Here is a 67,899-nt window from a genome sequence, read left to right as displayed (position 1 = left end):
ATATGGGGGAGCCTACATGCTTATACACTGAAAAGGTTACTGCAAAGGAAAACTACAACTAGAAAACAATTCTTCTTTCCTTCCAAAAGGCAGCTTATCTAAATGTGAGCATCTGGTTTCTGAGCAGGTTTTTATACAGACTTTGTCCTGTTTATTCTTTAAGAAGTCAGGCCCCTTCCTTACAAAAAACAGTGTGCTTAAAAAAAACAAAACCAGGCTTCTACTCTATAGTCATTATACATTTGGCTGTGCTATCCTTCTATTCTGTTTGGAAAAAAAATGACGACTCCCAGGTACTCTTCCAAATTTGTGGGTCACTAGGACTATTCAAAGAGCAAATACCCATTTAATTTGTGACCAAGGGCTTCATTAGGAAAAAACAAAAGGATAGGCCAGATTATATCGGATATAGGCAAAAGAGAAGCTGTCCTAGGCTTCCTACTACAGCTACTGCTGAAGTACTACTGGGATGATACCTTCTCAAGCTCCTGACCTTGTCACTGAATGGTGTAGCAAGTTTTATGGTTTACTTTTTAAGGTAACCAGATCTCTTTGGTCAGAGCAGAATATTTTCTGGAAATTGTTAATTTTGATTAGAAGATTTTAATAATTTGATCAAGAGAGAGGATATTCCGTAAGATCACAGTTTATCAACAACTGTCAGTGTTTCTTCCATGAATGTTCCTTGTTCCTTCTCTTTCTACAACTCCCCTCAGTCCCTCTCACATCTCCCCCAGTTGTCTGCTCAGCCTGTCAGCGCACCTAAAAGCAGTACACTTCGTTGCAAACTCGAGGCAATAACACACACGACTGCTGGCCAGCCCACAGTCCAGGAAGATACACATCTTTGCCTACCTGCTTTGCTGCAGACAGGACTAAGACCTTTGTGGGCCATTTCTTACACAGGCTGATGCTTTCCTAGGTCTCTTGTTACCCTTTGGAATTCCAGCTGACTATGCATGAAGAAATCATGGGATTACACTGAATAACAACCTTAACATGGGTCAACAATGTCACAATATTGCAATAAAGGCAATCACCTTTTGGGCTGCACAAACAATAATTTAGTCTGCAAAACGTGAAGTAATTCTTGCAGCATACTCAGTGCTGGTGGGGTCTTTGGTGAAGTACTGCCAAATTTCTGGAATGGCATTTCATGAATTAAAAATGCAAGAGGCTGTAAGAAAGGTCCAAGGCTCAGGACACACAATCCAGGAGGAAATGGTTTCTCTATCTTACTGAAAGTTCAACTCTAATGATGGCCTACAGATACATATATAACACAGAGCTATGAAAGAAGTCAAGGGAATACACTGATGTCCACAATGGAGGGTTTACTTCTGTTATGCAAAGGATTATGACAAACACAGGAAAAGATTGCTTTGGAAGACTGATAAGGTTTTATTTTCAGTTTGTTTTTCATAACTAGGAGAAGAAAGAGGTTTGATAGAAAATATTGATAGCTATGTTTAGGTTTGTACTGGAATGGGAGAACAGAAAATGTTAACTACCAAGGACTCTAGAAGTTCAGATTTCCTGCATAAGCACACCAGAAAAGATATGGGACTCACAAGAATACACTCAGCTTGATAAAAGATGAATAGAGGAGGGGTCTTAAATCAGAATTTTTAAATTGTGTATGGATTCTCTAAATCATCATACTCATTGACAGAAAATAAAATAGCCTTTAATTTTCTCAACAAGTCTTGAAGATGGCAGAAATGAACCAGCAAAGACTAATAATTGTGGCTTCCATAATGAGAAGACCATCTGATTTTTGCTGGTCAGTTGAATGTTTGCTAGGACAGATTGTAAAGTACCAGTTTGTGATGGTAATAGTACTGATAAAGAAGCATTTGATGTAGGAAGAAGGTATTCTTGTTTCAGACCAAATTTTCACTTGGCCTGTATTAAAATGATTAACTTTGTCAAGGATTGTCAATATCTGCAGAGAAGGAGCCATAGAGGTATAAAATAGAGGTGGTTAATAGAGGTGGTTGGGGCCCCATCCTTGGAGACATTCAAGCTGAGGCTGGAAAGGGCTCTGGGCAATCTGATCTAGTTGAGGATGCCCATGCTTACTGCAGAGGGGTTGGACAACGTGAACTTTTGAAGTCCCTTCCAGCTTAGACCATTCTGTGATTCAATGATTCCATGACAGGATCAGAAGAATAACAGTGGGCTAGCCGTTCTCTTACACCCCGACTCAAGTCCATTCTCTATCCCCAAGCTGCCAAAGCTCCACATATTCTGAGCATTTTTGCAAAATGAGGCCTCAGGGAGGAGGTCATACCTCCATATGTCAGAGCCTTGCAGTTGTCACATGAACTGTTTTATTGAAGTAAATGGAACTGCTGCTATAGAAAACACACAAGGGGCCAGGTGTCAAGCTGTGAGACAGGCCAGTGATAACGAGATCTCTTTAAAATGCTGTATCACAAGTTGCCACAGTTGAACAGCACCCTCTAGCATGGCATTCTTGATCCTCATCTCCAGAATGCTAAAAATACTCTTTGTAAATGATGCAACACCCCCCCCCCCCCCCATCCTGTTGTGAAATTCTAAGCTGAAACACCACTTGCATCGGTACAGTTCCCAGTAATTGTACACATATGATTTGGTTGGGGCTGAGGTTGGCACATTTTAGTTCCAGTGTCCATTTAACAAAAAGGTTAAGTCAATGAAAACGAAGCAAAAAAACTCATTTATGTGGCTAAGGGAGCTACAGTGCCTAGCTGCAGCAGTTTTGGCTTGAATGTTCGTGCTTGTGTCTATTGTGCTTAGTATCTACTACCTAATATTTGGGAATGAGTAGTCATTATCAGGAAGTTAATCCTAGTTACCCCTTTTTGTTCTTGAATTCATCATCATTAAAGAGGTAACAGACCAAGTGCACATTCGTCTTCGCCAACCAATGTATTCCTAGCAGCAGATGAAAACTCTTGCTCTGGAAAGCAAAGAGGTAGGAGGTACAGTTAGTTACAGTGCAACACAGTACAATGTAGCATGTGGTCATGATAACAGCTTTGGAGAAACACATACAAATGTTTTCATTTTGCTTTTGCTTTATTTTTAAGGCACTCTGGGGGAAAGAGGGAAAAAACATGGAGAGGGACCTGGGGGTCTTGGTGGACAAAAGGCTCAACGTGAGAGATCAGTGTACTGCAGTGGCAAAGAAAGCCAAGAGGATGCTGAATTGCATTAATAAGGGCATCACCAACAGGGACAAAGATGTCATTCTCCCTCTTTAGTCAGTGCTGGGCAGGCTGCACCTTGAGTACTAAGCACAGATTTGGTCCCCACTATACAAGAAGGATGCAAACAGGCTGGAAAGGGTCCAGAGAAGGGCCACAAGAACAACCAGAGGACTGGAAGACCTGTCATATGAAGGAAGGCTGAGAAAACTGGGTTTGTTGAGCCTTGAGAAGAGAAGGTTTAGGGAAGTCCTCCTAACTGTGTACAAGTACATAAAGGGCAGCTATCATGAGGAGGGAGACTCCCTTCTAACAAAGAGTCACTCGTTAAAGACAAGGGGTAATGGCCTGCTACTGTGGAGATTCAGACTGGATGCCAGAAAAAATATTTTCACCATTTGAATTATTAGACATTAAAATAAATTCCCAAGGATGTGGTGGAGTCTCCTACATTAGACAATTTCATGGCTCAGCTTGACAGAGTGCTGGGCCATCTCAGTTAAACTATATTCTTACCCTGAAAGGTTGGACTAGATGATCCTTGAGGTTCCTTCCAACCTGGTATTCTACGAACCTATGAATCAGTGTTATTTCATTGCTTTTAATATTTTGATTTTGCAGACACTTCTGTGGCTCGTTTTTCATATTTAACCTTGAAAACTGTTTGATATAGATTTTGGATCAGAGCTGCCCACACTACGTGCCTTTGTTTTATACGGCATGGTGACAGCTGGAAAAGAACAGGGCCTTTCCTGGCGGTGGAAATAAACCTCTCAGTCACGAACTGAATCTCTCAGCAGTTTGCCCTGTGCGTGTCTTACATCACATGCTGTTGTCTTGCAGTCATGAGTCACTTGCCTCAGCTCCCACTGCTTAGGGATGTCGGCTTGGCAAGGCTACGGCGCTACACAGCTTATTCCCTGGGGAAATGTGCACATAAAGCAGTGGGAAGTCAGGCCACTGCTGTGCTCCAAACAGAACAGATTTGCATTTGAGTTCAAGCTGCAGGGAGAACGTGCTAAGTTGACTAATACCACATCTATTTCTAGTTCTGTTACCTGGGTAATGGTAATTTCATTCCGTTCTTTTCCTTCAGTGGTTACAATAAGATTTTCTACTTTAAGTTAACCTTGTAAAATCTGAGTGAAATGCAGGAGCAAACTACATGTTTTTTCCCAGTTCACTTCATTTCACTAACTAGCAAAACAGTGATAACAGAGGACAGATTTCAGGAGTCTTGAGAGATTTCCAGGCTGGAAATTCCTTTGCAATTTGCTCTTGCTTTTTCCTGTGCTGTTAGGGGACAATTCTCCCCACTACGGTAGCTTTTACTATTGTGAATAGCAGCAACAGCTCATCACAGAATCACAGAAAACATCCAGTTGGAAGAGACCTCAAGATCATCCAGTCCAACCTTCAACCCAGTTTAGGGTCAATCCTAATCCATGTTCCTAAGCATCAGGTCCACAGGCTGCTTGAACACCTTCAGGGATGATGACTCCACCATTGCCCTCGGCAGACCATTTCAATGTTTGATAACCCTCTTCTGTGAAGAAATATTTCCTAGCATCCAGCCTAAACCTACCCTGGCACAGCTTGAAACCATTTCCTCTAGTCCTGTCACTTGAAACCAAAGAGAAGAAGCTGCCCCCTCCTCACTCCAACTTCCCTTCAGGTAGCTGTAGAGACCAATGAGGTCTTCCCCCAGCCTCCTCTTCTCCAGACTGAACAACCCCAGCATCCTCAGACACTCCACACACGCCATGTGCTCCAGGCCCTTCAACAGCCTTATTACCCTTCTCTGGATGCACTCCAGCACCTCAATGTCCTTGTTGTAGTGAGGGGCCCAGAAGTGAACATAATGCTCGAGTTGTGGCCTCACCAGTACTGAGTACAGGGAGATGATCTCCTCCCTGTTCCTGCTGGCCACTGTGTTTCTAATACAAGCCAGGCAGTTCTGAAGGTCTCCTGTTTTTTCTTTCTTAGAACAGAAATATAACGGTAGGATAAAATTAGCAGACATTAGTAGGACCAGGACTTCATTCCAAACTTTCAAACTTTCATCAGGAGTTTGAGAGTGATCCTAAGTTTGCTATGCTTAGCATTTACTAGTATATTGGTAGTTTAGCTCCCATGGTTATTAATAAAATAAGACAGGAAAATCCTAAATTCCACAGACACTTCTCCAGCAGAAAAATTCATGTAAACAGCTGAAGTTACAAAATTTAGAAGAAATTAATAATTAGATTCCATTCTTGGAACACGAATAATAAACAATTATTTCCTGGAATTGAAGATAAACCCAGCTTAAGATTCTCTCAGAAAACAGCAGTAATTCCAAGGCAGCTTCCCAAGACTCTAGGGAATGAAAGCGACAAAACAGGAATCTCAAACTACAGACTGTTAGAATAACATGATCAACACAGTTGTGTGCAAGCCACAGAATCTGAATTCAGGCTTCTGGAAAGGGAGGTCCAGAAAACAACATTATTGGGCTCATTTCACTCTCTTATCTATGTGAAAGGAAAATGCTTCATACAAAATTATTATAATTTATTAATTATTACAAGGGACTTTCATCTTCCCTAAATTGTTGTCTGGGTAATGAAGGGAGAGGAGAAAAGTTTTCACATAAAAATTACCAACACCACATAGCAAAAAAAATCCTGGAAGATACAGGTAGGTTTGCTAGCAAAGGTTTTTCCCCAGAACAACTAACCACTGCAATATTTAAAGAAGCTACAATGACACAGGAAAGAGGTGAAGATTGCATGAGATAGATCACAGGATCACAGGATGTTAGGGGTTGGAAGTGATCTCTGGAGATCGAGTCCAACCCCCCTGCCAGAGCAGGACCATATAGATGGGCAAAGACTAAAAGTTGTCATCTAGTCCTGGCAGATACGTGAGCTGCCAGTCATTACCAGCTGTGATGGTAGGCTCCTTGGCAAATTAACATCATTGACCATGGCTGCTTACAAATAATCAGCAAAAAATTCTGTATCATGTGCAAGCTCTAAACATGACAGTGGTCAACTGCAAATTCCTGTGCCTGGAATTACAATACAATGTTTCTTATTCCTGGCAAATAACAGTGTTGAGAGATCAGACCCTCAACAGTCAGTTTTGTAGCCTGCAAATGTCAAACATTAATTTCCTCCCCTCCTGCCCCTGGAGTAGATTTCTAAGCAAGAAACGGTGAACATTCTCTCTTCTCTGTCAGTCTGTTTGGAGGCAGTGCAGACCTCATGAATGATTCCCATTCTTCCTTTCAAAGGGATTAATGACAAGGAAAGACTTGAGGGCTTTCTTTTCAGAAACAAAATTACTCTGCAGAGACAAGTAGACATTATTGAATTATACAAGTGTTTACAGTTTCAGCCTTCATTTTATAGCAGATGCCTCCCAGATGTTTACCATAGTGGCAAAGCTTACAAAAATGTGGGTTGAGAGAGCAATGAGATCCACTCCCTGAACCTTAGTTCCCTGGAGATCCTAGCTCTTGCACTTCCACATCTTTCACAAATCTGTCTCAACGGGGTAGGATTTAATCAGGCATTCCTTCCACATCCCCACTGCTTTGTAAAGACCAAGATTTCCTTCACTGAGAGCTATTTTAGTACTGTAATCTCCTCTGAGGAGTACCACAGAGAAGGGTCCAGGTTGGAGCCTGACCAAGCCTTCATTAAACCAAAGCTTTCAACAGCAGAAGGAAATTCTAAGAAATCATGCACCCAGAAATCTTACTGGGTATGAGAAGAAGTCTGGCCTTTTAATCATTGAGATCTTGAACTGTAGTTTCAGTCTTTTTCCATTCTAATTCTTTGTCTTTCTGACCTTGTTATGCATATTTTTGTGCTGAGTATTACATTCAAGATTGTGTTAGTACTGTTAGTCTTCAAGGAAGGTGGACCACAGAAACAGGCAACAGCCACTTTTCAGCAACAAACAATGCAGGAATGCAAACAACAGACAGTTTCCAAGACTGTAGAACTTGTACCCACAGTCAAAACCACACAGTGAGCAGAATTTAAACCTCCCAGGGCTTTACTTTGATTATGCAAGACAAACATTTGAAGGAGAAGTGTAAATAAGGAACACTTTAGCCTGGGAATGTTCTAATGTGGAGCCTTGCGAAATGCTTGTGCTGAAGACATTGGAGATTTTCACTTTTAAGAAAAATCAACTCTGACATTGGTTATTTATCAGCTGGAACTGAATCCAAAATATTGTGATGTTTCTTGGGAATGGGTACAAATCCTAAAGGATTGTTGTGATGTTGCTAATAAGTGCTCTGCTCTAAGTCCTCAAGGAATCAACACAACTGATTGTAGGATAGGATTTAAGCCTATGCCTTAAAGCGCTTCTCCAAGAAGAAAGGATCAAAATACTTCTTATGTAGGAAAGAATTTTACAAATGCCTTCTTTAACCTTTCTGTATTTTTTTTTCCGGTGTTGGGTCAGTATCAGAAAGATGATATAGAGGTGCTAAAAACTTAAGCCTACCCCGCAGAAATAAGGAACATAAGCAGCTCTACAGCATGCAGCCAGACATACCTCTTTTGAGAGTAAATTTCAGTAAAATAATGCATCTTCCAAGATAGCATTAATGTAAACATGGTTCTAAACTCAGGTTTGGGGAGTTTCTTAAACCCTCTTTAAAAAGGCTTTCTAGAGAACTGAAGATTGTCCTTCTTCTAATAAAGACACAGAATAATAGAAACATAGAATGGCTTGAGTTGGAAGAGACTTTAAAGATTGTTTAGTTCTACCCCCTCTGCCATGGGCAGAGACACCTCCTGCTAGAGCAGGTTTTTCAAAGCCTCATCCAGCCTGGTCTTAAACACTTCCAGGGATGAGGTGTCCACAACTTCTCTGGGCAACTCATTCTCACCCAGTGTCTCACCATCCTCATAGTAAAGAACATCTTTCTAACATCCAACCTGCACCTACCCAGCTCTAGTTTACAACCATTGCCCTTTGTCCTAGCACCACAGACCTTTATAGTCTCTCTGCAGCTTTCCTGTAGAACTGCTTCATGCCAATAAAGCGCCTATATTAAGGAAATCACTGCACAAAATGGTGTTAAAAGTATTTTGACCATCTCTTGGGTTTTGTTTACAACAATTCACTGTATTACTTGCAACATATTGCAGTGATTTTTGCAGATGCAAATTCTTTTCTTCCTCAAACTGGTCTCTATTTCTATACATAGAAAATGCTTGAGTTTGTGTTCTACAAAAGAGAATACACATTTGTTGTCATTTCAGGGAAAAGAGGGAAAAAAAGATTAAAAAGATTCATAGAATAGTTTGGATTGGAGGGGACCTTTAAGGGCCATCTAGTCTGCCCCCTCTGCACTAAGCAGTGACATCCTTTACCATGTCATCTTGCTCAGAGCCCCATACAACTTGACCTTGCTTGCTTCTAGGGACGGGGATTCTACCACCTCTCTGGGCAACCCATTGTGTCTTATCCTCACTGTAAAAAAATTCATCCTATTATCTAGCCTGAATCTACCTTCTTTTAGTTTAAAACCATGACCCCTTGTCCTGTTGCAGCAGGCCCTTACAGTCTGTCTTCATCTTTCTTATAAGCCCTCTTTAAGTACTGAAACTCTACAACAAAGCCTCCCCAGAGTCTTCTCTTCTCCGGGGTGAACAACTCCAACTCTCTCACCTTGTCCTCACAGGAGAGATGTTACAGCCCATTGATCATTTTTGTGGCCCTCCTCTGGATCTGCTCTGGTAGCTCCTTCTTGTCTTGCTGAGAACTCCAGAGCTGGACACAGTACTCCAGGTGAGGTCTCACAGGAGCATATTAGAGGGGCAGAATCACCTTTCTCAATCTTCTGGACACACTTCTGATGCAGCCCAGGATATGGTTGGTATTTTGGGCTGTAAGCACACATTGGTGGCTCACATCCAGCTTTTTATCCACCAGTATCCCCAAGCCCTCTTTCTCAGGGCTGCTCTCAATCTCATCATCCCCCAGCCTGTATTGATATTGGGAGTTACCCTGCCCGGTGTGCAGGATCTTGCATTTGGCCTTGCTGAATCTCATGCATCTTTTTGAGCTTCCAGGTCCCTCCGGATGGCATCACATGCCCAATGCATGTCAGTTGCACCATTCAGCTCGGTGCCATCTGCAGACTTGCTGATGGTCTACTCCATCTTTGATAAAAATTGAACAGCACCGATCCCGATACAGACCTCTGAGTGACACTTGTCAGTGATCTCCATCTGGACACTGAGCCATTGACCACTATGCTCTGGATGCAACTAACGCCTTGGAAAAGGCACTACACATTTCTCCTTGATTTGCATGGTGGGACGTGTGTCTGAGTCTTCATCAGTTTTGGTTATTTATACAATTAAAGAGGGAGCATATGTGCACACCTACAAGAACAGCTTTGCATGTTCAAGTGGCTGCCCCAGATGTTACCCTCCCATCTCCCACCCTGCAAATGTATTCATTAACCCAAAATACAATGTCCACAGAAAAAGAAGGTTTATTAGACTGGACTAAATGATGTAATACTTAAGACACTGTGTTTGTATTAAGAATGCTGCTGCAGAGGTACATAAAATGAAACATGGATTGTTTCTTTTCTGCCTATAATGAAGCCTGAGCACAGGAAATAAATGACAGCAAAGGTATTTCATGCTTTCCAAGTCACGTAGCTTTGATAAACTACAAAGGATCTTGTGTGCCAAATAATTCAAATATAAGTTCAAATTTTTTGCCTTGCTGAATTAATATTGTGCTTTTGGGTTCGCCTGAAGCTATAAAGGATTATAAACTATTAGAGCTTGAGAAGTACAAAGTTCATCAGATTCAAAATAAAAATGTAGAGAGTTGTTATAAAATATTGTTCTTTAGAAGGCATGCCACATTAACTTTGACTCAAGCATGACTGGCAGCTGTAGAGTTGGAATAACATGATGAAAAAAACCTGTGAAGCAACATCAAACAGGTCAGACCCATTTTTCTCTGCTCTTTTCCTATTATCATCTCTTCTTGCAGTACCATCCTAGTGGTAATCCCAGACGTTACCTTCTCTATTTTGTCTTCAATGCTTATTGGAATTGCCACTGTCTGAATATTTTGGGTAACGTATGACGTTTAGCTTCATTGCCAGTGCTTAGGTTTTGTTTGCAAAGTTGTCCTGACTGAAATTCCAGACACCACTGAAGACTATACACACTACAGAGGTGTATTTACAAAATGTTCTACCAGTTTCATGGCACAGATGGATTATGCACGAATCCCAACAAGCAATCACATCACTAAAATTTTAGATAAAAACTTGACTGCCATTTCTTCCCTCTCCATTTAGAACTGTGGACAACAAAACATTTGGACAATCAACAGGTTCAATGAATCCACAAAACCAACTAAAAAACATCCAGACAACCACTTAAATACATTTCCATAGTAAGTTATAGGTTTTGAAACTCAACCCAACCCAAACCCCAATGTGTCCTGATCCTGCATTTTTCTGTGCACACCAGATCTACCGATTGTTTGCATCTATATAATGCTTGGAGGAATGTGGCATCTTCATCTTAATGCCTCAACAACCATGCACATACAAATGCTTTAATGCATATCCCACAAAAGACTTCTCACCTACAGAACAAGATAAAGAATACAACATATTAAACAGCCTTTGTTAAATCCTACTTACCATCATCTTGCCCAAAAAAACGCATTATATACAGTGAGAATTTTTTTTTTTTAAAGATTGCTCAATCAGCAAGCATTATTAATTTTTATCAGATGCATTCTCCAGGTTTCTTTACTGATCAGTCAAACCAATACAAGGTAAACCAAAGCCAAAGAAAAGGAGAACAGAGCAATGTTACTTTCTGGCAGTACTACAAACCATGGACTGACACAAACAGTGCAAGATCTGGCACAGATTAGAAATGAGCAAACTGAGACAGACCAGCAATCTAAAATGTGCAGAAGTATGTTGAAGAAATTAGAGATGAGCTGTGAAAGAGCAGTTGCTTACAGGGAATGATGTGGCAGAGGACGGTCAGCATCAAAGACTGGTAGAAAGTAATAATGAAGCATGCAAATACATTATGTCACTAAATTTAACTTTGCTGGCTGAAGTGGCCAAATCTTTACCATTTATCACAAACCAAGGAGATGAACCCTCTCTCTCAGATGATCACAGAAGTAACTGGTGGGAAGCTTCGATGGTAGTTTTGCCTTGGCACAAGGATGTGCTTGGAAGCTGAGCTCTAACACAGATAACTGCTGCAAAGCCTTTGCTCCATTCACATAAGCAAAACTTCCTAAGAAGGATTTCTGATCTTCCAATCATATAAAAAAGGTTTTTATCTTCATCTGCTCTCCCCTTCCTCATAGCTCCCCCTCAGAACACATTAATGGTCTCTCACAGTAGTCCACCTCATTCTTTACTAAAGCAGTAAACAAAAACCCCAAACCCATGCACAGTAGTATTAAAATATACAAATAAAAACTTAACACCAGGAAATGCTGCAGAAAGAACTCTTCTGGGTTTACATCAAAATCAAACCCAAACTCTCTGGGCTGTTTTGAAAGTTTTACCCTGTATTGAGAGGCACCAAAGCTTTTACAGAGAGATGTGCGTCCTAACCAAAGATGCACTACATGGATCTAGCTCACTTCAGGACAATCAGAGGTTCATTCACCAACTGAGATCTGAGTTCCAATACAATGTGGTGACACCAGCTGCTAAGGAAGAAAATTAGGAGTCTTGTCAGACCTCCAGGAAAGACAGCAGTGGGGGTGAGGGGGAAGACATGGGAATAGCAAAAAGTTCTCTTGTGTGAGAGCATTACTTCAGTTACAGTGAGGAGAAGAAGCCAGCTTACATCACAGGCGTAAGCCAGCTTTGGCACTTGTGTTACTGAAAATAATGTGGTGACTGTTCTCAGCTAAGCAGGCAACCGAGCTGTGCAGGTTTATTTGCAACAGTGACCACTTGAGCAGCTAGGCATTTCTTATCCCAGAGAAAGTTTACTTACTATCTTTAAAGCTGCCCAAATCCAGCTATCATTAAACAGAGACATGAGGTAATTGTTATTTCCAGAAGAAGAATTAACAAGGTGCCAAGGGTAACGTCAGAAAAAGGACGGTGTCAAATCATAAACCACAACAACTAGTAGGTTTAAAATATACATTGTCTTCTTCCATTTGAAACCCTGTCCAGTGAAAGACAGTTTAATAGCATGAAGTGAAAGTTCTCATAAACTGGCTCAAAAAAAACGCCAAACCACCAGAACAATCAATCCCTGAACATTCCTTAACTTAATGAACGAGTCTTTTGGGAATGACACGAGGAAAGCCCAGACTTTCGTACACCAAACCTGAGTAGAGATTGGATTTTGTTTCTTTTCTGTAATTAGGTAAAACAACCATTTCAAAATATAGCTGAAGTGGTGTCAAGATAGCATTGTCTCAGGCCACAATCAGAATTTTGTATATACAATTCATATTAACTTAAAAAAATAAGGAAGTTTAAAATACCTCCAGAGAACATTCTAGGTTAGCAAAATGTCCTGTACAAAAGTAGGCCACAATCTGTTGTTTTAAAACAAGCCCACAGCAGTTGCTCTCTTCTTAGCTGATACAGTAAATCGTTTCTTCATTTGAGGCTCTCCTGTTGGGACACATCTGGGTGACTTCAGCACCCCATGACGGGGTTTCTGTTCAGGATTGAAAGCCACACGGGAGGGTCCTTCTGGGCTCACTAATATGCTTTTGTCAGTCGTTTTAAATTCTGTTGAAAAGCAAGCAAATAAGTTAAAAGAAGTACTGCCTCATGGAGTAATTGGTCATGCCCATCAACTATGGAATCATCCAGCCCTGGAAGTCTGTGTTAGATCCTTAAGTCTGCCACGAAAGATTGACAAAAAATGTAGAGATGGTGGTGAAGAACATCTCTCAGCACAGACCCTTTGAGAACGGGGCCTGCTGCAATCCACAGAGAGAATGTGAACCATTCCCCATGGTTTCACAGACCACCAAAGACTCTCAGAAACAATTCCTCTAGCTATCCTGAGGAACACCACACTTCTGTTTAAAAGCTGGTGATGGACAAGAAGTGACTCTGTTATGACTGTTAAACACCACTGCTCTAGACTCCTGCTACCAATAAAAAATCAGAAGCAAAAAACCCAAAAAAACCCCAAAAAACCAACCAAACAAAAAAACCACCAACCAACAAAAACAAACAACCAACCAAATTTTGCTGTTACACAGCCTGAGCTCATCAGCATATCACCTTTCTCCTGGGAAACAGAAATGAGCAATGAAGACTGTGAGCTGCACATTTTCCTATGAGGTGCTCTGCAAAGCAGGCAGCTCAGGAAGGGAAGTTTGTCACGTGCTGCACTGTTTTCTATCTATAAGGTTCCATCTGCAAGTCAGTAATGGAATTGGGCAAGTCAGGCTGTTGGGTCAAATGTCCTAAAATTTTACCATCTTCCCTGGACAGGAACTTGAGGACCATTTATAAAATATATGCAAATATTGAGATAACAAATGATTGAAATTATCCTGTTCTAGAGAGGTAAAGAGTGTAGGTGTGGATGAGTGCATACAAATTTCTTCCCCTTCCTTGGCTACATGAGAGAGTGTGAAGACACATAGGTGCATTAGACTCACCAGCAGTTGTGTTTTTGTTCAAGCCAAATGTGACTTTTTTGGAGCTGGATGACTGCAGTTTGTTCAGCTGTAAAACACAAAAATGACATGAAATAACCCAAGATTTCTGAGGCAATGCTACAAGTTCTTTTATATGCATCCCATCAAAACTGGTGCAGAGCAGCTTATTTCCCTTCATTTTAGAACTTCCCCAGTCCTTTAACACACCCTGCTAAGACAGCACTGTTGTTTTAGCCAAAATCAAACATATTCCATTTGTAGAAAAATCACTTACTCTCCCTAACATCACTACTTAACAATACACAAGAAGATATTTGTGTATTAAATACACTGACCCCACTGCACTCAGGCCTCAAAAATGCAAAGAGGGTTTGAAAAGGTATTTTATGTAAAAAATGTTTAGAAAATAGCCTGTTCTGTTGCCAGCCTCCACAAATAGGAAGAAACAGAGGCTCAAAGTCCCTTAGCAAGACTGAAAATCTGTTTATGCTTTTGCTTTCTTGTGAAATGAGCAGGTTCTTTTGACAAGAAGGCATTTTTGAAGGCAAGGGGGAAGTAAGAAGTGATTTTAAGGATGCCTACAACTCATTTTCTGAAACTCTGGAATCACATGTGACTCTATAGCAACAGCAATTCCAGCTTTATGTCTCTGTTAGGAAACTGATACGGAGTGGAAAAGACAACATGAGTGAGGTCACACCCTCTGCTGGGGCAGGTAGCTTGGGAAGAGACCTGTGCCCAGACTCACCTGCCCTCTGTGAGATCACATTACCTGCATGGATGGCCTGGTGGAGGAGATGGTACTTCTGGCTTTCCTGAAGAAGAGTGGCTTTGGTAAAGTTGATTTTTCAAATTTTACAAAATCATTTCCTGGCTTTGCTTTCTTTTTCTTTAATGATGACAGAGCAACACTGCTTTCCTACAAAGGAAGAAAAGGAAAAAAAAATGCTCTCAATACAAAAGTATTGTAGTTATCTACACCTAGTGCAGTCATCAGTGCTCAGAGCTTACCAGACATGCCCTCTGTAAATATTGCCACAGCTGAGAGAAAAAGAGATAGTTGATCCTCAAATAAACTAATCATCATGGCTAACCCTCAGGAGTTAATTTTGCAGTTAGCATGACAGGAAACAGGCATTTAAGGCAAGTCCTGCACAGAAATAGGAAGGTCATTGCAAAGTAAAGAAGGAAGAACTTGTAATACTTGTCTGGCCCATCCAGGAGTGCAAACAAAGACATTTTCCTCATGGGTGTGAGGCTGCCTTACAATTGACTCAGCTCTGCTGCACACAAGTGCTGGGTTTTGGCAGTTTGTTTTTTTTTTTTTTTCCTTGCCCTTAAACAACATCTCTTCTGTGGTACCTCTTTAATGCATAAGATATGCAACTAATGAACAAACCTAACTTTAGGCCAAAATGGATACTATGGAGAAAAAAAAAAAAAAAAAAAAAAAGAGTGGAGTACGAACTCAGTCCATACTCCGAGTGCAGCTACTGTGTACTGCTACCAGTTTGCTGCCTCAGATTCATCCTGAGGATTGCCATTAAAAACAATTTTCTTCAGGACAAGGCAATTCTTAGGACCTGGACTGGCACTGCCACTAATGAAGTGCACTACTCCAATGCTGTCTAACCTATTGTCTACGGGCTCCAGATATCTCTGGACTACTGTTGAAGGGAAGTTCAGCCATGCTTCCCATCAACCTGCAGATGTGAAAGCCAAAAAGCAGTTTGCAGCCATACTCTGGAATATATCCAGGGGATATGGCCTCTTTCAATTTGAAAATCACTTCTGCTTCAAATAAACTGAAAAAGCATGAAGTCTTTTAGCTGAGTTCTGGAGACATCTGTGAAATACTAAACTTGTCTTTTTTTTTTTTTTTTTGCCTTCTCTTCCTCCCACTTGATATTTGGAGCTAATTCATTGGAGGTGTTTGTTGCCTCTGAAAGCATGATTTCTGGGCACAAGACCAGTATTGCAGAACAAAAAATCAGGAAAGAAAACATTTCTCAAGCAGTGAAAACAAAATTAGCAAAGGCTAACTTCCTCCAAGTTTGTGGAGTGTAACTTTACCCTGCTCTTTCTTTCTTATACCAATACTCTCATTCTCCTCCTGACTCAACTCCCAAATTTCTCTCCTTGCCTCTGTCCCCCTGCTCTCATTCAACACACACATGCACACACAGCTACCTGAACTGGTCAAGAAACAGTAGATGCTGTAGTTACTTGGAATTACACATGGGAAGAGTAGCATGCCAGTCCTTGCAGTTACTGGCTAGCCAGCTGACAGACAAGTGCTGGGGTCATGCTGCTGCCTTTCACTCAGTAGTTATGCTGATTTGTGCCAACAATCAATTTCCATGAAGCTTTCAAGTAGATAGATTCATCTTTAATCTATTGCAGGTCTTTGAACCTGTTGGCCAGTTGCAGCAAAGTTTTACAAACAGAGATGGGGTGACATATTCATGTTTTCTTAGAAACTAAAATTTCATAGAGAAAGACAGACAAGGTATGCAACATCAAATATTTAGGCAACAGGAGACAAAGCCAATTGTTCCTACTTTGAAAGCCCTGCAGTGAGAAAAATGCAGTTTGCATACTGGGGAGATAAATGTTTTGGTTCTTCGTCTCAGTACTTTATCATCAAGAGAAAATAGCATCATAGAATGGGTTAGGTTGGAAGGGACCTCAGAGATCATCTACTTCAACCTGTCCACCATGAGCAGGGATGCCTCTCAACTCGACTTGGCTGCTCAAGGCCTCATCCAGCCTGACCCTGAACACACTCAGGGAGGAGGCATCCACAACCTTCCTGGACAGCCTATTCCAGAGGCTCACCACCCTTTTACTGAAGAACTTCTTCCTCAGATCCAGCCTAAACCTACTCTCCCACAGCTTAAAACCATTCCCTCTTGTCCTGTCACTAGAGACCTTTAGGAAAAGTCTCTCTCCAGCTTTCCTGTAGGATCCCTTTGGATATTGGAAGGAAGCTATAAGGTCCCCGTGGAGTCTTCTGTTTTCTAGGCTGAACAACCCCAGCTCCCTCAGGCTCATTGTAGAGGCATTCCATTCTTTGGATCATCTTTGTGGCCCTCCATCAAAGTTATTTTAATACTATTTAAACAATGTTTCAAATGTATTTTTTCCTCCCTTGAAGGACTAAGTGGTTAGTTCAAGTTCATCCATGAGGCTGTTCTCCTTAACTAATCATAAACTTTAAACTTAAGTCAGAGGTGAGCTGATAGGCTAAGAACATGCATGTTGTAGTCACAGGAAGATGGAGCAGTTTTGTCTTCTTAATCTCATTTATGCTTTACAAATATTCTTTCCTCCAAAGTGAGACTGTCAGCAAGACTTCCAAGAATACACACAGGAAATGAGCAATTAAAAGTAAATTTCAGTGGCAGAAGAGTGAAGAACCCCTGCAGTGTCTCTTAGTCATGCTACCAGAAATACACAGTAAGAACGCTTCTTGACTCTTGAATTGCAGAGAAAAATCAATCCCATTCTACTTATTGCCAAGGAGAATACAGAGGTGGGAGAGGGAGGGGAAAAAAATCTAAGTTGTTTTGAAACAGCAAGAAAAACTTTTGAAGATGACTACAATTAGACCTCCCTGGTGAAAACTTTCAGTATTGTCTTTTTAAGGCACTGGACCACTCATAAAGGTAATCATAGAGCCATTGATTAATCACAGTGTCATATTCTCTGTTCACTCTTTCCTCACGCTGCACTAACAATTTGTTTAAGATGGATGGAGAAGGGAACTAGTAGAAGAAGCCACTTTCAGAATTGCTGTGGGCAATTTCAGAAGCATATATAAAATCTAAGTAGCAATCCACAGTAGTCTAAGCTGCTGAAAAAGGGATGTTCCACCTTCTCACTCATCCTTTGGCCAAAATACATCCTTTGTGAGACCCAATGCAAAAGAATAACTAAGAGAAGGTCAAAAAAAAAAGACAACTTCATACTCATCCAAGTTTCATCTAGCTGAGTTCCTTTAGCTGCTTAGCTGGCACAAGCTTCAGTGTCATGGCACAGGAGGACACAGACCGTGTTGGTTGGAGTGGATTTCTGGGGAACTGAGTTCTTTTTGCTGACAATGCATGATGACATCAGCATGCAGCCTGCCCATGAAGCCCCACACTAAGAAAGCTAAAACCAAATTGAAAAATGAGCCTGGCAGTTATGAAGAAGGCAGAGGAAGGAGACATACATACCCCCTTCCTGCTTTTCTTGCATGCAGTCTCCAGCACTCCATTGGCTTCAGAGTTTAGTGCATCTTTTACTTTTCTCTTTTTTTTCAAGGCTGCTGCTTTCTGGCTGGAGACTTTCATCCCTTCCAAACCAACAAGGTTTGTCTTCAATTTTGCCTTTCTGGAGGGCACGGATTCAGAGTTTGCATCTCCTGACAGGATGCCCAGCAAGCCTTCCTTGTTGGATTTCATGTTGGTTTGCTGCAGAAGGTTATCCCTATTCACCAGGACAGCTCCTGCTTTCAGTCTCTTTTTCTCAACCTTAGCAGTCACTGGTGTGATGGATGGGCTGACATCCTCTGCCTGACTGACACGAGTTGGTCCATTCTGACATGCTGCTTTTACAGGAACGTTTTGCACTTTGGTGTTCGTTTTCTTCAGTCGACTCTTTTTACTCTCCTCTGCGTCAGTCTGAGTGTGCTGTACAGAGATGCTGTGATTTTCTCTGGTGTCAGTTGCTACATTCGTGGTCTTATTTGCCTCATTTACTAGCAATTTCTTTTTCTTCCTTTCCTTGTTATTTTCTGGCACCTTTCCCTGGCTGAAATCATTAGACCCAGATGTTTCAGCTATTCCCTCCTCACAATTTCCATCATCTGTTCCAGAATCAGCACTTGGGCTGTCCCTCTTCTTCCTTTTTTTTCTTTTCTTCTGGGGAACTGATGCCTTCTTCTCACTTGACATCTCTTGTTCATCCTCTAAATCCAGAGCAAAAAGAATACCATGTAACACAGATGTGAAAAACAGGGATTTACAACAACTCTATTCTACTTCTGTTTCTCTCTCTCTCTCTTTTCCACTAGGCATACCATTTTCCTGATATCAGTAAGGAAAACAGTTTTACTATCACAGCTGGTTAGGACATTGCATTCTTCTGATGCCTGGCCTAATAAATATTTTGCTGATTTTGCCTTGTCACAGCTATAACTAAACTATTCACTGTGGTAACCCTATTTTGTAGAACAGTATCACTAGAAAATGTTGCTATTATCCACCTGTTAAGCCCATCAGAAAAGCAGCTCGGAGTTTTGGTAGTCTGGTGAGATATTTTTGAGTATGTTTTGGCTTGTGTTATGTCACTGTAAGCTGTGATGCTAGAGATACTTACATGTGGTTCTCAGTAACTCTCTTCACTTTCCCAGAAACACATGCAAATTCCTACATCCCATTTTAAGAAAACTGGTATTTTTCTGTTTTCCTACAGTAAATGGGATTGTTGAATGCAGCAGTGTGAACAACTGCTTCCAGTTTGCTTTTAATTGAAATTTTTAGAGGTGATGCTTGCTTCAAAATTGGTAACAAATTCCCACCACTTTCAAAGAGACCTTAATTTCATATTTCACCTTCACAGAATCACAGAATGTTAGGGGCTAGAAGGGACCTCAAAAGATCATCTAGTCCAACCTCCCTACCAGAGCAGGATCACATATACTTCATCACAATATGATAAAAATCAGCACATTCTGAACAACAAGTTTGCCTTCTTTAGAACAGCCTGTAGCTAATACTTTGCCAACTTACACAAGTGACTGCAAATTGCCTACCTTCCAAAGGCTGATCCTGCCTTACCTTTTCCTTCCTCCAACTTGTTTCTCTCCCAGGGCTTGACAGCTTTTTTCTTTCGCCTTCTCCTGCTAAATTCATCATCATCTTCATCCGTAGAAACGTCTTCAGGAATATCTTGGGGAAAGATTCCTGTTGAATAGAAAAGAAAAGGCATCTGAAAACTAATAGTTCTATTTCTATGAACAGTTATGCTGTTCATGTACAGCATAACTCCCATAGGAAAAAGAAAATTCAACTCCTCATTCCCCACTCAACCCAAAATGAAAATCACATGAGTGATTCCTCCGTATAGAATCTTCTTTCATTTAAGGACAAAGTACAAAGTTGCTCAAATTATGAAGGGGATTTGGTCATCTGACCAAAACCATGTAATGTGTCTTAACAAGATTTAAAAAACCCAACACCTCCCCAAACCAGTATCATTGAAACACATAATTTGCAATACACATTGTACAGGGACATTATGTATTCTTTAATGGAAACAAACTACTGTCTCTGTATGCTGCTCAGTTCTTACCTTCTGATAAGTCCTGGAACCTGGAGGTGGGGAGGAAAGGGAGAAAAGGAAAAACAAAACAGAATTAGTGTTTTAGTATCAATACTAATACTGGCAGTATAGTGTCACTGTGCTTAAGGTCTTGTCAAAATAAGAACAACGTATTTTGCACAGGAAGCTATGAAGAGCTCATTCCAGAAGAGATCTGCCTCAAAATTCAAAAACTCAAACCAAATAAATGGAAGAATGGAGAAAACAACAATTTAACATTCTCCCATATCTATAACTCACATGACATACCACTTCCTGCAGTAGAAATCACCCCAGTGTAGATACACCTCAGCTAGCTGCAGTTCACTAGCACCAACAAGGAACAGTAGCACAGGCACTGGGCAGCTCATGCATGTTAGCCAGGGCTGTGAGACAAGCCTGCTTTCATGACATTGTCACCAGGGCAAGCAAGGGTAGGGAGAATGCAAAAGAAAAGCTGAGGGCAAGGTGTATTTCAGCAGAACTCACTTTTTGACCAGCTTGTACAGACGCTTTCTGTTAAGGGAAGGTGTATTTTTCTTGCTTGCCAATTCAAAGAGTTTGTCAGCAACAGCCTTATAATCAAACTGTTGGAGGAAAGCAGGATACAGCTTTTCTTAGTGAGCTTATTCATGCATAACCCAGTGCAACTTGCATCAACACTGCAAGCAGCATACACACCTTTTAATCGGTCTTTTCCTTTAAACCCCAAGTACTTCTTTGTTGAAATTTACACCCCCTTTACACATATATATACTGACTTTTTACAGATGCTTGCTTCATTAACAGAACAATTGCACTCAGGATCACTTTCTCAAAGGTTCCTAACCTTTTCACTTAAGACAGAAGCCAACCAACTTCAAAACACCCAAAAATATTTGGCTAAACATCAGATTTAAAGTATGTCATGTCCTAGTTCTTGCTTAAGAGCCACAGATGCATGAAACATATCTACCTGCATGTGTGTTTGATGGGTAGATCTGTCAAAACCACTGTATTGTATCGGAATTAGGTCTAAACCAACTCCAAATTAGAATCATAGAATCAGTCAGGGTTAGAAGGGACCACAAGGATCATCTAGTTGCAACCCCCCTGCCATGGGCATGGACATGTCACACTAGATAGGCTTGTCTAGAGCCTCATCCAGCAACATGTTACCTTCTCACCTATGTATCCCATCTTCTATTATTTTTACTGTCAATGAACCTTAGGCTGATTGCTTCACCACCCACAGTGACTTGGCTTTTACCATACATTTTTGAACTCTTGAAACAGGAAGGGAGAAACATAAAATGGAATGTAGGGGAGAGAGGAAATAAAAAAAATTAAAAAAAAAAAAAAAAATCAGAGTTTACATACAGATTTATTTCCTTATAAACTACTCATACAGTACACATTACATAAATACCACCTTACAATACAGCAGAAAATTAGTATTTTGTAACATGTTTATCCAATTAACACCTTTTACTTCTGCACCTCTTGAAAGGAAAGGGAGAAAAAGAAAACAGAGACAGAGTATCAGTAACAGAGCAAACAAGCCACAAACCTGAAGAACAGTCCCGATACCATCATTGTCATCATCATCATTTTCACAAACATCCTCTGTTTTTTCAGAGTTCTGTGCTGATTTTCTTGACAAACCCCTGTCTGCTATTATAAAAAAAAAAAAAAAACAAAACACAAACCAGACTGCATATTAATGTTTAGTTTGTAAAAAACAAGATAGCACACAGTGCCCTGACAGACAGAAGATCAGGTGTGTTTCTGAGCATGTCATTTTGTGGATCTGGATTGATTTAACTACTTTATGCTACCGCTGTGCCATACATAACTGCAGTGTTGTGTGGCTCCTTTTAAAAAAATGCCTCTGTACCAGAATATCTCTGGACTGAAAATTTATTTAATTTTTTATTTTAATTTAAAACTCCCAAAGCCTCATCTTCATAAACATTATGGACATCCAAGAGCTAAAAGCCAAAGCGGGTTATTATCTAGCACCCAAGCAGAAAACCCATGCTGCCTGGTTTTATAAAGACCACTGATATTTATGACTTTTGGAATCACTTAGAGCACATCTGAAAGGAAGACAGGAAAATACAATTACCCTTACATCTTGAATGTGTACTTCACTGGTTCGGGGCAGAAATGTATTTTTAAGAAAGGGATTTTTAAATTCTAGTAAGTGTTACCAAGGCTATTAAGAATTTCCTCCTCACCTTTGGTTTTAGGCACCTCTTCATTTTTTTCTTTGTCTTCTTCAGAGTCATCCTCCTCATCACTGTTGCTACCCAGTTCTTTCATTAGGTCCTCAATGGCGTAGGGAGACTGATCCACAATGAACTCAAAGATACCAGTGGCTATGGCATGCAGCATACATCGACTGCATTTCAAGAGAGCAGAGATGAGTTGAAAGACAGAAGCACATATACTATACTCCTTCACATTAAAAAAAAAAAAAAAGGAAATTTGAGGGACACAGGGAAAAGGAGTAAGAGAAAACAGAAGAGCATCTAGCTCTCCAGCTGAGGGAAGTGAACCTGTTACTTCCTAAAATGAAGCCCTTTAATCCAAACAGCATCCTACCAATATTCCCTTCTTAAATTTCACTGTTCGTATGCTGTTCTATATTACACTGCAACAACAAATGATGTAACCAGCTCAGCATGCACATTTGAAAAGAATAACCAGACAAAACCAACCAACACAGGTTGATATGGGTCTTATGAATCCATGATGATTTTGGTAAATGACTATGCTCGTCATACGTAAAATATCCTGCTTTCTCTACATTCTGAAGTTATACTATGACTCTTCAATCCATTTATTACCATTTGCAGAATTTCTTAATTCTTAAAGAATATTTATCCTTCTATTAAACTTACTCTTTTGATTTGGCAGCAATTTTGCAGAAAGGCTCAATGAACTTAAGATTCTGGTCTGCTGTGAGCTGGAGGAATAGAAAGAAAAAAATAATGAGTACAGTAAATATTGTATGTATACACTCAAATTCCTTGAATATCTGGTGTAGGGGGACCTTCATTAAGAAGTTAAGGCAAAGCTTTTCAGCATACTAATTCTAATTCACAGTAGTATCCAGTGACTTCTTGTTACCACTGCTACCACTAATTTTCAAATAGTCTCTGAAAGCATTACAAAAATGTTGAGTGCTTCGCAGATATTAATCTACTGAGCACAGAAATATAACAAAGCTTATTTTAGACAAGGAAACATGAGGCAGAGAAAAGTTAAATAATTTCATGTTCTTTCACCAAGAATGTCTGTAGCAGACATGATTAAGATCTGGGTTTCTCTTAACTGGACTGCTTGGACTAAAACACTGCCAGCTACAGTAGTACTAAAGATAAAAACCCTTCCCTAAATTCAGTTTATGAGCATCAGCTGTGGTATCAAATAGCCTAGGGGATTAATTCCCCACGATTCCTGTGAGCAGCTTAGCCACAGTTTTGTGACTGTGGAGGGGCAGAAATTATTTTGGGCTTCAAGTACAGGCACTTCTCTTGTGCAGACATCCCTTTGACACTCCACGACACAGAACCACAAAAGCTGCAGGCAGGACTGCTTTCAGTACTGACCGCAAAGGATACAAATGGAAAACTGCTAACAGCTTTGTCCATTGCAAGGAGATGTATCAGATGACAGAAACAAGAGGTGGCGAATGAGCAGAAGGCTGGAAAGCAGCTCTGGGCAGCTCGCCCTAGCGGAGTAACAGGAGGCAGACGCTTTGGAAGAAGGTCAGCAGCGACAGCTGCAGTAACAGCCTTCGTGTTGCTGCAGATCTCTGCATCACTGTGACATCTACCAAAATTAAGGGCAACTAAACCCGCAATATACAGCGGAGAAGGACAGACATCAGCAGCAAAATAAACAACTGGATGTAGAGGAAAAGTTGCTCAATGCAAAAATTTGAAGCTGGCAATAAGCAAATCTTAGTCAACATTGAAAGCTCCATTTCTTCTCTATTTAGATGTTACACAATTAACCACGAGCAGGTTTTATGTCAGTTTTTGCAAAAGCAAAGACTGGCAAACATGTTCACAGAAGAGAAAAGATGTTAAGTCTTTTCTGTTAAACAAATGGGAATGGTCTAACTTTCCAATCACTGTTTCCAGCCTCAGTTTGGAGCCATTAGTCAGGAACTTGAGAAAAATGCCTATATCTTCACCGGCTACAATAAGAGGTGAACAAAAGTAAAAGCATAAATTGTAATAAGTCACCTTCTTCATGCTTATCCAATGTTGTTATGTTACATTTAAAGCTGTTAAAACATACATGATCTAAAAAGTAAATTTCTTCTAAAATGCTGCATGGTACAGCTAATGTTAACTGGGAAGAAAATTGAATATATTCTCTAACCTCCTTTGCACCAACTTTAGCCAATTCATTCAGATAGATATCAATGAAATGAAACTTTATGCCAGTGGGAGCATTGCTGTCTGAGTCCATAATTTCTTTCATTAGTAGCTGCAAGAGTGGTTCAATTAATCTGAAATGAAAAGAGGAAAAAGAAGGGCAAGATATTTGTATTAAATCACTCATGTTCTCTTTGCTTTGAAAACAAACTCCAGTCATTCATAGTTTTACCAGTTCTTTAAGGTGGCTATACAATATTTGTAAGAAATAAGTAAGAAAAAAGTAAGCCTTAGTGTTAAGACTAGATGACGGCACTCTCTATGGAGAAAAAGGATCTATTAAACGAAAATATCTTTGATAAAAGTAAATTGGGCAACTTCTTTATGATACAGATCTGTTCAGAAATCTGCTTACCTTTCATCCCACTCACTTCTTTTCAGCACTTCAAAGGACTGCCTCAAAACCATACGCATTAGCTGCAAAGTACAAACTTTGTTACATATGTTGCTCATGAGAAGAGCTAAAGAAATCACTGTGACTGTAACACAAATGGACTTCTTAGTAAACCTCCTTGTAGCACAAGGTGGGAAGCTCTCTCATATGATCATTTTGACAGACTTGTCTTTCACAGCAAGCAACAGAATGCTGCAAAGCTCAGACAACAATAGACTGTTTTCATATCCTGAGCACAGAAAAATCCATGACCATTTCTACTATACATCTTTCTGTTGCTCCATCGTCCTGATTTCTGGAAACAAGTATATGTGTCAGGTAACAATATTTTAATTTACTTGAAACTTGAAGTGAGACAGACATATGTAAAATAGCTACATTAAACTGGCTCAAGCACTTCATTTACTAAAACACCTGATTTTTGCTAACCTTGAGAAACAAAACCTTGCAGTGACTGTGCCTGCAATTAACTTCTTTCAAAGAAGATGATAAATGTGATTTTGTTCTTTACAAAGGTAGGTCTTTTAAGAGTCTTCTCTCACTGATTTTACTTTTTGCTTTAATATAGTTTTCTTATAGAAAGAACTCTGATAGCTCAATGTACTACAGTGGATTTTCTTTAGCAGTGGAAAGTTGGGGTTCTTGTGACAGCTACTTTATAGAGAGTCATAAAGAAGTCTTTAAAGAGCCTAACCTAAATAACTGATGTTGATGCAGCATCCTCTGAGATAGTATTTGTATTTCACATGGAAATCAATGAGAAACATCACTGTGTTATAAAGGAAGGCAAATAAAAAGCACTTGCAGCATGACAAACTGTAACGGCTTTTAGATTTGAGGTGGTAACTAAGGGCTTTTAAAACAAGGATCTCTTGCAGTGCATCAAGAACATAATCACTTGTCTTCTCTTACAATATATATAAATGCATGTGCAGACCAAGCTGCCTTCCAGCACACCACCACCATTTCTTGCAAAAACTATCCAAAAGGGAGTTAGCATTACCATATAGAACTTATCAAGACGCAGATTATCTATCCCATTCCATTCACGGTTCACAGTCTGCCAGAATGTCTGAATGAACAGGTGTCCTGTAAAATAGTAAGGAAAGAAAGTTATCTGCATGTCTAGCACAATGGTTTGTTTTACTAACCTAAAAGAATCTCAAAAAATCACTTCAATGTGAAAAAGGGATGCATTTCCTGAGGGATTTGCCTAGGGGCAGGGACAGAGCTGCAGGAAGACACATTTCAAATGGTTACCAGGGCAGATCTATTAAATCTCATAACAACACAAGAAAAGCCAAACAGGACAAGTGCCATTTCAAGGACAGATTTCTATCTATTTTGTGTTATATACACAAAAGTTAAGAGCAAAAAATCCATGCTACACTCATTTCTACCCATGCAAGATTTAGCATTGACTGAGCACTCTATTCAAAGTGCATGTTAAATACTAGGTTCTTAACAACTCATTAAAAAAAGTTGTAAGAAATACACAGAACAACTAAGTCTATGCAGAATGGAAAGTAAGGGGACAAGCTTGCTTTGCTACCCACTCTGCAAAGTTACTGTTTATCACACTGGAAATAAAACTCTTCCCCTACCACCACTGAAAACAAACTGGATCTCATGCTTCCCTTAATGCAACAACATACACCAGCTGGACAAAAAGCAAAGAAAGGAAAGCCAAAGCAGCACCTCTATCTGTCTGTCTCTATTATGGCACTGTGACAGTGGCCTCAAAATCCCCAAAGATGAAAGTACCTTACCAAGTATTAGATAATTAAATAGTACTTACGAGTCTCTGTATTCTGGATGATGTGGATAAGCTGTGAGATATTATTTACAAGTTCCTCCTAGAAGTAAATAGATATAGTTAGTATAGCGTGTTGCAGAGCTTGGTCTCCTCATTAAACTTGCAAACAACGAGAAATACAAATAATCAGAAACATTCCTCATAATGAAAACTATTGTTTAACAGCTGCTTTAGTACTGTGGCTATCATTCCACTTGGATTAAATAAATTGTAAGAGAAGATTCAAGATTACAAGCCCTGTTCATTTCACCTGATCTATCTCTGTACAAATCATCTTTTTTGACAATAGAGAAAATTAAATTAGGAGGAGAAAAATCCCATGTACTTGAATCAACAAGTGATGCAAAACTTTAGGGGTACTGTTTTCACATAGTTTCATTGTAGGTGGAACTCTCTATGCTATGTGTGAGATAACCAATTTTCAATTCTCTTGTCTGTTTGCATGAACAAGGTTTAATTGAGGTTACTAAGATCTGGTACTCCCAAACCGGTATCTTTTGAAAGGAGGGACACAAACTGGCAGCTGCTGACAAAACTCAGTGGTAGAAACAAAGTTGGTAGTAGAGGAAGTGCTACCAAACTAACAAAAGAAAAGTAAGTGTCAACCTTTCAAATTAGGCTAACTAAAGGTTGCACATACTTAGTAGTTGCAGTTAAGGGCGATCTGCTCTTACTGCTTTAGTTCCAGCAAAAACCAGCAGATATTTAAATTCTGGTTTTGGAAGGTTAACAGCTATACCTGCCATTCAGAGGGGGACTTCAACCATGATACTATTTAAGCTTCTGTTCACGTAGTGAGAATCACTGAGTTATGGTCACCTTTCCTGTACATGCCACATATCAGCAGCAGAGGAAGAAAAGTAAAGGTGAGCAAAATTCACTACAGTAATTTTAACTATTCCAAAATAGTATGTAAGTATATCTCTGGAAGAGATCCACTCAAGCAAATATAAAACCAATTAGGATACCTGTAGCAGAGGTTTATCCTGCATCCACACACAATAGAACAGGCCTTTCCATATCTTTAGCAGTTCTTCCTGGCTGAAGCCACCTGCAGTACAAAAGAACTCTGAATGAAAATCAAAAAGATTAAAACAACAAAATTTTCACCAAAATATTTTCATGCAATTCTCCCTGTTCCCTGCTTTCTTCTTTATTTCTGTTATATTTTCTTGGGTAACTGTTGGTTCCTAGTGGAAGTGGGAGGAGGAAGTGGGAGGCAGCTTGTTGCAGTTCAATGATTCCACGGCTGTAAGCTTCTACCTCGTACCAAAGTAACAAGAATTACTCTTGAGATGAATATTAAGAGAAATAATTATAGAGGTTAAGCACTACATGGAAAATAAAATTTTACTGTCAGTAATAGTTGTTCAAGAACGTTTTAAAAACTGGATTACTCATAACATCAAATACACTCCTGGGAAGTAAAATTGTAAGAGTGTACCATTACAAGATAGCTACAATAAGCTACTACAGCCCCTGTCAAACTATGGCCTATTCAGTACTCCCTAGCAATTTCAAGAAAAAAACAGGTTAAAAATGTAATCATCATCAGTAAGCTCAAATTTTCTTCCAAAAGGTCACTGACACTTTTGAAGACTTCTCAGGAATCTGCCAATCAAAAAGTCTGTGCCCCAGTGCTAGATCTAAACTGAGTATGGCCTCCTTGGACCACGTCATCTGAAAGCAATTACAATTACTCAGAAAAAAAGTTGTTAACATGTTAGTTAAATTGTCATGCTTTGTTGAAAAGAAGGAAGCAGAGCTGAGCAAAGGAAATATGCAAAATGTTACATAGGAAGCAATGTATCTAGTAATATTCAGCATTAGTTATAAGGTTAACTTAGATTTGACAGTAATATTAAGATTAAATATGAAACAATTTGATTCACTGATTTAATAGCCATTGAAATATTAATGATATTTCTTAACAGAATTATATGGTACTTAGCAGTAAGAAGCAGGCCTAACCTTCCATGCAGCATTAACTGTACAGGGGCATCAAACATCAGGCTTATGTCTAGAGAATGTCATCTGCTATCTATGAAGATGGCTCAGAAATTCTTCCCTATCCAGGGAATACAGATTTCCACAGAGCTGCTTTTCATACACGGAGGGCTTTTTAAAGTGTCCTAGGCAGTCCTTCATCCATTTGACAAGACCCTGACAGAAATATTTTAGAGCAATTTTCTTATCCTAGTCACTCAAAAAAGAACTTCCACGACTGGGGTTTTCCACTTTATGTGTCCTGTTGTCACTATCCACAGCTGGCTAACAATTATCACTTAAGGGAGGTTATTTAAAAACCTTCGTCTATTATATTAGGAACCATAGTGCGAAAAACTGAAGGCCTTCTTTAATTTAAAGCTGTCATGAGACCTATATTTGGTTTAGTTCTGTCCCTAGGTACAATGTGGGAGCTTGGACTAGTAATGTTATGACCACTCACTGAAGACATGCTTGCTGCATTAACACAAGCCTTGTCAGCGTTTCTGCTTGGGAGTTACGCTGTTTTGACACTGCGACCATTAAAATTCTTGCAATCTTTCCTATTCAAGATTACCTCCAAGGACCAGATCCACACAGGCACACTTCAATGGAAATTAGACAAAACCTTTACAGACCTGAGACCAAGTAAGTGCAGCTCTGTCAGACAGGAAACCATTCAGCAATCTTTCCTCTTTTACTACAAGTTACTTTTATTTACTATTCTTTCACTGATTCATTTAGCAATGTCTTTATATTCTCCTATTATCAGCCCAGTACTGCATGCTCTTCCAATTCAAGATAGCTAACAAGAAAAACAAAACAAAACAAAACAAAACACTTCCCAGGAATAATCACAGAATTGTTATGGTTGGAAGGGACCCCAAGGATCATCTAGTTCCAACCCCCCCGCCATAGGCAGGGACACCCTCCTCTAGATCAGGTTGCCCAGAGCCACATCCAGCCTGGCCTTAAAAACATCCAGGGATGTGGCTTCCAACACCTCCCTGGGCTCACTGAATCATGTGCTCACTGAAGCTCTTCTACACACACAATGACTCCTGTGTCTTCTGTGGAGTTCAACTTCTTGCTGAAGATTAAGAGTTCTAGCTCTTCCAAGCTTCCCCAGCACAACCTGTAATTCAGCCTTAGTGCAGGCCATACTGAGCAGTCCTGCCTACCTAGGAAACATGCAACTGAGGTGAATATCAGGTGAACTCCACTAACTCTTTCAAAAGCTAATGTGTTCTCAGCTCTTCAAGTGAGCCTCATCTCTCAGAATGCTGGATGGACATAAACCTGCTGTAGGAACCCAAGGGAATAGATAATGTACAAACTTCTCAATAAATACTCACTGGCTTGGCAGATCAGGGCCATTCTGGCCCAGCTGTGGCTGTGGCCATCTCCTCACAAACTGCTCTGTCAGTTTGTATTTCACCTCACTGTGGCAGGACCAGCTGGATCGGGCCCACTACATTTTTCACAATTCTACACATGACACCACCCCTGCTAACTAATAAATTACTTTAAAAGAAAAATAAATCTCTCCCAAACATAACGCTTTCTCTCCAATTCCAAATAAGATAATTTTTGCTTTAATATTACTAGCTTGAAAAGCACATAACAGTAAGTAAATCTAACAGTTCTGGAACTGAGTTACCCTTGTTTCCTACTGTCCTGGTTTCACTGGGATAGAATCACAGAACCAAATCAGGCTCTCTGGCCTGACTATAAGGTTGTACTTATGCACTCTTCTCTCTGTCAAATGCAGCTAATGGATCAAATACTTTTTGCAAGGGGAAGAGGGTAAAGGGAAGGAGCAACATCTATTGACCACTATCTTTTCAAGGAATTAACTCAGGTTCAATCAGCATTCCAGTTTCAGTTTAGCTCTTGGGATGTCAGGCCTGGACTGGCTTCCTCAAAGCCAAAGGACTATGCATGCATAAATCTCTCTACTAGCTTCCCAAATAGTGCAGGAAGATTTACCAGGTCAGAGTGCTCTGTAAAAGTTCATGACCAGTCTCCCTCCCATGTTGCATCCAGTTTGCAACAGAGTATGCTGAAAAAAACAGTCCTGAAACATCATAGAATCTCTTGGGCACCTCTGTACTGTGTTTCTTATCACTCCAATAGGAAGACTTACTGAGCTGGATCCATGCATTCACACAACGCTATGACTGACCTTGTACACCTCCTGTCACCTGTGCTTACGTGAAGAGGGTGCACAGGAGGCACTTTCAGGTGCAGGTGGTTTCAAGCTGGCATTGCTTCAAACTCATTTGCCAAAGCCAGTAAGATTGACTAGACACAAACTACTTTCAGGGTCACCACTGAAGAGTCCACACTCTGGATTCCTGAATCTAAGTGAACAGTATCCAAGTAGGATAATAAACTGTTGGAAAAAAAGCTTCTGATATTATGAATGTGGAGGTTACACAGATAATCTGAACAGGTAACAGGAGAACTGACTGATGTTGAAACACTCCTGAGCTTTCCCTCGAAATTTACTGAGTATCAGTCATGGAAATAGGCAATCACCACCTTACCAGACAGCATACAGAAAAATAAACTATATGTTCCACGTAACAGTCTGGCTCAGCTCATTGCATCTGCATCCTGTTCTGGGGAAGGAGCATGTGAAATATACCACCTTGATCCCAGTAATGTTAATGCTGCCAGCAAGACTTGACCCCTGGGGCAAGCAGATCCTCCAGCCCCCTGAACGGGTGCTGTGCCTGGCCTGCCCATGGCTACCGCGAGGCAACTTTATGGACGAGAATCCAAACGGCCCTCTGTCCCTCTAAGACTGCTGGCAAGTGCGCTTGGCACTTGCGAGGGCTCCACGGCAAACATTGTGCGTGACAAAAACACCCACATAAAAGTAAAACATGAAAACAAACCTCCCTCCTTCTCAGACAAAAAAAGAAAAAAAATCCAACAAACAAACAAACAAACAAAAAACCCCGAAGACCCGCAGGTGGTGGTCCCGCGGTGACAGAGCGAGCCGGGGCAGAGGAGGAGCGTCCCGGCTCTCCGCCACACGTGCTTCCCAACTCCCTCCCAGCCTGCCAGGGCCGCCGTTGCATCCGCGCCGCACCGCTGACGGCAACTGCGTCAGTCCCGGCCCAGATCCCGGCCCTGCCCTCGGCTCCAGCCCAAGTCCCAGCCTTAACAACTACAGCCCCTGTCCGCCCCACTGGCCCGGGGGGCCGGGCCATGCCGGACCACTCCGCCGTGCTGGGCCCTACCGGCCGGGCGCTGGGTCCGGACGCTGAGGTACCCCCGCAGCTTCTTTAAGGCACGGTCCCGGATGCGCTTCTCGTTAGCGGCCAGCCGCTGCGCGAACTGAACCTCGGGAGGCTGCACAGCAGCAGGAGCCATGGCCAGTCCCCGTCCCGTCCGAGCCCTTTCTCCCGTGCCGCGCCGCACCAAGCCGGGCGCCACTTGATGGCGTCACTGACCGCCTCGTCGCACGCCTCCGTCGTAGTCAGGGAGGGTGTCTTGGCGGTGGCAGAGCGAAGCGGCGCGGCCGCGTAGCGGCAATGGCTACCGAAGGCACGGCGGGAGTATCATCCCAAACTCATTGCTTACACTTTGAAAACTTATCGGTACGAACGGACAGAAGCAAGGATGGGAGGAAGGATCTGCCCGAGCCCTGAAGGCCTCTCAGGGATCCTCCACCTACACGCGGCCCTGGTCAGCCCCAGCTAGGGCTGGTCTCTAGCTGCCCACAGCCGTGCCCTACATAGGCTATTGGCGCCACCTAGCCGATCCCATTGGCTTGACCCGCGGCTGGGACGCACCCTGGCCCAACCCACAGCGGGGAGGGAGGGGCTACGGCGAGGGGTAGGTCGGTGGCACGTCGTGACGGCGGAGACGCGATCTTCACACCCTCAGTCCGTCGCTCGGTCCCACGAGGCTGGTGGCGGCCGAGGGCGCGATGTGGCGCCGCGCAGGCCTCACTGGCGACGCGCAGGTAGCGCGTGCGGGGCTCGCACCTGGACACAGCCTTGGCCCGAGATGGCCTGGCCGCGGGACCGCTCCTTCTCGAAGCTCTGCCCGGCGCGGAGTCGGGTTGTGAGGGGGCTCTGCCGCGGAGGAAGTGAGGGGGGCAGCCTGCCTGCCGGGCGGCTCTTCAGCTAGGACTCACGGGGCTCTGAGGGAGAGATGGCGGGGCCCGCGGAGCTGAGCGAGGTGGAGTGCCCGGCAGGGTTAGCACTGGGAAACCGGCTGTGCGATGCACACAGGAGCTCAGCCCCTGGGGTCGACGTCTGGCGGCTTGGGTGGGCTCCTGCCTGCACTGTTGGCTCGTAATACACCTATGGGCAAAAATGAGGGGGAACTTGGTGGTGGCAGTGTAGAGGAGTGTCAGAAAAGCCCAACACCCTGATGTGGTTGTTCACTGCTGGGTGCTCAACACCTGCCAGGACCACTCCTTGATTCAGCCCCCCGCCAGGCTAGGAAGGGGAATTCACACAGAGGTACATGACGTAAGCTGAGGTACATAACTGATAACCTGACACTTGCACAAAGAGGTCTGTGAGGACCAAAGTCAAGTTTCCTATGTCCAGTGACTTGCCATTACTGTTAAGGCCTGGACAGAAAACTACACTGACTGTTTTGCTTTTAACACATAGTTGTGGTGGGAGAAGATGAGTATCTGCTTCAGCAAAGAAAAACTCATCTCTTGGAACTGCAGTATTGCAAAGATAAGCATTTACAGCGGGAATTACAAATTTTGCTTTTTTTTGGGGTATATTTAGTATCTCAGTTCCAGTACTTTGGTAGTGTATTTTATTTGAATTTAGCTTCTGCCAGTGATCTGAGCAGGTTTTATGCCAAAGTTTGCTTCAATTTTTGGCAATACTGAATTGCATCTCTGTCATTGCTACGTGACTGGTTGCTGACTTGCAGGTGATTCTTTTCTATGGGGTTCTGTTGCCATTTATTCTATACTTTATTGAGACCTAAATGAGTTTTATTTTTCCTGAATCATGTAACATGATGTTATGTGGCTGTACTAAGTTTGCCACTACCACTTCCCAATAATAAAGCAGCTTAGAGCATACTATTCAGGTTAGAAGTAAAATCTTCCATAACTTCATTGCCTCTCAAACAGGGAAGCTGGAACTGGCCTGCTCTGTCCATACAACTGCCTGGTCTGAAAGATAGCTGAGAAAGAGAGAGGGAAGCAAAGCTGAAAGGAAATGTTTAACTTGAGGAAGTAGAGAAGCTGAAAGAGAGAATTATAGAAAGTACTTGGAAAGGAGAGAAATGCCACAGTAGCATTGTCTGTACCAGTGATAATGACCTTTGACTTGTGTAACTGGGCTGGAAAACACTGAGGGGATAGCATGTTTCATACCTACAGGAGATAGTTTGTTGTGGTGTTATGTAGTATCTTCCCTGTGGAACAAGACGTGATACATAAGGGATCTCATTTTCTTCTGCACCATTCTCAGGGCAGTATGAAATGGATATGTTACAGGCAAAGGACCTTAAGCCTTGTTTTATTTCTACATGTATATGGTGGCCTTTTTAAGATACGACTGTGCATATGTAGTTACATCAGAAACTGGAGTTTAGCAGGAGTTTTTGGTACAGAAATTTCAATATAATTTATAAATTAATGCATATTCTCTTTGACTGTGTAAAGTTACAGCAGCAATTTGTCAGAAGAGGAAACTACCAAACTTTTTTTTTTTCCTTAACTCAGGATTAATTTTTGTCTCAGAGAAGGGGTTCAAGCAGAAAAGCACTGTGAGGCTGTAACAGTGCCATTGGTTGGTCATTGATTTGTTTGCTTGTTTTCTTTTATTTCAGAAGGCTGAAACCAAAGAGGAATTTGTTAAAGTTAGAAGGAGGGACTTGGAAAGGCTGACAACTGAGGTTATGCAATTGCGGGATTTCTTACCCAGAATAGTAAATGGTGATGTCCTGGGGGCATTCCAGAAACTGGATGCTATTGAATCAAGTGAGTAGTACCATGTTACATGCTCTTACAGTTTCTGCCAAAATAACTTAGAACAAACTGTCATGCCCCTATGAATAGTTGTAGAGTTCGTGGTGGTATGGCAGATTAAACTATGGTGGTGTTCATTGAGTGCTTCTGCAGACTGATGCATTTGTAATGAAGAAAATTACAAACTTAATTAGAAATAATTATACATGTCAAATTAATATTTTAAAATATTCTGCTGTTGACAAAAACATAACAGTTTCCTTTACTGCCTGAATTGTCAGGAAAAAAAAGTGATTCCTCTTAGAAAAAAGGTGAAATCGTTGTTTTCAAAAATGGCACTTTAGATGCACAACAAAACCGGGTGGTAAATAGCTGTGGGTGAAAAGTTTGAAGGAAGAGAGAATGTTGTTGTATTTAGCCTGTCTTGGGTTTTAGCTTGCATTCTTTTATTGCCATGAATATTAATAATAGTAATAAAAAAACCCAAATGTTGAATACTCTCTTTTATAAAGGTCTTTTTCCTGCTCTTCTGAAAGACCCAATTTTACAGTGTTACAGTTCTCTGTTCTTTTTTGAAAGTTGCACCACTCCCACATGCCATCAGGACCAAGTCTGAGTCAGCTCCATCCCTAACCTGTAGCTTACATGCAGGAGTACAGTTCATCTGTTCTTCTGAGAACTGGTTTTGTCTGGAATGACAAGGGGCAAGCACTGAGACAGTTTATAGAGAGTGTGTCTCTTTAGAATATTGAGTGATGACATGAAATCTGATTTGCACCAGCAAGCTAAGAAAGAGTAAGATAGAGCCTTGAGGCTTGTCTTTGATACCAAGTAATATACTTGGGGGTCAGAGCTTCCATCTGTCTCAATGATCCACTCTTAGGAAAGATTCTTCCGTGCCATCAAATCCTAACAGATGTGAGAAGACTGTCCCACTTCTCTTGCTGCCAGTCGAGATGTCATCCACATCAGAAGAAGGGACATAGGATTTAGAAATGTTCTCTATGCTCCTGAAGGGCATCAAGGACTGTTTCCAGTTGCATTAAGTGTTGGAGATCCTCGGCTAATCATATCCTTGTTTTACCTACTTTTTTCAGTACTCAGTCGCAAGATTTCTCTAACCGATCCTTTGTACTCTCCTTTTGCTAGGCATCAAGGAAATCGTGTCAGGGCCTTCTGGCGGCAGGTTTGTAGCATCAATGTGAGGATTTTAGGACTTGACTTTGAGTGTTCTCCTGGCTGGCCCAGTGGTTTGTGGGTCTTTTGGAGGATCGCCTGAAGCTGATCCAGCCTTTGAACTCTTGAGTGTAGCCCCACAGTGGAAATTTCTGTAGCAGTTAATGAAGTCTTTTGCATATTTATTCAGGCTCTTGCCATTGCTTGCCCCTATGGCTGAACATGTGGTGATTTTTGCTATTCCAGTCGGCTCCTAACTCTGCAGCATGCAGTAATGTAGACTGAAATTAGGTTTTAGAGCATACAGTTCACTAAAGATTGAACATCCCAAGGACATAAGCAGTCTTCAGTCTCAGAATGGTGAGCAATTGGGTGCTGTTTGCCAAATACAGTCTCTTAATGTTGTCATATGAAGCTTATAGGAGTCCTGGCAACTACTAGAGATACTTCTTCACATTGTCCTTACAGAAGCCTAATGGGTGATTTTAACATCTAGATTTTCATCAGCTGTTGTAGTTCTTTTAAGTATTGCAAACAAAGTGGTTAGCAGGTTTACATGCTCCTCAAGAAGTGATTACAGCTGGACACTTTAAACATCTCTGGCTCTTCCAATTGTGAGAGTGGAGTTTTGAATAGCTTTGAGATACCTTGAGATCTTTGCATGTTCTACTTGTATATCCAGGTCAATAGGGTAACCATTTGCTGTGGGAGCATCCTGTAGGTGGTATCTGAGATCTGAGCTGGCAAAGGTCAGTGCAGTCAATACCTACTTTTCAGACTGGTGACAGGGTCTTCCCTAAGGCTCTTGCCAAGGTTCATTTCAGAGAAAAACAAAACAAAAGGCCTGTTTTGTTATTGCTATCCTCCTCAGGAAGAGTATATGACTCCAGGAATTTTAGAAAAATAGCTCCAACAAATTTTCTGTATTACTGTGTGTATATGTTTACTGGAACTCTATCCACTGGGGAAATGTTACTTATTTATAGTATTTAACATTGATGTAGCATTTGGATCAGTAGAACTGGAATTCGATTGCTGCTTGTCATTTATCATAATCATGCTCAGTTCTTCACCTCCTAGAGCTCTGACATTAGATCTCTGGACCACAAGATAGCCTGATGTGACCCATGGCATGGATGAGAATGAGTATACCTTGTGCCTGAAGTGTGGGCCTGCCCTTTTGCTGTGATCAGTGCCTTATTCTGCTTTTGAGTCTGCTATCTTACCCTAGGAGCAAATGCCACATCTTCTCAGAGTCCACTACAGCGGTCAAGTTACCTATTTCCTGTTTGCGTAAGGATCCATCCAGGTTGATAGTGAAAACAGCTTCTTTACTTGGTGGTGGTAGACTGTCAAGATTTTAGAATCAAGAGGGAGGGAGCTTTCTTACCAGAGGCTGGGACTTGCAGCCAGTTGGAGAACCTGTCAGTCTTCCCTGTTTGCTACTCAGGACCGTGGTGTTAAAGAGCGAGCAGCACAGCTTGCAGTCTTCAACGTTGTCAAAATGTCTGCTGCTTATTCTGCTCCCAGTGAACAATGTGGCATCTTTCTGTGTCTATTTGTTTCACCCGTTCTGAATTCAGCACAAGGCTAAAGTGATTCTTTGTTTCTTTGCTGTGAGAGAGATTTTCATTGCATAGTACTTAACTGACAAGGACAAGCAGGTTCTTGCTATGCTATTGATAATATGTGAATGCCCTAGTCATGTTCAAGATATCTTTCTCTCAAGTATTTAAGACTCATACCCACATAGAAATGGGTGCTTGGGGCTGAATTTTCTTGACTTGGTGGAAGCAAAGTAAGTTTCCTGCCACTGACCAGGGATATTGCTCAAAAATTCAGTTACTCCATTTCCCTCTTCATTCTTAATGTCAATAGCTTAGAATTGCATAAGGGCTGCATGGAAATAGTTCCTTCTGTATTTTTTTTTTGTTTGTTTGTTTGGTTTTTTGTGTATGTGACTAGATTCTTCTCCTTTATGCTTATTGCTCGAAGCGACGTGTATGTATTTGAAAGACAACATTTTGTTAATTAGGACTAAAAAAGAAATTATTTCCAAATAATGTAGAATTGCCAAATAAAATGTCAGAATCCAACCTTCTTAGATAATGGCTGAGGTTTTAAAATTATGTTACCTTTTTGTGATTGAATTTGATATACTCTCTCAAAAATAGACTACATAAAGGGAAGTATTTGAACTATGTTAAGCCAGAGACCATATTCTGATGAGTATGGTGCTCAAAGTGACAGGTTACTTGCTTTTTAAAGTAACCAAAATTGCAGTAGATGCTGCTTGGACGTTACTTTCTGGATTTACTTCCATGTGTTTCATTTTTTTCAGTATAAATACTAAGCATCCAGAAGCATCCAGGTTTTCAAGGTAGAATACCATATGCAACAATTGTTAAAAATGCCCTTCAAAAGGATTTTTTTTTTTAAACAAACAACGGAATTGTGAAATACAGCACTTGTACCTTGATTTCCACTCAGTAAAATAAAACTTCTAAATTGGAATGTATAGCATCAGAGATTAAATTTTTTAAAGGGAATTGTAAAATTTGCTTTTCACTGACATGTTTAAATAGTTTATAATGTCTTCTAATACTTCATAAACATCCATGTAAAATGTTTGGAGTAGTTGCATTTCATTCTTGCTATTTATATAATTTGTAAGTTGTGTATCCAAACTCTCGCTTTTGACTGATCTTGGTATTCTTTTTTTTAAATTTTCACTCAGTGAAATTTGCTGAATTTCAAAGATATCAAATGTGTAAACCATAATGAAATGAAAGTAGAAAATTGAGGAAAAAAAATTAAAATCCCTGTGGAGGTAGAGCTGAGTTCCATAATGATATTTTACTGGCACACAGTATTTTACAGCTAGATGTGATTCTTTCAGTCTTTTTCTGGTTTAAACCAAAACACCATATTCTTTTAGTTTCTGCTAAGAACTGTTTAAATGTGGCAAATTGCAATGTACGCTTTGGCCACAAAGAGGCGATCTAACACAAGTAAATAGTTGAAGCACCTCATTATTGTTACACTAAGTGCATCCTTTTTTCTTTAGTGCAAGCCTATGGGTCATAACTTACTACTTCATTCATCTAATTTATCCTATCACAGACATGGAGAAAAAGGAAGAGGAAATTGAGCAGCTGAAAATGGATTGTGAACACTTCAGAGCCCGTCTGGAAACAGCCCAGGCAGATTGTGTCAGAGAGAAGAAGGTAGATTTGCTGTCAGAATATTGATATTTGTATGCTTGAGTTTTAATAAGAAATGCTGTTTCCATTTTTTGTGTCCATGTCACAAAGCACATCCTCATCCTGAAAAACAATCTGGAATTTCTAGTCATGTAGTCAGGTGGTGAGTAAATTACTTACCTCAAAGTTCATAACTGATGTTTCTCCCCCCCCTCATATTTCTAGAGTAGAAGGGTCAATATTATGCCTAGAAAAAATACAGTATAAGATAATAAATAATATAATGCAGTACCAAAAACATATTCAACATGTACAAATAGAGGAACAAACTCACAGTTGGTCTCCCAGTTAGGTGCATGTCTCCTGCATAACTGCACAGATCTTTCTTCCACATTGTATGAGGTGTGGGTGTATAGGGTTGCATTCTTGGCAGGGTTTGTTTTAGTGTATGTGAAGTTAAAAATCAGCCATTAGCATTTTTTTTATGTTAACATATCAGAAGTAAAACATTGGTTGTTCAGAAAGATTGTGGTCTAGCTGGCATCAAAAGATCCTTTACAGAATCAGTTCTTTTGAATTTAATGTTAACTTTAATGTATTTTCAAAGAGATCGATAGAAGATAATGTAAGCAGCACAATGTACAAAAAGAAAGTGGCTTCTTTTTTGGCTTGCTGTGAACTCGGTACCTTTGTTTAGTTTTAATAGTCTTTCTCAAAACATCTATTGATCCAATTGCCATGTACAGCTGTGAGTCAAGGAACAATTACAGGGCTCCTTTTGCTCTGTCAATATTGTATTTAGTGATTGTGAGAGGGGAGATTCTTAACAATTAAGGAATAGCAGAGACCGTGACTTCTCAGACTCTGGGTATTCTGTGAAGCTGTTTGGCTTCAAAAAGGATCACACAGACTAATGGCTTAATTTTTGAGGGAGGTGAGAGAACCAAATATGATTTTCTGCTTCAAAAGTTTATTTCCTTGGAGCTGATAGCTATCTTCAGTAGTCAGCAGGAACTTACTTTGTTTGGGTTCCAGAGTTAGCATCTGCCAGCGCAAAGATAAATGAATCTACAGAAATTATTTCCTTTTGGAAAAGGAATAAATGAAAACGTTCAGACCTGCAGTTTTAGGGCACATCTGCACAGACAAATTTTGGAATGAAGTTTGGTATGAATGTAAAATATGATGGAATAGTTGGCTATCTGGATATTCCTTACTTCAAACTAGCTAGCTTCTGGGATAGTTATTGCAGTCTAGCAACAGGCACTCATTTAGTTTTGCTGTGCAGTCAGGTCCTAAATCTGCAAGAGCTGATGCTGGTGCTTTACATATTAACAAAGTTGGTCCCACCCTTAATTCATGGAACATGCTTTAGATTTGTAATTTCTTTTGTATGAAAGTTTTACTTAAAGTATGGATAATTTATTAAGAGTATTTTTCTTGGTGTTCCTGATCAAAGCTGTTTTTGCTGCTGTGCAATATGCACTGCTTGTCTGAATGGCTTCTGCTGCATGCTACAAAGGTGTATTTGTCTGAGTGGATTGTGCCTACATTGTGAAATTGTTTAAATCTTTGTGATAAAAGAAGATGGTGTATTGTATATGTGTGATTTTTTGTGGCTGTTAATCACTTTTTTTACATGGTGTTTTTCCTTTGGTTGGTCTTCTCCCATAGATACTCTTCTGTATAGTCTCTGAATTATTTTTTACTAATTTATCTTAGGAAAAAAGTTATTTTATTTTTTAGTAATGTCCTTTTAGGGGATCATAAATCAACATTTTGCATTACAAAATTTCTGTGTGATGCTCTGTCACTAATTAGGGAATTGCCATGATTTCTGAACCTGAACAAAGCTTGGAGTGCACATGTTATTTATGGCTGATATCTTCCTTGTCTGTCTCTTCGTGTACTTATGCACTGCTGTATTCTTGTGCCTCCACTGTTTCCTGAAGATGGTGGTGTTGCATAGCACAGTGATTGCTTAGTGATGTGAGCTCTCAGGGGTGTCACTTCCAGCTAGGCTATTTGCTTTTGCAGACTCCATTTATTTTCCTGGCTCTTGACTGCACTGTTTTGTTTTCCTTGCTTGGTACCTTTGTTCTGATGTTGCTTTTGATCTATTAAAAATTCTGGCATTTCTTGTGCTGGCTTTGTGTCCTTCTTGGGGCATCTAGCTTTGGTATTAGAGTTTTATGTCTTGCTATTCAGTATTAGCATCCAAATGCAAAATGCAATTAATCTCTTATAAGATGCATTTTCTTAAGACAAGGACAGTGCACAACAGAAAGATGGACAATAAAGGGATTAGACAGGAAGATTCCTGATGGATATGGTGCCACAAATGTTGATAGGCCTGGCAGTAAGTTATGTAAAAGATAAAACTTGGCTAACCTGCTTAAAGATGATGAAAGAGTTAAGAAATAGGAGACTTTTCCTGGTACTTCTGTGCCTAGGGAATCAGCAGCAAGTGTCAAGTCTTTTGCATTTAGTAAAATACAAGGTGAAAGAGACTCCAGAGAGTAAATATGCACAGAAGTCTGGTTGATAAATTTAATTTGAACTTCACAAATCCTAGGCTTTGTGTTCCATTAGCAGTGTGATAAAGCAATGCAAATCAGGCTGTCAGGTGTGATAAAGGAGGCTAGGCAGGTAATTCATGAACACAGTACAAGCAGCTATGTACTGCTTAATACCCTGCTATGTAAATTTCGAGATGGCTTTGTTTCTGTGCTTTCCAAAAACTCCACACAAAACGTTGAGGGAACCCCTAAAATGATATTTATTTTAAAGTCTTGGTGGGAATACATGGTTGAAAGTTTTGTTCTGTTGACTTGCTTTCAAAACTGACATACCAAAGATTCCTTCTTGTTTCCCTGGAGTTCATCCTGATAGCTAAGTGCACAGGGGAGGTTGGACTGAGAAGGGTGCTTTCTGGGGTGAATCTGAGAATCCCATGCCCACAAAATGGGCAGAGCAAGGTCCCTCTGTTCTTTTGCCATCACATGATCTGTGATCCTCTCTCTTGCTCTCTTTTTTAATACTTGAATTAGCATGATTTTTCTTGATTGGCCTTTATCTTACCCTGCAGCACTCTAATACCACCCTCCTCAGTGTTAGCAGAAAACCTCCAGTCACCCTGAGATACCACAGACTGCAGGATCCTTGCCTTCACTTCACTGTCTGCACTAGCTCTAGGCTGAGAAGTGCAGCAGCTTTGCTACCCTTGTGGTACTTGGTAGAAAGCCAGTGAGGCCTAGAATCATACCTAATCTCGTGGTATTCTTCTGGCCAACTTGCCCTGTGATTGGAAAAAAAGCTTTGCCAAATGGAAATTGTATGCTGGTTGTGTTGCATTGCTCTTTTCTCTCTTGTGCATTGTGGCAATGAACACTGAGGACTTCACTTAGGTGATGGATGTGTGATCATGCCTGGGTTTTCTTGATATGAAAGACTCTCCAGACTTCAGACCTTAGATATTTTTTCCCAGGCTATCTGTCTTAGTTTGCAGCTGCAAATGAGTAATATTCCAAAGAAAAAGGTTGGAAGAGACAACAGTATTTTTCGTAGATATTCAGCAACTTTACCATCAATGTTGGCTAAGACAGAAGTCTGTTTTGAAAAACAAAACAACCCTTCCTTCCTAAAAGATGTTTCCAGTATCTTTTGTAAGGTGTTTGGAAAGGTTGAGCTCTGATGCTGAAATCCATTCTCTCTTGAAGAGATATGTAGCTATTTGTTTAGGAGGAGTAGAGTCTCCTATCATACTTCCCTAGGTGCCATTCAGTCTCAGCAGGTCACTTGGCCTGACCTTGTGGACAGGCTTCTGGTTACTGTCAGCCTCCACAATGTGCATGCTTCTTAGATACAGCTCACTAGAGAAGCTATGTATCTGCAGCTGCTGTGAGTTTGCCTTCCTCTACCCACTAATTTCATGGCCATGATGTTGTTTCTTGTTCTGTCCCATTGCCTAGAAATGTGGTGTGGCCGACATGAAGTGAACCCAAAATTTCCTTTCGCTGTTTCAGGAGAAACTAAACCTCCGCCAGCAGCTGAATGAGGCCAAGCAGCAGATCCTGCAGCAAGCAGAGTATTGCACAGAAATGGGTGCAGCAGTGTGCACGTTGCTGTGGGGTGTATCTAGCAATGAGGAAGCTGTTAAATCCATTCTAGGAGGCGTAAGTATGGCACGTGGATGCTTATCAGTGGTAATGCTGTTAGGCCTTTAAGATAAGGACCTTGCTCTCTGACACACTTCAATATAAAGATACATTTCAGAAACGAATTGGACAGCAAAAATGTTTTCTGAATGACATATTCTTTAAGAACCATACATTCTCTTTTAAGAAATGTTGGAACTGTAAAGCGATATGAAGCAGGCTGGGAATAAAAGCAGTAATTAAATTTTATGCTGCCAAGCGTGGATTACTTGTATTCCACCATACACAGTTAAACTGGAAGCAAGGACATAGCTAGCACAATGTAAACATCACTGCAAGCTAATGGAAGAGGGAAATAATTCTGGCCATGTGCAGCAGTTCCTGTGGATGGTAGAGAGCTTGGAGGAGGAGCTATTTCCATGGAAGAAAGGTAGATCCATCCATTCTTAACTCATTTAAGTCTTTGTGCTGCCTTCATATTTGCATGAGTCTTGGAAATTTGGAGAGCCTAGCTGCTTTGACTCCAGTGAATCTTAAGTCTTCAGTGTTAAATATGGACAAGTAGCTTATTTGAAAAAGAACAGACCCAACAGTAGCTAAGGCCTATAGTAATACTGCAACTAACAGAATTTCACTGCCAAGTGCAGCTCATGGAATTAGGGAGGATCACAGGAATCTAATAAAAATATGATTTTTAATCTTGTCACGGCCTATGTGAGAAGGAGTTGTGTTTAATATGAATGAATTGATATCACAGTTTCTTCTTATATGACTTCTCAGCAGCATGATGAGCAACTGGTTCATTGTAGTAAGTGGTAAACTAATGTATTTGTAAGAGATTTTCCAGTTTGGGTGCACCAAATTACAGTTACAACTCTACTGGATATTAGAAAGCTGTACAGTGATACCTTTGGTGATAACTTTTGATGATTCAAGATGCAAGCAAGAGAAGGGAAAAAAAAGACTGAAAATGTTGTATAAAGCAGGTTAAAAAAAAAGATAGGTGGATTCTACAGAGACCTCACATATCAACAAAACCAGTATAAAATTGCATTCTGTATTTTTGTAACAGTTTAGAACTTTAAGAGTCAGCAACAGTTAGTGACTAACACTTGCATTTTGACTTGTGAAACAGTACTGACATGGTATTTTTCACCAAACAAAGCTCTAGCAGTCATGGGAATGACTGCATGTCTACAAGATGAGAGTAGAATTAGTAGAAGTCTTGTTGAAAGCAGTAAGTATTGAAATTAAGCAGCATTACAGAATCACAAAATTGTCAGGGTTGGAAGGGACCTAAAGGATCATCTAGTTCCAACCCCCCTACCATGGATGCAGAGACACTTTCCACTAGATCAGGTTGTGCAGAGCCTCATCCAGCCTGGCCTTAAAAAATTCCAGGGATGGGGTGCCCACCACCTCTTTGGGCAACCTGTTCCAGTGTCTCATCACCCTTATGGTGAAGAACTTCTTTCTAACATCTAAACTAAATCTACCCTCCTCTAGCTTGGATCCATTCCCCCTAGTCCTATCACTACCCAACACCCTAAAAAGTCCTTCACCAGCTTTCTTGTAGGCCCCCTTTAGATACTGGAAGGCCACAATAAGGTCTTCTTTGAGCCTTCTCTTCTCCAAACGGAACACCCCCAACTCTCTCAGCCTGTCCTCACGGGAGAGGAGCTCCAGCCCTCTGATCATCCTCATGGCCCTTCTCTGGACATGTTCCAGCACTTCCGTATCTTTCTTGTAACAGGGGCTCCAGAACTGGACACTATTCCAGGTGGGGTTAAACCCAAACTGTTACCTGATGTTTTGTGTAAGGGTAAAAAGCCCACTTGTGAAGATGCCATGCTTTTGCTACTAGGTTTGTTTGGAATGCAAAATACTTCTACTGTAGTCAGTGCAGCAGTTTTTGGGGGTCCCATTTTTTTGTAAAGGTGCATATGACATGGTAGGAAATACACCTGGGTTTGCAACAACTCTCCTAGGCAAAACATAAACAGATTGTATGGCATTGCATCAACCATGGATTACAAATGGCAATGAGCTGGGTTATTAAAAGATGATGTAGATTTGTCATAGGAAGTTTTTGTTTGGTTTATATTTGGTCAAGTTGTACTGTGTGTAGCATCTTCCCCTGAAAAAGTGCTGTAAACTACAGGAATGGAAAATGTTGCTCATATTTAAGCATGTGGGGATGGTGGCATCAATTCAGAATCATTTCATGCCTTAGGAAACGACACTCAAGCTTCTTCAGGTACAGGAGTAGGTCTTTCATACCATTCTATAATGCAGATTGACTGAAATGATGCTTAGGACAAATTTGTTGTGTGTGTCCATATGGGTTGGGAAACTCAGAACTCAAACAGCCAATTTGAGATGTAGCACAAGCAGCTTTCAAAGCAGCAAGGGATAGACGCTTACTGATTCTGCCTGTGCATAATGTTTCTGGAGAAAACTTAGAAGAAATATCCAGATAAGCAGCATGAGAGAGTTTTCAAGGACACCTACCTGCATGTGCAAAAAAAGAAGTAAATTAATTCCCATGAGATTGTTTTAGATGTCTTTCAAAAAGACTTCAACCAGGTAGCCACATGACAGGGCTCTCATGTGGAAATGCAAACTGGAAGTTTGATTTCAGAAGAACATCAAGGCTTACTTGCACTGCAGAAATTCTGGATCCTGCAAGGGGGTCTGCTACTTCAGTTATCTGCTATGGTGCCTAGCAGCTTTATTTTATGGTACCAATTTTGCATGAGCTCAATCGTTTTAATGTCTGCTCTCAAGAACTGTCCTTATCTCAGTGTCTGTGGGTGAGGCATTCTTCAGCCTCATGAAAATACTGTCAAGCTATTGAGAGACTAATATAGATTATATGATGTTTGCTATTTTATAAATCTGATTGGTCTCTGCTGCAGCTCCACAGAACTCACCATTAGTTAATTAATGGCTATTTGGAGAGAAGATTCAGCAGATAGGACACCAGTGGGTCCTCAAGAGACTGGCAAATAGAAGGATTTGCTTGTTTTCTGTGCAACATAGCAACTACTTGGTTTGGCCAGTACTCTATGTTCCCATGTGAATATATAGTTTCTTAATAGCTTATGCTGGTCTCCTATAGTAGGGTCTCTTAAGTTCTTGCATTTTCTCTCATCCCCTCTGCTTCTTGATCTGTCATCACTGCCTGTGTTAAAATTGCCATCTTTGAGGTGTGGTATTCATATAAGTATAAAAAGCATCCAGCACATGTAGAGGTGCAGTTTTTTCCTTTCTCTTTCTTCATGATCCCTTCATTCCTGTTTTTCTGGGACCAGAGTATCGTTTGTGAAGATACTGAGTATTGACAGACCCTCTGTGGTAGTTTCAGGCTGTGCCTTGAGAATTTTCCACAGCTCTTGGACAGAAAGTGGTAGAATGTAAATAAATCACCATTGAATGTAAAAAAGGAAAATGGTGGTAAGTTCTAAACAATCCCATTGGGTAGACTACTAACAAAGTTGGTCTGTATAGTCTAACTTTCTCTCTTTTCAGCTTCCTCTCTCTGGAAGACACTAACTTGTGCTTCTGCTTGGCTTTGCTGACCTTGGATGTGTTCTTTGTTGTGGCTAAGTATCTTAACACACAACCCTCTGCTCTCTTCTCTCCTCTAGCTTGTACAGGGTGGGGGGAGGGGGAAGGGAGCAGGCAAGGAGAAGCTACTAGGAGTCCCCCTGACTTTGTCCAAGGGGGTTCTTGTGCTGTTTATAAATTGTAAATACCTGTAATTACTGTATATGTTGTACATATTCATTGCATTTAATTTTAGATTATAGTTTTGCTTGTAAATACAGCTTCATTTGCTTCTAACTGAGCTGGTCTGGCAATTTAATGTTGGGGAAATTTTCAGCCCACCACAACCCTATTCTTTGAGCCCTCTTGCTGGAGTCATGCCACAGAAGGTGTGTATCTTTGATGGGATGAATGTGCAGCAGTGGGGGTAAATAAATGTTACCAGTAGCTTTGCACGTGTTGTGAAAACTCTAGTTTTGACAAAATATTGCAAATTTCAATCTCTTTGCAAAATGAATGAAAGTTCAGGCATTTCTTGGACTGTTCCACTGGTTTGCTGCCAAGAATGACTAAAAGTTTCAGCTGCTTCTTGAAGCAACTGGCAGAATTTTAAAAGACACTGAGAAACCTGGAATTATGGGCTCTCTGCTATGCAATTTTTGTTACCAAACCCAGCATCCTCTGTGTGAAACAGTATTCTAGCAATGGTTTACAGGTCAGAATTATTAATGAATAGAAACAGTTCTCTCCATTCTTTGTGGACTCTGTCTGCACCTTTGTGCAGGTTCTTTGACCTGCCCTGAGCTTTGTGCCAGATGGCTGCTTTCTCAGCAGAGATACCCCAAAATGGAACAGTATTGCAGCTGAGAGGAAAAGACTGCACAACATAATTATGGGCTGTACTCCTGTTTGTGCTCTCTGGTGTGATGACTGTCTTTTTTATCTGACATTGCTGCCAAATTCAGCCCGTGACTGAGAAGAGAATTCTGTTTCCTTTTCTAAAGACTTATACCCAGCCTTTCGTGTTCCATGTTGTATGAAAAATTAATGAATCCTGTTAGGATCCAATCGAATTCTGTTTGTTTGTTTGTTTTTGTTGCAGTGTTTTTCTTTCCCCCTAGGTATTTTGTTGATTTTTTTTGTAGGAAAAACTCATGTCAAATCACTAAATCAGGCTGCTCTCCAGCCTTCAGCTGGGTAGGCTTTTGACAAAAGTTGCTGTAATAGGTTGAATAAATGTAAAACACCTGGTGCAGCTATTGCAAAGCAAAGAGATGATGTCCCCACTTTTCAAAATAAGCTTTAACTCTGCTCTTTGAAATATTGAGTTTAGGAGATAAATACACAATTGGTTTAGTTTTAAATAATAAATTTAGCATTGAGTAGTTTCCCATTTTCTTCTGAGGTAATGGTTACAAATATTAGGAGATCAAATATGTCACTTTGTGCATACCAGCTATTTTCTGATGTTGTTTTTAGTAACTGGATGTTTTAGTGATTTTGAAGATTGTCCAGTTTTACTGTAGCATTTAATAATCATGGTTGCTGTAGCTCATATAATCTGTTTTTCTCCTCTGTGCTTGCAGAGTAAAGCACTGAAGTTTTTCACAATCACTGCACAGACCCTGGAGAGCTTTGTGAAGTCATTAAGTGAGGACATGAAACAGCAGGATTTGGACTCTGATGAAAATCAGTTTGTATTAGCCTTGGCAGGGATTGTAACAAGTAAGTGAATGTTATCTCTCAGAACACCATGCCACTTGAACTGGGAATTTCTATATAGCCTTATGTGCTCCAGCAAATGCAGCTTTTCAATGCTGGGTATTTAGTCAATGTTGGTATCTTGGGTGACTGCCTAGTCTTAAAAAGTTTTGTCATTGACACTTTTGTGAGGCATGCAGTGCTTCTGAAAGAGGTAGGAAAAGAGCTTTGGAGTAGAACACAAACTCACAAGAGCATTGGTTATGTAATATGCCAGGTATATCGAATTGAGCAATTGTAAACCAACTTGCAATCTTGTTTCTTTCAAGGAGAACCTGTAAGGGTCAGCTTTGCTTCAGCCTCTTACTATTTTTTGATTAATCCAACGTCTTTTTTCATAATTCACTGTTACTAGTAGGATACTGGCCATTCTTGAATAAGTATTTTAGTTAAGTAGAATTATGAAGGAGTTTGACCAGTATAATTTGCTCCTTTAGTGCTTGCTGCATACATGAATGTAGCTTGAAGTTTGTGTAGATGACAATTTTTAGTGGTCCTGATAATGAGCTTAAGCTTCTGTTTGAAACATGACTTTGATGTTTTTTGTTCTCTCACAGATGTGGCTGCACTGGCATGTGGCCGTGAGTTCTTGGTTAGTTCGAGTCGTGAATTACTGGACACAATGATGCACCTTCTGGGAGACATGAAGCCAGGACTCTGTGCCAAATTTAAAGTGTATGATGACTGTTTTGTTTTTTTTTTTTTTTATCCTTTCAAATTAAATTTCCATTATCTTGCAGTTTAAGTCACAGTTATGACAGTTTTCCCACTTATGTGCTTTCCTGCAGAGGAAACACATCTTAGGGAAACTTTTTGCAGTATTCCTTGCAGATATACCAAGCCTGGCTACAAGGCTAGCTTCATCCAGATCATCTCTGGAATTTTCTAAGTACCATAATACTGTTGGGATGCTCTCTTCTACCTTAGGAGGGGCTCATGAGTTGAAGGTCGGATAAGGAAAGTATGAGGTCAAGTTTTAAAATAGAGGGCATGTGGGAAATGTGGACTCCTATTTGTTTTTCTAATATGATGACTGTAAAATACTATATCTGCTTAGGGAAGAAACTGAGTTATGTATCTGCTAAGTGCTAAAATTAAATTAGTTTATTCTGCTTAGTAGCCAAAAGCACCATGCACTTAAGTTTGTAAAAGGTAATGCCTATAAAAGGACATTGTGATACATCATTGTAAAGAAAAGTCCATGTTACACAGCTCAGATACCGGAAAAGTTATACTTAAATAGCTGCCATCTTTGCCTTTTTCACAGAGCTTTTACAAGCTGAGGAGATATGGCCTTGGCTGAGCAAATTACCATGGCTTAACAATTACTTGCACATCTGCTAAGGTGTGGGCACTTGCACTGTACAGCTGGTTAATTTGGTCATGAAGATGGCTTGAGCCAGTGTAGTGTTCTTGTCATAAATGGGCCACACATACATACAGGCACACACTAAGAATTCATACCCAAGCCCAGCTGTCGCAGCTCAGTTGACAAACAACCACCCTGTTTGTCACAGTAGCTTGACAGCCTCCATACAGGCATTTAGGCATGTTGTATGTGATAGGCATGAGATGAGGCTCATTCTTAACCTTGGATGGGTTTTGTCTTGCTTAACCTCAGCTATCAGAAAGCTAGAGGAGTATCTGCTAACCGTCTGAGCTCCTTCCCACAGTCAGTGGAAGGAGACAGTGCTGTCAGATGATCTCTCCCTCAGCCTGTGTTGGGGAGGACAAGTAATCCTTTGAAGGTGCTTGCCTTTCCTTGTTGGGTAGCAAGAGGGAAGCCTGTGCTGTAGGTAGTGGGTAGATACTCTGGTGTCAGTGATTTACTATGTTTCCCAAGTGTTGAGCCTGAAGGTCAGCACTCAAAATGGGATTGTTAACTCTTGCAACCGTGGGTTTTTTTGTAAAGCTCCAACTAAAAGATTTTTATGAGAACGTAAAGGGGAAAAAAAGTAATTTGTGCCTTCATGTATGTCACAAACAAAAATAACCATCATGAAAAAGAGAATCTACACTCTTTCAAAATCTCTACAGAGAAAAAAATAACAAAGGGGGACTCTTATTTTGAGGCGAAAAGGAAGGAAAGTGTTCCTAAACACACACATACACACACACACACACACACACACACACTCTCTCTGAATTTCAAGTGAATAGATGTCTATGTGTCCAGATTTTTTTTTTTAATAATTTCAGATTGCATTAATGTAATTGGACAATGTAATTTGAGAGCCTTCCCTTTGAATTGACTTACGGGTAGTTTTTTAATCATATTTCAAAATCTGGCTGCTTTGCAGAAGGATTACAAATGGTGATATAAACTTGGGTGCCATACAGCAATACTGATAAAATATACATAAAACAATCCCATGAAGCAGCGAGTGATTTGACAGGGGCCAGACTCTTAGGCTAACAAATTGACTGAAGCTTGAAAAAAGAGGTGGCGCAAGGTTGGTGAGAAAGGAACGTTAAGCATATGTTAGAGTAGCTTAAATTCAGTGCAGTGATCGTGTTTTCTGATACTCCACAGAACCAACAGGGCTTTTTTCTTACTCTAACTTGCCACTTGATTTAAAACCAAAACAACTATATCATGACATTAGAGAAAGCGTGGAAGAAGGAGATTTCTTCAAGGCCTTATCATGGAATAGTGGATCCCAATTTGCTGAAATGTTTTAATGGAAAATGCTTCCCTTGTGTTTGCCATCCATGTTCATGGCTAGGTTCTTTTTTGTCTATGAGCTCCCTGTGTGTCTTGTCACTGTTTAATTCTTAAAACCCATTGCTAACACTGGATTGCTTTCCTGTCCTTTTGGGGAATTTTACACTCTCCCAGCCCACTAAAGGACTTTTTGGGGTTAATTTGTTTGGTTTTGAATTGTTCGCTGCATGTAAAGTGTTTTAGCTGCTGATTAATCTTAAATAATCAACATTTTCATTAGGACATGTGCCAGGAGAATTCTCTTAGCTCCCTACCATAAGGAACAGAAGGCAGTACAACATGAAAGACAATTGTGAGATAAGGATGTGATAGTTAACTGAAATTTTACTACAATTTACTTATGTATGGATAGACTCTAGAGTCACAAGGAACATTTAAGCACACACACTTATGTACAGACAGACAGACACATTTTTAAAACTATACCTCAATGGACAAAAGTGTCTGTATGTTGTTTCGGAAACTCAATGTGTTTTTCTCAAAACGTTGCCATGGTATTACATGGAAGGACATCATCAACTTATATTCAGTCAGTTAAAGAAAAAATACTGGCTTAGTATTTTCAAGGTTATGTTTGTCCTTTGCTCAGTTTTGAGGTTTTATAATTCTCTTCTAGCTTTTATTTTCAAAAATACTTTTTGTTGTGTGACAGATCAGGGGAAACTGAATCTAATTCTAGGCACAGCAGTATCAAAGTAAGCTGATAAAGAGAGGAGTTCTCTTTCCTCTCCTGGTTCTAGCAATCCTGTGTTTTACTTGTACTAGTATATAAATAAGAAATTTACAGGGAAAAGCTGTCATTTTATTCCAGCACTGCTGCAATACCTATTCTAGCCCAGGAGTATGTAATAATTATATCCAAGGCATCTACAGAAGTGCTGGAACTGAAACTGTATGGCTGTCTTTGCCTTTCTGAAATAGCAGTGATGTGGAAGACTTTAAGTTTTCTTCTTGTAAGGTTTGTTCAACATTTGTGACTGTTAGGCAGTCAAACATTTACACAATTATTCATAGCTATAATTAAAATATTAAGAATATTCAACTTCACTTATGTAGCAATTGAACTTAGCCAGTAAAGATATGCACTTTAGTACATATTAGTACATGATATGTACTATGAACATTTTATTGACTAATCCCATGTATTAAGCAGACGAGAAGAGGCTTTAGCTCTGCTTTATAGTTCTGGGTTTTAAAGAAAGCATTGTCAGATAGAGTTGTACAAGATGTTAATTAAATGTGACTTACGTAAATTTGACTTAGGTAATTACGCACATGAAGTGCATAATTAAAAAGCCTTCCATATTAAAAAAAAAAATCCAAAACCCGAACAAACTAACCACCACAAAAAAAAAAGCCCAGAAAGCAACACCAAACAAAGCAAAATACCAAACCCCAACCAACCAAAAAAAAAAAAAAAAAAAAAAAAAATCCACAAACCAACAGAAAATATTGGCTGTCCAGTAATTGTGTGCCAGTTTTGCTTTATTAAGCAGTTTCACAATCATTATTGCAAAAAAAATCTGCAAGTACTAGTGGTGAAGGTCTTGTAAAGAGCTTGGAAATGCTTCTAGCCTGTGGCCAAGTGAGTGAGTTTGATTAGTAATAATATGCTACTATATTGGCTTGTGGGGTGAGTTACTTCTTCTAACACTCCAAACCCACAACACCTCCCTGGATTACCGCCATCTGTCCCTTTTGTCTGCACAAAGCAAATAAGTGAAATAAAAATACAAACATAGCAGTATCTGTTTACGTCACTTTATTTCTAACTGCAAATGTCAAACAGATTAAGGATTAAAGGCATTGTCAAGAAAAGGTAACAGTTTCTGTTATAAGATACTGATAATTTATTGATCATTGTCATTTTGATTGTAGGTAATTATGGCTGTGCTGTTTTGTCAGGGCTTGGGTTCTGGAAGCTAACTAAGAATTGCAAAGGTTATATGAGAAGAAGCGTATGGGCTATACAAGCTGCAGTTTCAGTTTCACAGGACCCTTTCCTGCTTCTCAGTGACCGCTGATGCAGGAGATTTAATAATCTGCTATTTGTTCTTCTTGCTGCTTAAGAGCCAAGATGATCAAACTCAGGGTGATTTCCCTTTTGTTTGGAAATGGTGGCAGTGCAGTGACGTGCAGGTTTATCGCAGTCAAGAGATATAGCAGCTGCAGCCAAGCTGGCCCCAGAACAGAGGAGAGCATTCCAGCCCATTCCTGTTTCTCTCTAATTGTTTTGTATGCAGCCTGGCACCCAGCTGTGAATAGGTTTGATGACATGGTCCATAAATGTTGTAGGAGCTCTGCTCATACATCTTCCAATTGTGCAGGATACTGACTCGAGTGTTACCATCTATGAAAAGAAATTAAAAAATCCAAACATAATAGCATCCATCATAGGACATCATAAAGTGTGCTAATGCCCTGTCCGCTCAGCTGCTCCACGGCTGTAAAGATGATCTCTATAAAGACAGGGCAGGAGGATTTGACTAGAAGGGTGAAGGAATTTGTAAGATGGCTTCTGACTCCGGAGTATGTCTCTCTTTTCAGGATCATCAGAGGCCTCTTGGCTTGAAGTTACCAGTATAGCAGTGATCTCATTCTGAAAGGGGCTGAGCATTAGTTTGTCACCTTAATGGCAGTGAGATTTTTTTTTTTCTGGATGCTTTGTGCTTTTGAATATCAGGGCCCACTCCTACTGGAAGTTAGAGGGAAATTAAAATAATTTGCATTAAGCCCACTGAGACTCTGTTTAGCTGAAAAAGAAGGATTTATCCACCAAACCTATAAATGAGAGATTGTTCTGAATAGCTTTAGAAAGGGAGACTCATTTTGAGCCCCAAGTTACCATAATTGTCAGGCAGCTGAAAGCACCTAAAGTTAAATTTTGACCCAGGCATTTTAAATGCTTAAAGAAGCAGAGCTGCCATTTCTGCATGTAGCTTCCTGTACCTTAAAACATTACCTCAGCTCTGTGATGGCTAAGGCTGAGGAGGTACTTATAGTCAAACCTACTTTCTCTGATAGCTATCAGATTTGGCAAGTTACTGAGCATATAGAAGCCTTTCATGTTTGCAGTAACTTCAGTGGGATTGGCAGCCTAGAGTAGTCCTTCAAAATGTAGAGCCTTCTCCTGCCTAACTGGTTTTCTCTCTGTAGAAAAGTTTAGACTTTGCTTTAATTTATAACCTCTTATGTATGAGTCCCAGAATGACTGATAAACTTCCTGATAAATTAGGAAATGCTGATTTTGGAAGCCCTTGAAAATGTGGGCTGAAATGAAAGTGTACTTACTATGTGTATTTTTATTTTGCCATTTACTCATGGATATTCATGGACAGTCTTGGTTTCAGTTGGTCAGGGATGTTGTCTTAGGTTTTGGTTTGGTATTTTTTTTTTTAATTTTCAATGAAGGAAATGTTTTTTAGCTGCTAGACCATAGACTTTCTCTGTTAGCTGGAAGGCAGGTTGTGGGTTCTGCCCTCCTTCAACAACCGTAATAAAAGAGCAAACTATATAAATAAATAAAATGTAAAAATGGCTTTGAGTGTGCCCAGATGTTTTTGGAAACAATTTTGAAGAGGTACAAGTGAGAGTATTATTTGTCCTGTGTTATCCTGGTGTTAATCTATGCTAAGGCATGAGCACAGTTTACAGTCAAATTGAATTCCAGTGTTACTGATTTAAAAAAAAAAAAAGTATTTCCACTTGTAACTTGAACATAATCAATCTGGATTCCTGAAGGCAGAGTAAATAGGAAAATTCCTGATGACATTTTACAAGACAAGCAGGTTTCTTTAAAGCAGTGTCTCGCTCAGTAGCCATATCATAGGCTGCTGCCTGACTGCAAGGGGCTGGAGAGCAGGCAGAGCAAGCCAGTTCTTTGCCTTGCACCCACAGTGAAAGAGAAGTCCAGCCTAGGAGAGAGCTCAGCTGATGTGTAACTGCTAATACTTCCTTTTTCCCTCCTTAAGGCCTGTCCTCTTCTTCCAAATGCTTCTGTAGACATAGTAACTTCCCTGCCAGCAGAGAGTACACTGGTGTTTGCTGTATGCTGGCTATGCATTGCAGGGATAGGAGGATACTTGAAAGAGGATAGCGTAAGCGATGTGTCTGCTTCTCAGCTGACTTGAGAGTCAGTGCACAGAAACGGTGCATGGCACAGCCAGTGGAGCGGAGACTTTGACGTTGTCTCTAGTACTCTATCCAGTCTTGCTTGCTGTGTTTCCTAGTGGTCCTTTTATGGGTCAGGGCAAAAAACTTACTGAGATTATTGTCTGCCCAGTAGGGATTGTCTCTACAAAAGCTCTGTTGTATAGGTTGTGTGGTCACGTAAAGCCAAGCCCCAGGCTTGCATGTCCCACGTAATGCATCTTAGGAGTTTGATGACACTTTCCTACTCTCACATGGGATGCTTGTCTAGGTGTTCAATATAAATAATTTAACAGCAGAGACAAGGTTTTGCACAACACTGCTTATATAAGAGTCTTGTCTCTTTTATAAAAACATAAATTATTAGAATAGGTTTCTGCATCAGTACATACTTGGCATAAATAGCAAAAGATGCCAACACATGCAAAGAAATCAAAGGATATAATATCTTTTGTTTTTTCTTTCAATTCTAGGCTAATGCTGATGTCACTTTACAATGTGAGTATCAACATGAAAGGCTTGAAGTACATCAGTGAAAGTCCACGGTTTATTCCTTTGCTTTGGTGGCTATTGAATGGTAAGTTGCTCTAAGGAGCTTGTAAATTGTGACTTCAGGGGCTATAGATTGGCAGCAAGTGTTGCAAGTAGCAATACAGAAATTTTTATTTGTAATATGATTCTGTATGTTTTTTGTCAGATTGAAAACAAACAAAAAGGGCAAATAGCTATGTAGTATTCCATTAATATAAAATCTATGGGTGGTAGAATTAAAAATAGGCAATGGAGAAATTTGATGAAGCATATTGAAAAAGCCACCTGTATTTTCATATACAGTTTCCCCTCAGGGTTTATTTTAAAGTTGGTGTCAGATCACTACCCTGTAACAAAAGAAAATGTAGCTGTGTTCTGAGGTGTTTGGGGGAAAGAAGCCAACCTCTGTAACTGCACTCATCTGAGGCAAAAGTGACCCCTTCTGCAGCTGAAGAGAGGCCTTGTGCTCTAATAGGATTTGGGCTTGCAGGGCTTGAGTACTATTCCCAGCTTTGCCTTTGGTCAGTGCAGGACTTCAAGGACATCAAGGACTTCTGTTGCCACTGTCAGGTACATGAATGACATCAAGGCTCTGCTCTTTCAGAGGCTTCAAATCCCTGCGTAGGAGCCAGCAGAGATTGACGTTGTCAGTGTGCGTTGGGCTTGGCTGGCAGCTGTGTGCACAGCTTGTAAAGGACAATGAGGACAGCAGTAAGGATAGAGCCATGGCACTGTCCTGCCTGTGAAGCAGTGAGGATAGAGCCATGGCACTGTCCTGCCTGTGAACTACTCCAAGAGTTCGTCTGTCTTGGCTTTCTTAAGCTTTTGTGTCTTGTCTAGGAGAAGATACTGGTGTGCAGTTCCTAAGACTAGGGAGGTTAGTCACCTGCTGCTGCTATGCAAAACCCTGTTGTAGTACTACTAGTGAATAGTAACAGTAGCTGAAGTGAGAAAGGTGCCATCTTATTTTCCAAGGAAGCAATAAAAGTTTTGATTTGGGCCGGTAACCTGGAAGCTGCTTGTATTGCTTACACTTCCTTCAGCTGTTTTACAGAAAATGTAGGTACTTATGCTTTTCACCAAATAATTCATGACTTGCTCTTCTGAAATCTGAGAAAAATCAAGTAAGCCATGTAAAACTGTTGGAGAACACCCATTTTATTGTATTTTTCTAACTGGGGAAATTTGGATACATGGCCCTCTGTTCTGTTATGTTTAGGAATTTTAACATATTGGTCCAGATACTCCTTTTACTTTATATTTGGCTAATATATATTTAGCTGTTCTAGCAAAAAAAACAGCCAAACAAACCAAAACGAAAACAACAAAAAAACCCCAAACAAAACCAACAACCCAAAACACCTTCAAAACCCTGAGTTCCCAAATACAGCCTTCTAAATGTTATGATAAAACAAAGCTAATTGTTCAATGCAGCTGATTGGTCCTAGATCACTTAAAAGGGTGAAATGTGGCATAGTTATGACGAATTTGCAGCTGCTAATGGAAATAAAATGTGGAATGGCTACTCTGTATTTTAAAAGTGTTAACTGTGTATGGCTGTGTTGTAGAAAGAGGGGTGGGCATAGCTAATTCCTTCATTCTTGATAATAAAGTACTCCAGTTACAGCAAAGGAGAAAGATCCTCAGTTGAACCACATCTGCTGGTTCAGATTTCTGACTTCTGAAGAAGTTTGCTTACTGTCAGGGGGTGCGGCTTACTGGTTTGTAATCCAGATAAGAGGTCAGAGCTAATACCTGATCTTATTCCCGTCATTTTTATGAGATCGATGTAGTTTTCTCTATATTGGGTCTGCTTCTAAATGCTTCAACTTGCAAAGCTCAGTGGCTTCCTCCTGCTTTTGCTCCTCTCCTGTTTCTGTGGCCAGCATCTTCAACTTCCGTTAGCCATGATTCAGCTTACCTGAAGCTGCTACATCACAAGGTCTTTTAAGTTTTTTTCCATGCAAGAGAGTAGGGCACTATGCTTTGCTGGCAGGGTGTCCTGTATATGCTGCTTTCCCACAGGAAAGCTGTTTCAGAGAATGTTTTGATTAAGGCAAAGAGAGATTTGATTCAGGTTGTCTTTTTGACAAGACAGAAATATGTCTTGACATTGAATAGATGGGTATTAAGAAAAAGGAGTCAAAATCTTTTAAAGATTTAAAGAATGTTAACAGCAAACAAGGTTCATCTGTCCTACTGTCTTTAGAAAATTTGGATCAGCCAGTATGACTTCACACTCACTAGCAAGAATTCCTAATAGCTCTTTCTGCTGGAGGCTATACTGATAATAGGTGAAAAACAAATGTTTGGCACACTTTGAAGGGAATGCGGATTGCTGTACTTTTAGCACCTTGTGAGGTGGGATATTTTTTGCTCTTTTTTGTTCTGCCTTTTTAAGCCCTGTCTGAAAGATGGGCACCCTGTAATAGGCAACTAGTTACTGATAGCTTATGTAGATCTTATATTCTTGTGTAGGTATCTGCTATGCCTACCTCTACCTTCCCAGCCTGATGCCAGCATAAAACCACAGGAGTGATGACTTGGATTTCTGGCTGTGGAGCAGCTTGTGGGATCAGTACAGCTCTCTTCTTGTGGAGCACCATTTGTTTGCAGAGCAGCTGTTCCCATCTTGGAGAAAATAGCCAGCTTTAGTTTGCTCTATCAGCTGCTGTCCTTTTGCTGATGTCTTGACTAAGGGTTTTGGATAACTTTCAGGTTTAAAGAAGCCCTGACCTCAGCAATAATAAAAGAAATTATATAATTAGGGTCTCTTCCAACCCGATGCAATCTGTGATCTGTGAATTTTGGGTAGATACGTCAATATTTTTTTGCTGGTGGCTTACATCTATAGATGCAATAAGGCTTTGAGGCTTCCATTCTGTAATTCCAAAGAGATAGACTGGGACTTTTCTCTGCCAAGAATCTGCTGAAGAATAAGAAGGTATTGGTAATAAAGACTAGATTTATGGTTTTCATTTTTGGTCATACAGAACATCTACCAACAAATGGGTGCTGGAGAAAATGGGTCAAGGCTCTTTGTTGTTCTGGGCTGTTTTACAGGCTACTATCCTGTATCTTTATTTTGAGCTTTCCCCACTTTTGTTTGAATGCATTTAAAAAAAATGCACTCCTTGGATACAAGAGGAAATGTGGGTCTCAGAGACATTGTCAGTGACGTTTCTCATAGGTAGCTGGGAAATTGCTCCAGGTACTCCATTAAACAAAGGACAACACAAGAAGTATGACTGATTTTAGATCTTGCCCTTTAGTTTCCTTCATCACAGTTCCACACAGAAATCTAACCTTGTTTGTCCAAATACTTTGCCGACGATGGTCTATTAGAAATGCCTGTATGCAGCACATTTCATTTTGCTAATGCTGCTTGCAGCCTTCAATATTTGCTTTTCATGACTAACCCTGAAGGTTTGTAATGCCTTGCTTCTCTGTTTGAATTGGTTATGGCTGTGAGAGGTTTTGAAAATGCAGATTATTTGCATGGCAGCATGTTATTTAAAAGACATCTGGGCAAACAGAACACCCCTATTTATAAACTGATGTCCGTATGAGAAGAAATTTTGGTTTGTAAATCAGTGAAGAGACTTCCATGTACACAAGTTTCATACTCTTCAGGCTGTGAAATTAGTCTTAAAGGGAGGATTGCCCTTCTTTCCCTGTAAGGTCACATGCATTTTTTGAAATGTAAAGATGTCAGCTCTGACGCAGAAAGTCCTTGAACCATAGTTAGCTGGGAGGCTGGAAGGGTGGCTGGGGGAAGTCTCACTGAACGCTTGCCCTTTTCCATACTCTTCTCTAAGCAGCTGCTGCAAAAGATACTTGCCCAGATGAAACCCCAGCTGGGTGTGGTGGGGCCATCTGTGTCATTTGAGCAGGGAATTTCTTGGCTAGGTCCTTGCCCTACCGTTAGGGCATGCAAACTGATGTTCTTCTGAGGAGCACAGTGGTTCTTTTTCTATGTATGTAAGAAACCTGAACTCTGGTAAATGCATTTGTTGCTGTAAACTATTGGTATGTTCTTACATGGTTAATCTTGTTCAGTAGGTACTGTGGGAATCCTCAGAAGCCTAAGCTGGGCTTGATGGGAGCTGGACAACGTATCTAACAGCTCACCCACAAATTACCTGCTGGAAAGTGATATCTGTGCAAGCTCCTTTTCACTCACAGCCACTAAGAAGCAGTCAGGCAAATTGGCACCCAGTTGCTGCTTCAATCTGGACCCTCAGAGTCCTTCTCAAGTATTTCCCTGATAAAAGCATGACAAGCAGCGTTTGGAGGAGAGTGGTTCCCTGAACTCCATGTGAGAGCAGCCACCTGGCCAGGGAGGAGGCTGAAGCTGTGATACAGGGTGTGCAGCAAATACACTACAGAGATAAAGCACATTTCTATCTGTAAGAACTGCAGCAGCAAAGTTTAGATTTTTTTTCTGCCATGGTGTTCTCCCTGCTCCTTCCCTCCATAGAGGCTTTATTGCAACACTTGTTGTCTCCTCAGACCTATCAGTGTGAACCAAATGCATGGTAAAGTCTGCTGCTGCTCTGTCAGCATTGGTAATACTAAGAGATCTTAGGTGGGGCAGGCTGTGGCCCTGGCTCTCTGAGTTAGACACACTGAGTGTAGGTAGTCTGACAGGTTAGTAGTAATGAGGAAAGGGAAGTGTCAAGTTGCCCCTTCATGCTAAAATCAGACAGTAAGTGAAATGAATGACATTTACAGCAACAAGCTGTAAAAGCTGGAAGCTTTTGAAATCCTGCTCTTGTACACACACATAGCTGTAAACAGCTTGCTGGTAATAAATCTTGCATTCAGGTGGCCGGGGAAGGGTATGGGCATGTCTAAATAGAGTTCACACAACTGAGAGCCAATTGTAGATAAGCTGTTTAGCATTGATGTAATGCAATTACTTAAATGTCCCCATGGGGAACAGTTCATCTGAGAGCGTGCTGCTAATGACAGATGTGACTAAGATCTGTCCACGCTATCAGTTGCTTTTGTCACTGACTGAAAGCCAGTGACATCAAACAGTAGTGCTGGTAGCTAGAAGAGCGTCAGCAAGGCTCCAGCAGTTTCAACACGTTAAAATTGCATCAGCATTTTGTGATGGTGGTAGGCTTACACTACCTTTGTCATCCCCCACTGAGGCAAGCAGCTTGATTTCTTCCCCTATTCCCCAGAAATAACGATCGTGGTTTGGAAATTTTAGTTGGTGTGTGTGCTAGTTGTTGGGAGGATGTGATACAGTGATTTGATTACAGCTAAAGGGTTTTTTTTTGATCTCGTACAAACAAAATGTTACTCAGCTAGTGTAGAAATAACTAAATCTGGAATGTATTAAAATAAACGCAATGCTGATTCCTTACGTTTCTTCTGAGTGTTCTTTAGGCAAGGCTTTCAGGAAAAAAAAGATCCCTAATAATATTGGAAAGACAAGAAGACGACTTCTAGGGTATTACTTTAAAAATCCTCTTAGAAGTCGTCATTATCCATAGTAAGCAGTATTCTCAAAACCAAATGTAATCCTGAGGGAGTGTATTTTAAGACATATGTATTTATTTAACTTGAAGCATCTCAGGATGCATGCAAAACAATGGCAATCAGAGGTTAAATGCATATTAAGTCATCTTCTGGTGCAGGATCATTTCCTTCCTGTGCTGCATGCCCAAGTGTCTAATCTGTTCTTCATTTGAGTGACTCAAGCCATTGAGTTTTCCTGGTTCCTGATGGAGATTCTTCCTAGAACCTCTTTGCTCTTACTGGAAAATGTTGCTGCTCGTCAAGCTGAAAATAATGTCCTGATCTCCTACAGATCCTAATTTTGCTGGCTCCCCTGCTAATGCTTCTTCCCTGATCAATTTTTTACTTTGTATGGTCTTTTAACACTTGGCAGATAATAGTAACATAGATGCCTGTAACAGGATTAATAACAAAGCACTTTTCATCCAGGCATTTAAAGCATCTTACATATATGAAGCTTCCCAGCAGTACTGTGAGCCATTAAAAGTATTAATGGCATTATTTCATGGAGGAATAGTGTCACATGGAGGAAGATGGTAATGAACTACATAGATTTTACTCTGAAAAGCTTTTTTTTTTTCTTACCTATTTGGGCTATGGTTTGTTGCTGCTATTTCCAGAGAATGAATGTAGAATAATACAGAGAAAAGGGACGGGTGATAGGCACAGGGTTTGAACATTATATTTGGGGAAAAAAAAATCAAGTTATGAAAGAACCTCTCACAGGCATGAAGACAAAAGTGGAAGGAATGGGATGACGATTTTCAGGCCTTTTGGTCATATTTTGATTGGGTCTGAATAAATCTAAAAACCTTAACTTGCACCCAGGTGTTTTCAGAAGGATTCATGGAAGTGCTGCTGCCCAAGAAATAAAGTTTTGCTGGCTGTGATGCTGAGTCGCAGCATTTCTCCATGAGTTACAACTAATTGCTCATCACTGAGAGAGTTGCATGGGCCAGTAGCGCTGGAGGTGATGATGGTAACAGGCTCCAAAGAACCTTTGGCCCCGGTGGCAGCCACAGGAGTGGTTATGCTATAGGTATGACCGCTCCTGTGGAGTGTGCAGCACTAAAACTTTTTTTTTTCTTTTTTCAAATGCTGATTTGAATGTCTAAAGCTGTCCAGTATGGCAGATGACTAAGATTCTTGTTGCACAGAGAAACAGAAAATGCATTTTCTTGTTTGGGTCTGGACAATTGCTGTGGCCTCAGATTATAGTTTCTCAGGAGAAAGCAGAATTCCTTTCTTAAGAGTTTTATGCTTTAATTAGGGAAGAAAAGGTCAGGCAGCAGAGACCTACACATCTCATGTTGAGGTGGTGAAACCTTCAAGTTTGTATCCAGTGTTCCTTGTCTCACTACTGTGCACCACCAAAAAGAGCTTGGCCCCCTCCATTTGACACCAACCCCTCAGATATTTATAGACATTAATGAGATCCCCTCTCAGTCTTCTCAAGACGAAATGGCCCCAGGTCTCTCAGTCCTCTTCTTAGGGCAGATGCCATAGATCATCCTTGTGGCTCCCCATTGGACTCTCTCCAGCAGGTCCCTGTCTATCTTGAACTGGGGAGCCAAAAATTTGACACTGTATTCCAGGTGTGGTCTCACTCATGGTGGGAAATGGAGTGAAAGAGAGAGAGTGTCTGGCTTGTGGGTGTAGATCAAATGTCACATTCTTAAATACTGTACTTTGGCCATTTACTTAAAAATTCCCATCTCAACAGTTTTATGCATAAAGACATAGTCCTCTTCACTGTCCATCACATTCCATTTTCTCCTCTGGGTGCTTTTGACATTTCCCTTTATGCTTTAATGAATAATTCTCCTTAGTCCTTTTTCAAGTCACCAGTGTTAGGTATTTAATAAGGTAGGAAAAAGAAAAGAGGAGGCTGAGGGGAGACCTGATTGCTCTCTACAACTACCCGAAAGGACATTGTGGAGAGGCTGGCACTGGTCTCTTCTCACAGGTAATTAGTGATAGAACAAGAGGGAACAGCCTCAAGCTGTGACTGGGTAGGTTTAGACTGGACATTAGGAAAAAAATTTTCACAGAAAGAGTGCTCAGGCATTAGAACGGGCTGCCCAGGGAGGTGCTTTGAGTCACCAATCCTGTATGTGTTTAAAGATGTGCTTGGGGATATGGTTTAGGGGTGATCCTTGTAAGAGTAGGGTTAATGCTTGGACTTGGTGATCCCGGGGGTCTTTTCTCACCTGAGTATTTCTGCAATTCAGTGTGAAAGAACTTGCTTCAGCCCACCAAATGTATCCTTCAAATTCAGTACAGTGTGGTCTATCACTGCTCCTTCAGTTGAGATTTTGCTCTCTATGATGGTTCTGTGCACAAAGTGATTTAATTTTTCTCAATATTTCTGCAGAATGCTTTATTAAAAGGTTGCTGAAGACTAAATATGTTAATGAGAAACACATGAAAAATGCATGGCATGTGAAACAAATAACTACCTCAGCCATAAAAATATGTTACACATTTTCATTTGGAATGTGCAGAGCAGAGAAGTGCAAAAAGAAGGAATTTCTACCAGACACTTTTGCTAAACCTATAAACAGCTAAATGCAAATGGACTGTTGGGAGTGCTTAAGTTATAATGCTCCTAATATTTAAGTAATTAAAAATACATCCTGTATTGTTAACAGTAGAATTATTTATTACATGTGTTCCTAGCTCAAGTCAGTCAAAGGTCTTTGCTGCGTTTGTCTGACACATTCCTAAGCAGCAGTGCTTAGCTTCAGTACCCGTTTCAATGTTGTGTAGACTGAATTAAACACTTAGAAGGTTGATACGTGGTTACCAGAAAGCTTTATAAAGATTGATGTTTTGTGGTGTTTTGAAGAAATCCAAAAGCTTGTATAGAAAAAAAAAAAAGAAAGAAAAAATGAAATGAAAAGCCTTGTTACTTACTGCAGATTTGATTAGTTGGCCTGTTTGTTTTCTAAGTCTGAACAGTCATGGGATATTGTTTCGCTCTTAAATCAGATTGCATCCAACAGTGCATAAATAAATAAATTCAAGGTGATGAACTCCTTGCTTTATAACATTTTCAATATCTGAAAAACAAGAGACTGGTTATCTCTCCCTCCCAAACACTGCTGAGCACAAGCTGCTGAGAAGGACAAAGACGTTGATTTCAGATTCCTTCTAGAGCCAGCCAGACGGCACCGAAAGAGCGACTGTGACTTACGAAACTTCAGTTATTCCCTGTCTGCCTGGTGGGTCCTGAGGAATGGCGCTGTAGAGCTTTAATGCTGCTTTTTTGGGGCTCATTTCTAATAAGCATTGTATTTTTTTTTCCTCCCCCCCACTTTTAGACCCAGATGCAGAAGTTTGTCTTCATGCTCTGCGGCTCCTCCAGTCTGTGATCCTGGAGCCAGAAGTGTTAGCCAAGGCAGCCCCTGAGATGCGAGATACTTTGCCGTTTCAGCGTATCGTTGCGCTGTCCAAGAGCCGCAATGCAGATCTGCAAACACTTGCAAAAGAACTACTTGAAGATCTTAAAATACTTGAGTATGAAGCATAAAAGAACTCTACGACACCAACTGCTTGCGTCTTTCCTGTATTTTTGTTATGCTGCAAGAGTTGTTGGAATGGACTTGACTAGAAAAAAATACCCTGTGCCTAAGGTCCTCTGACAAAATCCTTTTCAGAAATTAGGTAACCCAACTAAAATAGTACTTGAGAAAACATGCTGGGTTTTAACTGCCCAAATATAGCCTTAGGTGATGTAGAGGAGATGGGGCAGACCTAATTTCTTTTGAGTAGGATTTTGTTGGTAATGGGTTTCCAGAATGATCCAGGTTATGTTGTCTGTTTGCCATATATAGGGAGTAAAGTACTTTTCTCATTCATTGATAGTTTATAATTTATTGCAGTGGTCCATCCTTAAGAATTACTGTGCCGTGAGGAAAACTTTGTTGCTTTTCCTAACTCTGCTGTCACGGAATGCACCCCAAGTTCCAGTTTTATTGTTGTTATTTCTCACCTCTCTTTTTCTATTCTAATAAAAGAAAACTTAAATTCTTGAGCATGTGATGGATTCTGCTTTCAAAATTTGCATTCAGATTCACTCAAACTGCAAGTTGACCCTCTCTGTGGCTGCCAGACATGCTGGAAACTGAGCCTTTGATTTTTCAGAAGCCTTGAACAAAGGAAATTAATTATTGCTGTCTATGGTTCCTTGTGCTGAAGAGGCTGAAATACACCACTTCCCTCATGGTGTTTTTTAGAGCTTCTGTGTACAGCTTGCTTCCCTCAGTAGTAGGTACAAACGTTTGTGTGCTTAGCCTTGGTAGAATTTACACATTTTTAATTAAAAAAATAGTGTCTATTTCTGCAGTTACAGAAACACAGCCAGTTAGGTGGGCTGGAGCACTTCTCCTATGAAGCCAGGCTGAGACAGTTGGGGTTGTTCAGCCTGGAGAAGAAAAGGCTCCAGGGAGACCTTACAACAGCATTTCAGTATCTGAAGGAGACCTACAGAAGTGCTTGTAGGGACAGGATGTGAGGCAATGGTTTTAAGTTGGAGCAGGCTAGATCTAGGTTAGGCATAAGGAAGAAGTTCTTTGCAATGAGTAAAATAATGGAACAGGTTGCCCAGAGCTGTGCTGGAGGCCCCATCGCTGGAGACGTTCAAGGTCAGACTTGATGGGGTCCTGAGCAACCTGATCTAGTTAAAGATGTCCTTGCTCACTGCAGCAGGGTTAGACAAGATGTGGTCCCTTCCAACCTGCTGCATTTTATGATTCTGTGCTATTCAGGGGCACAAGAAAGGAGAAATGCAACAGTGTGGGAGCAATGTTTTCCATACCAAAGTTAAGGTACCACAGCTGTGAAGCCAGCACATTAACAAAATGCAGTGTGGACAACATTAAGGTATAGGTCATCTCCCATTAGGCTGTTTGCAGAATGATGAATGTTCAGAATTGGGTAATAAATCAGCTTAAAATTACTTTAAATAAATGGCTTAGATGTTACAAACAGCATCAGTCTGATCTGGAACTGTCTAAAACGAAGATTAAGACAGAGATCTCACATACATGGAAGGGTTGCATGGGATTCTACTGTGTCTAATTTGACACTACATTGGGCTTACCACGGGCAGATTTTTTGAAGGCTTTAAATCTTCAAAGCATGCTTGCTTGGGATTTGTTTTCTTATCTTGATATCCTAGTTAGACCTCCTAGAGTTTAATCCTAAAGGGATCAAAATAATAATTGGTAATTTCCTAGAATACCAACTCATTAAAATATTCACTTTTTGGAAACACTGAAGGGCTTCCACTTTTCCAGTTAATGGGTACCTGCTCATGAAGGTCTTTCATCAAACTTTTGAAAGCCAGTAAATGAAAAAAAAAAAAAAAAAAAAGAAAAAAGTAGTTCTGTAAATAGAAGAACTGGTAAAACCTCATGTTCTGTGGATTTGAGATATTTTCCCAACCTTGTCTCTGAAACCGACTCCACCCAAAGGGCAGTAAGCATGGAGTGCATGAACTGAGAGTGATGTGGACACTTAGAGCCAGGTTAGGAAGCTGTGATGATGGGTTGGATAGCTGCCACCAAGAACTGAATGCATCACTGCCAGCTTTCCCTTTGTGAAGGTTTTAATTTAGTTTTTTTTTCTGATATTACCCTGACTGATGGTGGAGCTTGATGGAGCTTAATTATCTCTGAGAAGTCTTCTCCCTCTGTCAAGTTTGCTGGGAGCTGACTGACAGGGATTGGCAGTGCAACTGCACCTCATTTCCATATGAAATCAGGAAACAAAGCACTCAGGACTATTAATTTTAATTGTGTGTGACCACTGGCATGGCCAGCACTTAAAAGCAGTTCTGAAAAATGTGATTTGAGACACTACAGCTTTTCCCCATCCATCTGCTTGCATCGGATTACAAGTCTCTGAATGATCTTCCAGATGTCTTTACTGTCAGGTGTAGCTTGCCAGGACTGTTTCTTCAGAATCCAGCCATTAATGGTCCACCAGTCTTGAGAAAGTCTTTTCTTTTTCTGTTCTAAGTATTTCATTATGCCAGACTGATTAAATGAGACAAAGTCACCCTGTCTGTGCAGTGCAGCGTATCTTCAGATAGGGTGAAAATATCAGAAGCAGAACCTGTGATGTACAGGCCCCTAGGGAAGTCCTCATGTTTTCACCAAGCTTGCTTTGTCCAGCTGTTTGCAATTCATGCTATGGTTTTAATTCTTTATTTGTTTTTATTGGAAAAGAAAAAGACAACATTTGAGGGGAACTTATCACAGGGAAACAAATTAATTATAACTTTTGTTTTTTAAAAAAAAGGGGGAG

General features: G+C 40.5%; 2 protein-coding genes across 2 annotated transcripts; one reads left to right on the top strand and one right to left on the bottom strand.

Annotated features, from left to right (window-relative positions):
- Positions 1-12,771: 12,771 nt before the first annotated feature.
- Positions 12,772-32,223, bottom strand: RRP1B (ribosomal RNA processing 1B). Its single transcript, XM_054384845.1, has 16 exons — positions 32,091-32,223; positions 27,822-27,904; positions 26,836-26,893; positions 26,041-26,126; positions 24,999-25,060; positions 24,588-24,717; positions 23,096-23,160; positions 22,430-22,593; positions 21,760-21,863; positions 20,700-20,797; positions 20,202-20,221; positions 19,688-19,813; positions 18,083-18,816; positions 14,635-14,781; positions 13,863-13,929; positions 12,772-12,975 (listed from the first exon to the last, which is right to left on the bottom strand). Exons 1-16 carry the CDS (start codon positions 32,221-32,223, stop codon positions 12,785-12,787), a joined length of 2,268 nt encoding a protein of 755 aa, XP_054240820.1. The 3' UTR covers positions 12,772-12,784.
- A 559-nt stretch (positions 32,224-32,782) lies between these two features.
- On the top strand, positions 32,783-65,119 carry HSF2BP (heat shock transcription factor 2 binding protein). Its single transcript, XM_054390020.1, has 8 exons — positions 32,783-32,818; positions 34,666-34,816; positions 39,104-39,207; positions 43,209-43,358; positions 48,476-48,614; positions 49,208-49,325; positions 55,998-56,101; positions 64,911-65,119. Exons 1-8 carry the CDS (start codon positions 32,783-32,785, stop codon positions 65,117-65,119), a joined length of 1,011 nt encoding a protein of 336 aa, XP_054245995.1.
- Positions 65,120-67,899: the final 2,780 nt, after the last annotated feature.

This window comes from Indicator indicator, chromosome 1, assembly GCF_027791375.1.
Source record: "Indicator indicator isolate 239-I01 chromosome 1, UM_Iind_1.1, whole genome shotgun sequence".
Classification (NCBI taxonomy): domain Eukaryota; kingdom Metazoa; phylum Chordata; class Aves; order Piciformes; family Indicatoridae; genus Indicator; species Indicator indicator.
Note: the sequence above shows the minus strand (reverse complement) of the source record. Positions and strands in the feature narration are given on the sequence as shown.

Coding starts and splice junctions, on each gene's coding strand:
- RRP1B (XM_054384845.1), bottom strand. CDS start 32,223: ATGGCTCCTGCTGCTGTGCAGCCTCCCGAGGTTCAGTTCGCGCAGCGG. Junction 25,061..26,040: donor GTCTTGATAAGTTCTATATG/GTAATGCTAACT, acceptor TGTACTTTGCAG/CTAATGCGTATGGTTTTGAG. Junction 19,814..20,201: donor GTTCCAGGACTTATCAGAAG/GTAAGAACTGAG, acceptor TCTATTCAACAG/GAATCTTTCCCCAAGATATT.
- HSF2BP (XM_054390020.1), top strand. CDS start 32,783: ATGTGGCGCCGCGCAGGCCTCACTGGCGACGCGCAG. Junction 49,326..55,997: donor CTCTGTGCCAAATTTAAAGT/GTATGATGACTG, acceptor TTTCAATTCTAG/GCTAATGCTGATGTCACTTT. Junction 56,102..64,910: donor GCTTTGGTGGCTATTGAATG/GTAAGTTGCTCT, acceptor CCCCACTTTTAG/ACCCAGATGCAGAAGTTTGT.